Raw genomic sequence first — 72,089 nt, forward strand, 5'->3', positions numbered from 1 at the left:
GCCTAGTCTAATTAACATGGATGTTTACTTCCCCAACGTCATCAGCCGATCAAAGTCTGATCGAGGTTAATGTACTTTCAACTTTCTCCATGCTGGCATATTACTTAGCAAAATCGGGGTATTTGTTCTGACTAATTGATCACGATTTAAGCAACGAATTGTGATTTTATTTTCTGACTCCGTCCTAGGCAGTAACAAATTCTACTTACCAATTTATGCACCCTATATATTCTTCTGCCATGTTCTGAATAAATAATACCTTTCCACCTTTTAAGCAGGATATGTTGGATGTATAGTTAATGATATGTATGTTACTAAGCATACCAAATTTCACTGGATAGACTTGAAGCATGTGATAAAATTTGTTGATAATCTGACAGAGATAGCACAACATATGAACGCTGGATTTTTGATGGGATTAATTATACCTATGGTGCACACATTGAACAAGACCAGTTGTGTGCACAAAACGTTGGTACAAAGTCTTATTTTTATGCTGATGCTCATAAACTATATATATCTTCAACGATATGTTACAATCGGTTTTTATTCTACATTTGAACAGAAATTGCCCGCTGAAGCTGTTCCTGAATCGATTTCCCGGCGTGGTCAAATTACACTTGTGCCTGCTAATGATGCCAAAGTGATTGCAATGTAGTATATTTCCCGCAGAAATGGAACCAATCAAATTAACAAGTTCTCGCGTGTCGTGGAAATGCGTCCATATTGGAAAATTGGAGACCCTGTTCTACTCATGCTCTACCAAGGCATGTGAGGGTTTTTCCTTTTCATTGACGAGATGTCGAGTCACCATGATCAAGCTGCTTCCAGCGGATAGTTGTGGTTGTTGACCCTCAGCCTCTTAAAATGTGCTAGCTGTTACTATGTTAAGTATGTAGATATGGACCATATGGTTGTTGGCTCTCACGCTCTTAAAATGTGATAGTTGTTACTATGTTAAGTATGTAGATATGGACCATATGGTTGTCAAAACCGTGTTACAAAGATTCTCCTTTTATCGAATAGTGTAACCACTATATATATGTTACTCAAATGCTATTAGCCAAGTTCTTCAATTTTCATGGAAAGTATTAGTATCGTACACAGTTCATTGAGTTTAAACATGTGCCCGATAGAGCGGTAGAGTAGAGGACGTCCATGTTTTCGACGTGGCAATCAGCACCGATGTCCAGAAGGCATTTGCATATTAATTGTCCATATTGCAAATTCACACACGTGTGATCTATCACACACGTGTTACTGAAGGAAATATGCCCTGGAGGCAACAATAAAGTTGTTATTTTATATTTCCTTATATCATGATAAATGTTTATTATTCATGCTAGAGTTGTATTAACTGGAAACTCGATACATGTGTGGATACATAGACAAAACATTGTCTCCCTAGTAAGCCTCTACTAGACTAACTCGTTAATCAAAGATGGTTAAGTTTCCTAACCATAGACATGTGTTGTCATTTGATGAACGGTATCACATCATTAGGAGAATGATGTGATGGACAAGACCCATCCGTTAGCTTAGCATGTTGATCGGTCAGTTTTATTGCTTTTGCTTTCTTCATGTCAAATACATATTCCTTCGACTATGAGATTATGCAACTCCCGGATATTGGAGGAATACCATGTGTGCTATCAAACGTCACAACATAACTGGGTGATTACAAAGATGCTCTACAGGTATCTCCGAAGGTGTTTGTTGGGTTGGCATAGATCGAGATTAGGATTTGTCACTCAGAGTATCGGAGAGGTATCTCTGGGCCCTCTCGGTAATGCACATCATAATAAGCCTTGCAAGCAATGTGACTAATGAGTTAGTTGCGGGATGATGCATTACGGAATGAGTAAAGAGACTTGCCGGTAACAAGATTGAACTAGGTATGAAGATACCGACGATCGAATCTCGGGCAAGTAACATACCGATGACAAAGGGAATTACGTATGTTGTCATTAAGGTTTGACCGATAAAGATGTTCGTAGAATATGTAGGAACCAATATGAGCATCTAGGTTCCGCTGTTCGTTATTGACCGGAGAGGTGTCTCGGTCATGTCTACATAGTTCTCGAACTAGTAGGGTCCACACGCTTAATGCTCGATGACGATTTGTATTATATGAGTTATGTGATTTGGTGACCGAATATTGTTCAGAGTTCCGGATGAGATCACGGACATGACGAGGAGTCTCGAAATGGTCGAGAGGTAAAGATTGGTATATTGGATGATAGTATTCGAACACCGGAAGTGTTCCAGAGTGTATCAGGTACATATCGGAGTACAGAGGGGGTTACCGGAACCCCCCGGGGGAAGTTATGGGCCATAGGAGGGAGGCACACCAGCCCACAAAGGGGTGACGCGCCCCCCACAGGGAAGGAGTCTGAATTGGACTAGGGGAGGGGGCAGTGCCCCCCTTTCCTTCTCCTCCTCTCTCTCCTTCCCCCTTTCCCCTTCCGGTAAAAGGAAAGGGGGGCCAAATCGTACTAGGAGCCCAAGTAGGACTCCTCCTACTTGGGGCACGCCTAGGGCCGGCCTCCTCCCCCTCCCTCATTTATATACGTGGGCAGTGGGCACCTAGAACACACATCAATTGTTCCAAGCCGTTTGCGGCGCCCCCCTCCACAGTTTACGCCTCCGGTCATATTCACATAGTGCTTAGGCGAAGCCCTGCACGGATCACTTCACCATCACCGTCACCCCGCCGTCGTGTTGACAAAACTCTCCCTCAACACTTTGCTGCATCAAGAGTTCGAGGGACATCATCGAGCTGAAAGTATGCAGAACTCGAAGGTGGCGTACGTTCGGTGCTTGATCGGTTGGATGGAGAAGACGTTCGACTACATCAACAGCGTTAAACAAATGCTTCCGCTTTCGGTCTACGAGGGTACATGGACACACGCTCCCCCTCTCGGTGTTATGCACCTCCTAGATAGATCTTGCGTGAGCGTAGGATTTTTTTTGAAATTGCATGCTACATTCCCCAACAGTGGCATCCAAGCCAGGTCTACATATAGCGGGCTCTTAAAACAGCAAACTTGATAAATCACCGTTGTGGTTTTGATGCATAGGTAAGAACGGTTCTTACTAGAAACCGCATTGGGCCGATATTGATCCCAAATATATAACGGTTTGTTAACGGGCTAGAACTGACGATGGCCTGCAATAGTGTCAAATCATTAACGAGCCGTTGACGGGCCGAATTGGCACAACTCATATGGGCCGTGGGCTTAAATGGACCTGGCACAAGTAGGCCTTATATGGGCCAGCCTGCTAATTTTTACTGGGCTGGCCTTTTTCACCGGAATGGGCCACTATTGGGCCGTGCACGTGTCGACCTATCATAGGTGCCTCCTGTCCAATGAGTGGATGACATCTGTCCCAACGGTGAGCCAACACGTGCTTCCTCCGGCCAATGAAAATTTTACATGTGGAAAATCCCCATTGGTTCGGGCTGTTAACGGGTTATCGGATCCAAACTGGAACCGATAGTTAACGGGGACCCGTTACGGTGGATGCCACGTGTCGGTCACCCTTAACGAAAGCACTTCTATGACGCGCAATTTATCGTCATGGAAGTGGACACTTATGTGATGATAATTTTGGTAATGTCATGGAACACTTCTACGACAGCACATGTATTGCACTACTAGGAAAAGGGCTATAGATAATATGGACACTAATGGCGCACCACACATGTGGTGCGCCACTACTATATACTAATGGCGCACCATGTGTTGGTACGCTATTAGTGTCCAAATACTAATGGCGCACTGTTGGGGAACGTAGCAGAAATTCAAAATTTTCTACGCATCACCAAGATCAATCTATGGAGTAATCTAGCAACGAGAGGAAGGGGAGTGCATCTACATACCATTGTAGATCGCGATGCGGAAGCATTGCAAGAACACGGATGAGGGAGTCGTACTCGTAGCGATTCAGATCGCGGTTGATTCCGATCTGAGCACCGAAGAACGGTGCCTCCGCGTTCAACACACGTGCAGCCCGGTGACGTCTCCCACGCCTTGATCCAGCAAGGAGAGAGGGAGAGGTTGGGAAGACTCCATCCAGCAGCAGCACGACGGCATGGTGGTGATGGAGGAGCGTGGCAATCCTGCAGGGCTTCGCCAAGCACCGCGGGAGAGGAGGAGGGAGAGGGGTAGGGCTGCGCCATGAGGAAGATGTGTTCTCGTGTGTATGGCAGCCCCAAATACCTCAAGTATATATAGGGGAAGGGGAGGGGCTGTGCCCCCATCTAGGGTTCCCTCCCCAGGGGTGGCGGCAGCCCCCAAACCCATCTAGGGTGCGGCCAAGGGGAGGAGAGGGGGGCGCCACTAGGGTGGGCCTTAAGGCCCATCTGGACCTAGGGTTTGCCCCCTCCCACTCTCCCATGCGCCTTGGGCCTTGGTGGGGGCGCGCACCAGCCCACCTGGGGCTGGTCCCCTCCCACACTTGGCCCACGCAGCCTTCTGGGGCTGGTGGCCCCACTTGGTGGACCCCCGGGACCCTCCCGGTGGTCCCGGTACATTTCCGATAACACCCGAAACTTTTTCGGTGACCAAAACAGGACTTCCCATATATAAATCTTTACCTCCGGACCATTCCGGAACTCCTCGTGACGTCCGGGATCTCATACGGGACTCTGAACAACATTCGGTAACCACGTATCTCTATTCCCTATAACCCTAGCGTCATCAACCTTAAGTGTGTAGACCCTACGGGTTCGGGAACCATGCAGACATGACCGAGACGTTCTCCGGTCAATAACCAACAGCGGGATCTGGATACCCATGTTGGCTCCCACATGTTCCACGATGATCTCATCGGATGAACCACGGTGTCGAGGATTCAATCAATCCCGTATGCAGTTCCCTTTGTCAATCGGTATGTTACTTGCCCGAGATTCGATCCTCGGTATCCCGATACCTTGTTCAATCTCGTTACCGGCAAGTCTCTTTACTCGTTCCGTAACTCACATCATCCCGTGATCAACTCCTTGGTCACATTGTGCACATTATGATGATGTCCTACCGAGTGGGCCCAGAGATACCTCTCCGTTTACACGGAGTGACAAATCCCAGTCTCGATTCGTGCCAACCCAACATACACTTTCGGAGATACCTGTAGTGCACCTTTATAGCCACCCAGTTACGTTGTGACGTTTGGTACACCCAAAGCATTCCTACGGTATCCGGGAGTTGCACAATCTCATGGTCTAAGGAAATGATACTTTGACATTAGAAAAGCTCTGAGCAAACGAACTACACGATCTTGTGCTAGGCTTAGGATTGGGTCTTGTCCATCACATCATTCTCCTAATGATGTGATCCCGTTATCAACGACATCCAATGTCCATGGTCAGGAAACCGTAACCATCTATTGATCAACGAGCTAGTCAACTAGAGGCTTACTAGGGACATGGTGTTGTCTATGTATCCACACATGTATCTGAGTTTCCTATCAATACAATTCTAGCATGGATAATAAACGATTATCATGAACTAGGAAATATAATAATAACCAATTTATTATTGCCTTTAGGGCATATTTCCAATATGCACCACATCCACGATGCGCCACTACTAACAATTTTTTTTATCTTTTTTTCAATACTAGTAATGGCTCACCAGGGGATAGTGCGCCATTACTAGTTTAACTAGTAATGGCGCACCACATCCTCGGTGCGCCACTACTAACAAATATTTTTTTATTTTTTTGTCAAAACTAATAATGGCGCACCAGGGGACAGTGCGCCATTACTAGTTTTAACTAGTAATGGCGCACCACACCCTCGGTGCGCCACTGCTAGTTTTAACTAGTAATGGCGCACCACACCCTCGGTGCGCCACTACTTACAATTTTTTTTATTTTTTTCAAAGTTAGTAATGGCGCACCGTGGGTGTGGTGCGCCATTACTAGTTTACTAACTTTGCCCAAAAATTCCACCGAATGCACCCCCCCCCCCCCCCCCCCGTGGACCGCCTTTTCTGTTTTAGAAAAAATAAAAGAAAATGATGGAAATGTCAAAAAAATAAAAGAAAATAATTTTCCCATATGATATGTGGTCTAGTTGTTGGGAAAATTTACAAATCTGAATTTCACTTTATTTGCAAATCTCTCTGGAATTTGTAAAATGGGCATAACTTTTGCATATGAATCGGATTAAAATGTTTTTTATATGAAAAATCATCTACTCAAAAAGTTACATACGAATTGAACCGGGGGAACCCCGTTCAACATGTTCAAAATCCCCAAAAACCTAACAAAACGAAAGATACGGGGCTTTTAAGATCTAGAGGGCGAAAATGAAAAAAAATCAAACTTACTAGTGGCGCACCATTTGCTAGGTGCGCCACTAGTAACAGAAAAAAAATTGATTTCAAAAAAACTTTTTTTTGGATTTTTTTTTTCAAAATATGATATGTAATATGACCGGGAAGTTTGAAATATTTTTTCAAAATTTCATCACACTCATGAACATGAACAAAATCCTAGACATCAACAAGGTTTAATAGGATTGATATGCTAGATATATCAACAAGTGCCTGTTAAGTGAGCTGGTGCTGGGGTTGGATAGAACTCTGAAGTTAAGCGTGCTTGGGCTGGAGTAGTGTGAGGATGGGTTCCCTTTCGGGAAGTCAGATAGTAATGGCGCACCGTGTGATATACTAATGGCGCACTGCCTGGTGCGCCATTAGTATACCAGATACTAATGGCGCACCTGTAGTGTGCCATTAGTAAAAAATTCTAATGGCGTGATGCTAGTGGCGCACCTGTAGTGCGCCATTAGTAGGCAAAACAGGTGTGCCACTAGCAGGCCTTTTCCTAGTAGTGTGACTATCTTGATTCTGTCATACAATCGTCATGTATGTACATGCATGACAGAAAACGTAACCTACTGTGACAAACACGTATCATCACGGAAGTGTATTTTTTTTGTAGTGGCACTACAAAATAAGACATATCCGTGACATTTTGGGACAAACATTTTTTTCTGTCATGCTTATGACACTTCTATGATGATAATTGTGACAAAACCCGGTATCATCATAGATGTGGTGGGCTCCTACTTCTATGACAAAAAAATCATGACAGAAAATGGGCTTTTCGTCCTGGGCGGGCCGGAGACGCAGTTGCATGACATTCTTCTGACCGTCCATGGCGAAAAAAACCGTGGTAGAAGCGAGGGCGAGGAAAATATTGGGGAGTTCCCGGTTACGGTGGGTGGTCGGGGACCGAGCGATGCGCGTTTCTCTCGTGCACGTACGCATGTGGGTGCGAGGCTTTGGGCTCTAACTAAACCCAAGCGATTGCGCTGCAGGCTACGCGTCACTGAACCCGAGTGATCGATCGATCTGGCTATTAACTGAACCCGATCGAGCGATTCCTTCGCTACTGCTGCTAACTGAAGCCGATCAAACTTGCTGCCTCTTGATGAACAGTGAGCGTTGTTGGGGGGTTGGATGAACAGTTCCCGGTGGGGGGTTGGATGAATAGGACCTCGTGCTGGTAGAGGCCGTTGCCGCTAGATGAACAGGACCCCGATCGAGCCGGTTGGGGTGGATGAACAGGACCCCGAGGAGGGCTGGATGAACAGGACCGATGGAGGGCTAGTTGAACGGTAGCCGGTGGAGGGCTGGATGAATAGTAGCCCATGGAGGGGTGGTTGAACAGGACCCCGTGGAGAGGGCTGGTTGAACAGTAGCCGGTGGAGGAGCGGTGGAGGCTGGATGAACAGGAGCCTGTGGATGAACAGTAGCAGGTGGAGGCTGGAGGAGGTCGACAGTGGATGAACGGTAGCCCGTGGAGACTAGAGGAGGTCGATGGTGGAGATGAACAGTAGCCTGTGGAGTCCCATTTTGCGGTACGCCACACGCCTCCCAATGAACAGGAACCCCGTTTCGACCGTAGCGCTCCAACACAAGTCTGTTTCCTCCGTTTTGCGGTACGCCACACCCCTCCCGATCAAAAGGACCCCGTTTCGACCGTAGGAGGTCCAAGAGAAGTCCACTTCCTCTATTTTGCGGTACGCCAGACCCCTCCCGATGAACAGGAGCCCGTTTCGACCGTGGCTGGTCGAACAAAAGGCCGTTTCCTCGGTTCTGCGGTACGCCTGGCCTCGTTTCGATCGGCTGTTCCATCCAAGTCAGTTGGTTCCCGATGAACAGGACGCATTCCGTTCTGACCCAGCCGGTTGGCTGCCGATGAACAGGATGCCGTCGCTGCCTCTCCATGTACACGAGCCCTGGCCGTACGCATGCGCGAGTAGGCATTCGAGACCGCGCCCGTATGTACGTACGAGGCCGTATTTACTTTCTTGCACCCTGGCTGTACGTACATGTACGTGATATTTAACGGGACTGCGTGACATGCTATATGCGTGCCTCTACTGCGACACGTGCGCGCCTATACTACGACACGTTCCCTTCCTTACTCGGCCACAGTTCATCGCTGCAGCCTGCAGACAGACCAATTGTATGTACGTACACGTTCGCGACCAGAATGACAACGCTACGTACGCTTCGACCAGGTGGGTCCCGACTGACAGGGAGGATAAGGAGGCACTTCCTTGCGTGCGAAGATGTAACTGTTGGGTCCCAGCAGTTGGGGGGCGGAACTTTTTTTTCATGAAATACGGTGCCCCGTCCAGTGGATCCCTGCTGTCAGGTAGGGAATCATTATTTTCCGCGTAATAAGGAGGGACTTCCTTGCTGCAGCCGTCGACCCAGCTGTCAGCCTCTCCATGTACAATACTCTTCCGATGGAAATCGTTCCTTGACCACATTGACCACGCCGCACCGAGAGCACCAAGGCGGTGGACGATGGAGAGGCCTAGGAAGGGGACGATGCGGAGCCGGGGAAGACGCGGCAGTGGTTACCCACGCGGAGAGGAGTACGAGGGTTCACTGGTTTGGCTGCGGTGTGAGGCTGCCTTCGCCGTAGAATAACAGGGGGTGTGGGTGAGTATAGGGATGGCCTGGCCAACAGCGGGAGTAGTAGGGGCGGTGAGGCCTCCGCGGCAGCACAGCTGGCCACGGGAGGCAGGAGCAGGCGGCATGACCGGCACTGGTTTGGGCGGCTGGAGCAAGAAGACCAGAGGTTGAAGAAGCACTACGGCCGTTGGATGGACATCGTACAGTCACTGGAGCTATTATTGTTCATATTGACTAAGTTGACAAAGCCCTCCGTCTGGGTCAGTAGGCCCACAAGTCAGCCTCCAACTACGGTGGGTCCCAGCTAGCAGGGGGAGTATTCATTTTTTTCGGCATAATAAGGAGGCACTTCCTTGCGTGCAAAGATATAGCTGGTGGGTCCGACCTGTCAGCGGGAGGAACGTTTTTTTTCACAAAATACGGAGGCCCTTTCGGTGGTTCCCAGCTCTTAGGTGGAGGAATCATTATTTTGCGCGTAATAAGGAGGCATTTCCTTGTGTGCGGCCGTGGACCCAGATGTCAGCCTCTCCATGTATAGTCCACTTCCGATGGATGTCATTCATTGACCATGTTGACCACGCCACGCCGAGAGCACTAGGGCGGTGGACGACGGCGAGGCCTAGGAAGGGAACGACACGGAGCCAGGGAAGACTCGGCAGATGTTTCCCACGTTGAGGTGAGTACGAGGGTTTACTGGTTCGTCTGCCCTCGCCAGAGAATAACAACAGGTGTGGGTGAGTAGAGGGATGGCTAGGCCAGCGATGGGAGTACGGTGGGGCGGTGAGGCCTGCACGGCAGCACAGCCGGCCATGGGACGAGGGAGCAGGCAGTCTCGCTGGCGCTTGTTTGAGTGGCTGGAGTAGGAAGAGCAGAGATTGAAGAAGCACGACGATCGAAATGAAAAAGAAGAAAATTGAAACTAATTGCCGGTTTGATTTGTTTTAAAAATGTACAACCCATTTCTCATTATTGATAGCCCATTTTCTCGTCTTGAAAGATTTGCAGCCCAAGAGGGCTGACAAAGCAAGTAGGCCTCGGTTGGGTATTCTGCAAAAGAACAAAAAAACTGGGCTAGCCATTTTCAGAAAGAAAAAAAACTACTCGGCTGGTCTTGTGGTAAACATAAAAGAAAAGGCTACTAGACAGGCCAGAGTGTCCCGCATAGCCCAGTTCACACCCTGCTTCCGTCTAAAAAACAAAGATAACTGGGCAAGCTACTTCCCTAAAAAAACTGGGCAAGCTACTGGGTCCCTCGTGTCCGCCGCTCGTTGTGCAATTCTCGTTTATTAACTACGTTGACAATGGCATGGGACCCAGATGTCAGAAATCCATTAGGAGGAACCATTTTTCTGGCTTGAAATAAGGAGGCACTTGCTTCCGTACTGCCATGACCTTGATGGATCCCTGTTGTCATCCTCTCCACGTACAATCATCTCTTGATTGTGTACGCGTCAACCTAGTAGGCCCAGAAGTCAGCCTCTAAACACATGGCGGACCAATACAGCCCATTTAAAAAATAACAGCCCATTCCATACATTCACACGGAAAGTTCAACATACAAAGCAAAGTAACAGGTCTGACCAGATATAGAGTACTGAAGTTCCACGTTGACAACCATCATAGCCAAGTTAACTATCTACTCCCACTAATACTCTAGTGTACAAGTACTGACTTACTCCTAGCTAACTAGACGATGTCGGCCGCCATCTGCGGTACACTCTAAATGCCGGCACCGACGTCCACCTCCTCGCCACGGACTTGCCAGAGGTGCGATAGGGAGCGTTGCTCGCGTGTGTTGGCCCTTTCCACGCCGGCCTCCATGTAGTCGGCCCAGTCGCGGGTCCTCTGCTCGCGACTCAAAGCGGTGGTCCGCTGCTGCTCCATGCCCCGCTGGCGGCGCAAATCGGCGATACACTGCTCCTCCGCCAGGCGGTCGCACTCCAACAAGTCCTCGTACTCCGCATTGCCATCTAAAGACCGATATAATGCCTCCTCGCTCCGTCTTCCTTCCGGTGAATAACCGAACACTAGCTCAGGCGGTGAGCCCCTCTGCCATCGCCTATTGCGGACGGTCGGGGGCATGATGGACGTGGCGAGAGCTAGGGCAAGTGGCGAGCGATGTCGCGCCGATGGGGGTTCTGAGGGGAGCCGATAGGGCGAGTTGGGTGACGGTGCTACCGAAGAACGTTGGGAACCAGTAATTATAGGCGGAAGGTAGTTGAAGCAGCATGTCACGGGAAACGCGACGGTCATCGGAACTCAATGCATAAGCAGGCATGACTTAGCGCGCCAGCTTACCGTGGAAAACTGGAGAAACTGATGTGCCGTCCCATCCCGTCGGTGGTGCGTCCCGTCCGTGCTGGGTCGCACATCGTCATGACGGTCAAACGAGTGCACTCGAATCATCCAGAGGAGGTAGTCCCTCCTTGTCAAAAATGATTGCACCACTCATCATCTACCTTGGTTGGTGAGATTTTTGAATTGAGCTCTGCAAACCAGAAAGGAGGTAGTACATGCGTGATCTGCTATTTATTCGTGTTGGATCAAGTAGGTCGGATAGTGTACGTGTAGGATCGAGTAGGTCGGATAGTGTATGTTGAGGATCGCATTAGCTGACGAACGATCGATGGGAGATAAGGCATGTGCGAACGTTTTTGCTGGCAGTTTCTTCAGACTCGCATGGCATTTTCTTCAGAACAACTTCTCAGTTTCTTCAGAGATAGGCCTTTTTATTTAGAAAACTGCCACCTTTGGATCTTGCGTTGCAATTAAAACTTCCAGGAGTGTATTAGTAGGCTAGCTAGTGATCAATAAGTGACTTGTAAACACTGAGCGAACAGAAATAAGGAACTGCTAGTAACTTGTAAACACTGAGAACACAGAAATCAGGATCATATTGTGCACAGTAGTAAGAGCAGATCCGTTCGAAATGTTCACACGAGACTCACAGGCCTGGCATAGCAATATGTTCACATTAGTAGCCCAAATTCACAACCAACTAGTAACATGTTAATGCATCTCAATGATTCACAGATCATATACAAATATGTAGCTCCAAAAGCAAAGATCTAGAAAAAAACATATGTTCTTCCTACTAACATGGATGCTTCTCTGGCCAACATTCAGTACAGAGTGAAAGATAAATTTGTTTGTGAAGTCTACAATTCCTCTTGCAAATGTAAGTGGTTTCACCAACAGCTGGAACCATGAGAATGAACCACACATGACGGAGGAACATCCACTACAATATGATTTGGTCTTCTCTCGATCACACGCCGAGACTATTTTCAGAATACAAACTTTAACTTAGGCAAAATGATGCCCATTGTATAATTAGACCAAAGCAATGAAGCACCTAGTGTTGGCCAATAAATAGTACAATACTAATTGCGTGCAGTCCATGAAGTGACTATCCAGTCTTTCTGTGTCTATTTTCAAATGGCACTGCATGCAGTGACTATACTATTCTTTTGTGTAGTTCCACCAAAATTGCGGTCACTTTGTTTGTTCGGGCAGACATCTGTCTGCACAAATATCAACCAGCTAGTAAACATATACCCCACCTTGTATTTTCGGTTTAAACACGCCTCTTCCGCTTAGCATCTGTCATGTTTTGCATTGGACAATTTGATACTGTCATGTTTGGCCCTGGACAATTTTGTACTGAATTGATTTGCTGGTTCAGAGTAGAAATATATTGCCTATTCTTCATCAGACCAAGGATATCCATGTTCGCAGTGATGGAAGAGGTGAAATCGATACAACCGAAATTGAGCATCCAATCATTGAATCATGTCCAGCACCTCCAATGTAGGTCCACCCTGCCAATAAATTCACATTCAAACCACTAATAATACTATCTAATGACAGTACAAAAAGAGTAGCAAGATAGTAGCAAACCATGTACCTTCGTAATGAACAGCTCATAGTGCCACCAATTGGATATAAAGGTTTGGAAGAAAACATGCTCCTAATGTTGAACCATTTGGACTTTTTGTGCAGTTCCACTAAAATCGAGCATCCCTGTTTGCATAGATATTGAAAGTGTGATTACTATAAAAGTGGCACCAGTTGAAGCATAGACTCACAAATATAAGCATTCCAAATTCTTAATGGGAAAAGGTAGCAAGACTGTTTCCAACCACCTATTTGAAGGAATAAATAAGGCAACAGCGGCTGATGTCAGGAAGGCATATATAGTTTTTTCTGAAAAAGTGAACCATTCCTCTTCTTTTAAGCATATTTTGTGTAGTTCAACTACAATGAAATGCCATCACCGCCTTGACAATTCAGTGACACTGTACAAAAAGAAATGACTTAACATTACATCATTATGTCAGGTATGTGATCGACATGTATGTAATCTATCAGCATTAACATTGCAAAAATCTGAAGGTAGTAACAAGTTTCATCGTTGGCATACTGGTTGTTGTGCAACAGCATTAGAATGCCTTAGCTGAAAAACTTTAATACATCCACAATCAACAGCTAACCCTGAAATAATCCAGTGACGTTAAATGGCATTGCTTAAATTTATCGGTGGCATTAGACTGAGTGCGGCATTATTTAAATGTGGCATCACTTTAGCAATAGCATTGCTTGACTTTACCACTGGCGTTATACTAACAGCAAAAAAGTGGCAATAAGAGCATGGGATGCCCATTCGGACAGTGGGTGCACCAGTACGATGTACCTCCACGGACGCAGAGAGTGGTGCCCAGAGCAACAAATATTCAGGCAGCATATGTGGATTACGTCCCATTTTTGTTCTCTTTAGCCACCTCTTTCCTATGTGAGGACAACAAACTGATTGACCTAGTCATTCTCTATTGCGTTGTCATGCCTTTCTACCCCTTTTCACCCTTTTTCAACCAAGAGACACGAGACTCGTTCCTTAGCTACTGATTTTCCCCTTTTCAACCTAGATGCGGGTTCGATGCCTAGTCTCTTGGACAGTGCTTTCTCCCTTCCTTTCCTTTTTCAAATCAGACATGGATTAGTCTACATGAAGTAGGGTTTCTTTTAATAGTAAAGATTAAGGTTTTTGTCTGCGTGACCAGGAGAGTCGAGGATAGCAAACTGGGAAGATGGTGGAGTGGAAGATCCACATGCAGCGACGTGGCAGATGGGGCAATAGAACAAGGGTATGGTTCGAAAAGAGGTAGCACACCTGAGGTTCGGCGGGAAGTGGCTTCGCTCATGGTCGTCATCCTCTGCACACACTATGGCAGCGAGCTTGGGGACGGAGGCCATCCCGTGCGGGCGCTAGGTCTGAGAGGACGGCTTTGTCGTCAGTGTGTGACCTCGCTCGCCGACGACGAGTGCGTCAACGCTGCACGTCCTTTTCTTCCCCGGTGGATCTGAGACCACCGGTGAGGAGGGAGAGAGAGGCCGTCTTTTTAGACCTGGAGAGAGAGTGATAGTGTGAGAAACAAGTGGGCAGCCCTTAGCAAGAAAGGGCTGAAGCTCCAGCCTATATATCTTTTTTGATACTAGTACTAGAGGTGGAGTAGTGGTAGAGTAGTTTATATTTTCTCTACATACAGTAACAGTTAGTCGTGCTTCAAAACTAAACGGCATGCCATTAAAAAAAATAAAGGTCGATAACTAATGCGGCACATTGGGCCAATGCGGCCGATCGCATTTTGCACGAGAAATTACACACCATGTTTCGTTGACATGTGGTCCCGTTCCAACATGTCAGTGAGACGACGGCGAGTCCTTTTGTACAATTTCCGAACGAACGTCTATGTAGGCCAGGGCGGCTCTTCGTGTACCGTGGAAACCGTCCACTGCCTCTTCGCCTTTCCCTCTCGATTTGGAACTGCTGTCACACGCTCTTCCTCCCTCCTCCATTTGCCTTCACCCTTCCTTCTGCCATTGTTCGATCGTATTCTCCATGGAGGGAACAGGTCGGAAACGACCCCGTTATTCTTGCCCCGATCTAAAAGATGACATGGTGGAGGAACTCATTGATCGGTGTGACATCATCACCTTGGCTAGCATGACAGGTTCATTCAAGACCATTCTCAACTCAACTAATAACATCATTACAAGGAACCCAAGGGTCCAGGCGCGGTTTGATCTCCCCTATCTTCTTCGGCGTGACCCTGCTGACTGGCACGCGGACGATGGAAGCCTTGCCTTGTGCAAGTTGATGCCGCTTGATAATGATACGTGTGATGTTAAGATGCCATCGCTTGAGGGTATGGCTTGGGCAGGAGCAAATGGAGATTGGGTTGTTTATATTGGGTATAGCTGCGAGTGGGAACTTGTGAATGTGTACACTCGTCATCGGGCTCCACTTCCAAAAATCTCAGACTGCCCAGAGGTTGAGCACACCGGTATTCTACGTACGTTCAAATACGATAATGGTGACTATCGTCTGCGAAAGATAGCAATTTGTCGAGTTCCCAACCGCTCTTGGGATTACACGAACTATGAAGTTGTTGTTATCTTTGACAAGCTTGTTGTCGTCCTTACTTCCACGCCTTGATGGATATTGCTCAAAAATCAATTTATGTACACGGATGAGTACTGTGATGCAATTCAATACGCGGGTCTTGTGTTTGCTGCCACCACTCGCGGCACTATTTTTGCATGGAATCCTGATGCTTTCGGTACGTTTGTCTTCCACCGTAATTATAATTGTTTCATCCACATGCATGTGGGTTAGCTAGTTTCCCTTTACTAATTAACCTTCTTGTGTTTCCAAGGTCCTGTGAACATTCCACCACCTATACTTGAAAAAATTTATAACCAAGGGGGAGATGATGATGGTGATGATCACGAGCATGAGGACGAGCATGACCCATATACTCAATGGCGCCTGGCAACTTATTCCGATGGATCACATCTTCTTGTCTGTATACAGGGCACTGCTGATGTTACTAAGGAAGCAGGTGTTCTCTCGCATGGTCGCACTCTCCGGACCTATTCCAACATCCGTTGCATGGTATTCGGGATGGATACTAGTGTGCTAGCGCCAACACCTTCTCCCTGGTTCAGTATTGATAGTCTTGGAGGAAACTCGCTCTTCCTTGGACAAAACTATCCAATGATGGTGAAAGGCGATCCAGCTGCTGTTGACACAACGTTACTACCATTTATGAGAAGAAATTGTATCTATACCTCAGACATTGCTATGGTTCCCTACCGTGGCTATCACAATATGCATCCTGATATAGGCCGCTTCAGCCTGGATGATCAGTCCTGTGTTGGTCTCGAGATTGACAATAGCTGTCCCTTCCCAGAGAATCACTTCTGGTTCAAAGCAAGTGTTTCCAACGCCGACGAGTTGTTGAGCTGAAGTTCATTTCATTGCTTGTTATTTGTTGTGTGATGAAAACTTTAGTATTTATAATTTATCCTCGTTGTCGTTGTGGGTTGATGACCTGTTGTATGTAATGCTAAATTATATGCTTGTGATAAACTTACTAAATTTATGAATGGCTTTCGAGTCGCTTCTCAGAGTGGGTGCTGCGACGAGGCAAAAAATATTTTCCAAAACATAATTGTACGTACATTGCAACAGGTTATCGGATGAGTCCAATCAACAATAGTAAAACTATTTGTACTAGCTTCACATGCTTCGTGCATCGGGCGAGTGTTTTTACTGTAGCTGCGAATCCCATCATCCTAGGTCCTCGAATGAGTCCAGTAGAAATTGCATTATGATGTTTGGGTTCAAACTTTCAAAACTGCTGCACTATCTCTACATCTATGTATACATAATACAACAAGTTTTAAGCTTGAGACCAGCCATCCACCCTCACAAAGAACACTTTTTAACCTAGCACAGACTCCAGGAAATTTGGCCACAGTGTGAGATGGGCCATATGTTAATGTGTTCGCTGTACGTAACCAGCACCTCGAATCCTCGATATATAGTAGGGTGGCATGGGCCAGAACAGGCATTCACGTCCAGGAGTACGGCACATGCCACCAGCACGACTTCCATCTGACACCATATTTCTTGGAGTCTGTGCTACAGCTATCACTTCAACCTCCTTGTTTCTCTAACTCAGCCATCACGCGGCGGGCGAGGTGGGGGTTTGCCTATAGTCGGTTTCCTCAACTGCGGTCCCACTTATAAGGCCAACTCCAACGCACGACCCCAAACGGACGTCCGTTTTGCCCGGATTCTGTCTGTTCGGGTAGGGCAATGGGTCATGTCCGGACCATTTCTCGCATGCGGTGGCCGTGCGCCCAACGCGCGGACGCATCCCAGCCGCGTACATTTTTCTTTGCAAACACATATCTTTTTTTTCATCATTGATTTTTGGTACATGGAATAAATCACCAAATTTTGACTAGAAAAGCAAGACCAAAGAAAACAAGAACCATAAGAATTCATTTTAGAAGATATCCAACTTCCATAACTGCCCCTGTAAGTTGGATTAGTGCCTTATCGATGCATTCATTCTTGATTTGCGGAGGCTCGATCTTGCGTGCTTCTTTCTTCTTTGAGTGTAAAGAAGTAGACGTTGCTTCCTCGCATCTAGTCTCATGTCTAGCCTCTATTCTATCAACAAGTGCACTAGTCTCATCTCTAGCCTCTATGCTAGCTAAAAGTGCTAGAACATCTACTAAATTGTGCTCTATCAATATATCGATGTACTCTTCTTCCCAATACCAAAACTTGCATCCATTCTACACAATAAAATTTCAAGTTAGCACAACTAGTCAAATCCGAGAGCACAATTGAAGCAAAAGTAGCACATATCCCATCGGTTGAGCACTTGATGAGCACCCATCCCGGATGTTCTGGCATTGTAGACACGCGGCGCAAGACCTTCTTTGGACAGTCGTCCCATGTAATGAGTGGCAACGGTGTGCTGACGAACTTTTGGGCCAGCAGCGAGCCTGGCTGACCGCCATTCATGTATCTGCCGGTGGACCACCAACGGTATAGATTCAAGCGGCTAGAGGAGGAGTCAGTACCTGCATGCAGCCTTGCGGCCTTGCCGGGGCCTTCCGGCCCGGTGCCCTGCCAGTCCATGGTGCGGCGCGGCCTCCCACAGCCGGGCGAGCTCAAGCCCGACCGGATCCGCTCCAAATCTGGCCGCCGGGTGCACAAAACACGTAGCCGTGGTTGGGTAGCTCCGGGGCGTCGAGGGAAAGGGGCTGGGCGGGCGCGCGTCCGAGCTGCACGTGCTGGAGTTGGCCTAAGCGAAGATGCACGACAGCACGCGTTTCCCTAGCGGTGTGGCGGACCAACCATTTGGGGGTGCGAAGTGGCTTCACTCGTGTGGGGGACGGAGGCCATTTTTTGTGTGATTAAAACTTTAGTATTTACTAGAATGTTTTGTTGGAACTAATCTATAATCCAACATGTATCCTCATTATTGTTGTGTGTTGATGACTTGTTGTATGTAATGAATGATACATTTGCATATGCATGTCTAAACTCAATTTATGAATGGTTTTCGACTCACTTCTTGGAGTGTGAGCATCGTAGTATTATAGCCAGCATCCGGTTATATGAAGTTGCCACATCACATAGAGCCAACCTAATATTGGAGTATGCTAGCATAATAGTTAGTTCTAGTTAGATCAACTAGAGCTAGGTGTCACACGGAGGCCGAGAAATATGGTGATAGCATGACTGTGTGAGGTGGGCTTGTACGTAGTATGATGTAGGCACAGGGCATGCCGTGTTTCCTACTCCTCCAATCTAAATGTGGAGAAGATTTGGTCGAGTTCTTCCTCCTTTTGCCGACACGTGGGACATCCAGCATCCAGGTCGTGTCATGCAAGAAAATGGAGTGCTAGTAGAAGCCACGTGATGTGCATCTTGGGTTAAACTATAAATAGAATCTTACTCTTGAGTAACTCCAAAAGCGGCCACCGAAGATCTTTATTGGATTTTTTTTCATCACCAGCACATCGAGGTGAAAGATGTGCACGTTCAGTGGGTCCTCTTGCGTTTTCACTGACACGTGGGACCGCATGTGAGCAAACAGACGATGGGCTCCGCGCGTCTGCTGGTTGGCTGAGAAGAGAGAGAGAGGAGGGCTGAGCACGGACTCCAGGAAATTTGTTCTACGTAACCAGCACCTCGATATAGGCTCGATATAGTGGGGTGGCATGTGCCATAACTAGCATTCACGTCTAGCAGTACGGCACAGGCCACCCACACAAGTCCCATCTGACACCAATTTTCTTGGAGTCCATGCTACAACCATCTCTTCTCCCTCCCGTTTTCTCAGCCATCACGCGGTGGGCGGGGGGGGGGGGGGGTTGCCGATAGTCGGTTTGCTCAACTGCGGTCCCACTTGTAAGTGAATATGCAACACAGCACGGATTCCCCCTTGAGCGGCGTGCCGGACCAACCGTGTGGGGGTGCGACGCGAACACGGCAGACTTTTCCTTTTGGAATTGGAACTTGTAAAATTTGGTAATGCTCCATGGCGCGACCGATAGATAGAAATAACGATTTTCCCTAGAGTAATGAGAAGTTTGGTTCTAGCGCGGTTCATGCATGGAGTACGTACGAAAAGTATGAAGTTGATGCGAAAGGTAAGATAATTACTAGTAGTACCATATACTACTACATGGATTTGACGGAAAGATAAAGATACATACGGATCCATCAACGACATCCTCACGCCCTAGTGCGTCGGGTCACCAACCGACGTGTGAGGAGCAGCGGCGTTGGCGGCGAGCTCAACGTGCTTCTGAACAATGCCGTCCAAGGTTGCCCTGCGGTCCAAGAAGGCCAGCGACCTATCGTCCTCCTCTTGCACTTAGTAGTCCTTGTGGACGATTTGCGCGTAGACATAGGTGATTATGTCAACGGTGTCTTGCTGCGCCACGCGCTGTGCGGCGAGCGCGACCTCGAGGTGGACATTCTCTGGTGCGACGGCGGGCAGCCGCAGGCCCACCAATGCGTCGAAGAGGTTGTCACCATAGAGGCCATTGAGGGTGGCGGGCATCGCAGAGCCTGGGCGCGTGGGCTGGAGGCGTACATCAAGGTCGTCCGCGAGCTTCTTAACGACGGTGAACTTGTCAATGAAGCCGATGAGGACCTCGTCGAACAAGGACACGAAGCTGTCGTCCAAGCGGCCTCTCGCCCTGGCGGCCTCAAGCACGACCTAGAGACGTTCCTCGGTGCCGGGCCGCAGGCTGGCGTCATGGACCATCTAGCACAGCCGGCTGATACTCGCGCTCATCGCCTCCATGGGTCTAGCTTCTAGTCAACTGATCTTGTGATTGGAGTGATCACTCTTGCCCTTGGTTAGGTTGCGTAGGTGCGTAGGATTTCGTAGATTGGACTGGCGGGGAGACTTTATATGAGAAGTGCAGACTGCGTAGCATTCACGTGTGTGTTGGCCATCTACTCCTTGGCCCTCTACTGCACCTGCCTTTGGCTATATGATAGGTGGGCCAGCCACTTGTTGGATCCACATATCATACACCGAAGGTAGGTGCAGTAAGTCAATGAAGTTGAGTCCCAATGGGACTGAGCTCCGGTGCCTTAACAGCACCTGCCTTTGGCTATATGACAGGTGGGCCAGCCACCTGTTGGGCCCACCTGTCATACACCCAAAGGCAGGTGCAGTAAGTAAATGAAGTTGCGTCCCCCTCCGTGTCGGTGCAGTATAGTCATCTCACTGAACCTCTAGTTGGGGCCAAACGAGAGAACTTTGATGTTTACTGGTTTATTGGTCCCCTTTGCATTTTGCGTCAAGTTTTGACCTTTGATTTAACTAATAAAATGTTAATGCATGTAACAAAAAATGTTGTGCTAAGTAGTCTCAAGTCATTGGATGCATACGCACCCCACGTCTCGTATTGGGTGATTTCTTTTTTTGTGGCAAAAAACAGGGAACAAGGTGGGTAGTTAATGCACCGCGCCTAAAAGTTTTGGGAGTACCATTTGTTTTCGTAACATGACTAATGCACCAGTACGGAGGGAGTACAATAGTAGTCTTTGATTGCAATTTTTTGTTGGTACCTTACCAAGCTGAGTGCTCGGTGAGTACAATAGTAGTCGGATTGATGAGACTTCAGATTTGAGCCATCAACCGGAAGGAATAAAACAATACACCATGTATTTATTTACAGAGGGAGTAGTATATTTTTTGTGCCATGCATTACTAGATATTGCTAGTCAAATACTAAATCCAGACGGATGTGGTAGTACTACTAAATCCAGACGGTGGTGCTAGTACTAGTAGTACTACTACCAATGTAGTAGTACTGTACTACCCGTTGGTCAAATTATTACGTGTTGCTCCTCACTGTGAAGTGACAAGACCCTGCGCCAGAGATGACACCTGAGTGTAGGCGCTGTGTTCGGCATACCAAAGTCAGCCTCACCGTATGCAGTCACTATCATCATGGCTGTAGAGCTAGCCTGCTTACAACTAGTCGTGTTCGGCATAATTTCCCGTGCGTAGATGCCCATGCATTGCACGGAACACCAAGATCGGGGGTGGATGACGCCGGCAGCGGCCATCGCGCCAGATTTTTCCATGGCCTTCAAGATCTGGTGGGGAGGAGATAAGGCTGATTGTGAGAGACAAGGAGTTGTTTGTAAATAGGGAACAAGTGCGGGCATCTTTTTGCAAAACTGCAGAAGTTTGGTTTGTATGCGTCAGATCTAGATCCGGCGGCTATTGGTGAAAGATGGCAGGCACAACATCATCACCAACTCAGGACCTCTTTGATCCGCAGGATTTTGAAAACACAGGAATAGGACACGACAATATTACAAGTTTCAAACTGATATTACAAATGTTAGGAGTAAGTAGCAGAGTGGCCCGCTCGATGCGCGGGCTAGAATTTTTTAAAGTTGAAATCCTTTTAATTTGATTTTTCTAAAGAATAAACTTGGAACCAAATGTGATCATATTAAAAAATATATGAGCCTTTTGCAAACATAGTTTTGCCTTAGGTATGTTTGGTATTCTTATTGGTATATAAGTATATATGTTCTCATTTATATGGGTAGGAAATAAGTAATAGAAATTTATAACCACACGTAATATTTTATACTTTTTAAGATGAAGTTATTAGTTTTGTCATTCCTATAAGTAATGTATTATTGCCTGTATGTCTCTACATGTGATATTGGATCACTGGATGGAAATCAAATTTAGAACACAAGCTTGCAGATAGTTCTCATGTGATTTTAGATAAATATATGGATGTTAACATTCAGGCAGAGGGTAGATTTAGTGTATGATCCACTTGAACATAAGTTTCTAGAACATCATCTATTTTCAAATTGAAGAAAATATTATATCTATATATTTATTTCATTCAATCCTTACTACCCCAGCCCCCTCTTCGATGTAGTTATCGTGAAAACATAGGTTGCATAATGTTGACATCTTAATCACATTGATTTTACAATGTGGCTGCAATTCCAAGTTATTTTTTCAACTTTTCTTATAAATTGATTAAAAGGTGTGATTGTTTAATTGCATCATAGGCGAAAAGACGTTATCAACCATGGATATTTTCCCAAAGGGTTATACTCATATAACTATTGCTTTCAAATTGAGCGTCATAACTGAAAATCATTAAAAAATTATTATTAATTCCAATAACATTGATGCAAGATACGTCCCACATGTCCAAAATATTCATTTGAAAACTATATAAAGACCAGAAGATGTAATGCTTTGATATATAATTCACCACCCAGACATCTTCTCCTGCTATTCTTCTCGATCTTGTGAGAATAGTTTGCCACTCAAACTTAGCTGTCTTTTCTCATCGGCATGCACCGGTGCATAGAGAAACAGTGACCTCCGAGCCCTTGGCATTGCGACAACCTACACGGGAATAGCCATTCAGTTTCAAGCAGGGCAATTGTATGACTACTTGCTGCGCTGCCGACTTTGATACACATAATGTATTTTGAAACTCGGTTGACTAATCCAGAAACAAAAAGGAAAAGAGACAGACTCTAAATAGTACCGAACATATAATATTCAATGGAGATCTGAATTGTTTCTTTATTGTCGTCGGATTTATTTTTTCTTTTTCTGAATGTTTAATTTGGTTTTGGCGTGATAAATAAGATGTGACTCAACCGACACAAGATGTAATTTAGTAACAAAGATCACATAAAATCAAAGATTATGTGGAATTAAAGCTTGGAACCCAAATTGTGAATGAAACACATTAGCATATAATTTTCAATTTTAACTTTACATATAATCTCTTAATAAAGTTTGATGTTATAAAAATAAAACTTGATACGATGGTATATCCTTTGGATCATGTCTTTGTATCTTTGAGAAAGTCATTTATATTGTAATTATATACTCTATAACTATATCCTAGTAACATTTAATTATTATAATATAAGAGTCCGGTTACATCTCTCGGCCAATGCAAAAATCTTTATTTCTGAGCTGACTTTTAAATTTTGTTCATGCCAATCAAAAAGGTATTCATCTTGTGTATAATAATGTACTAATATATATTATTGCAAACAAAGATGAAATATCTGATTATTGTTGGTTGGGTGCGGAAATATTATTTCTTAGTTGACTTCACAAATTTGTTCATACATATCTGAAAATATATTCATGCGCGTCCATGCATTAATTTAGTCATCTAGTGCAAAAACAATTGTAGACAAATTTCTCATAGTTATAAAAGTGTGGAATCTGACACGAATGTAAATGTTGGATTGAGAGCTCTCACCGACTGAGAATTAATGAACTATCAAGTGATTCGGAATTAGCAAATCTATACATAGGAAGGGTTGTGCTCTTTTCCATTGTGTAGGTATATGTTGTTTATAAAAGGAGATATATGTTCCTATATTACTATTGTGTAGAGATCAGACTTGCATGCCGATAATAATTTTCCTACCTATACGTGGACGCATGCAGATGGGATGCTCATGCTTCCTAGATGTTTACATCATTCATAATCCTATGGTACATACCAAATCGTTGATAGAGCTGTTGCTACCTTGCATAGACCTTTTACAATCCTTTTAGTAGTTATTTGCAAGGCGAACAGTAAATACCCCCTAACCCTTCCAGCGTACATATGTTCAAGCCAGCTACTGGTAATGGAAAATTGAAGCTTGCAGTGAGGACTTACCAGAGATACGTGCCAGTTCGTCTTTGCTAGATGCCATGGGCAAGGCTCCAGTCTTACAGCTTGGCAAGGCCTGCGTCTTGTACGCCATGTGCAAGGTCTGCTTCTTGCAGCTTGGCAATCACAGCTCGCCATGCCCCTCATGTAGGGACGATCTGCGATGTTGTGGCCTCGTCTGTTGCCACCGCCTAAGAGATCATATGAAGACGCATAATACCAACTTTGGTACACCACCACACGACTACTGAGGACAACCGTTTGGGCGCTCTATGGAGGCAACTCCGCATGCCATGTGTCACCAAGCTTCTCCATCCCGGTGCGTCCGCTTGATTTGCCCCGTGCAGAAGGAGGATGTCTCTGCCGTCCCGGCGAAGTCCTGAAAGTCAGCAAGGGTATTACCTCGTTCGTTGGGGACTGGAGGATTTCACCGCCCTTGCTGGACCAAAAGATCGTGATGTAATTCCCTACTTTTTTTTACAGGGAGATGTAATCTCCAGTTTTTCTAGTTTGCAACTCCTAAAAATAGTTCTTTATAGATTAGATGAGAGACCAGGTATTGCACGTCACGTGTCAGGGACTCACGGTCAATTGCTGTCAAAAGATTGTGATGTAATTCTCTACTATTTTTTAACGGGAGATGTAATATCCAGTTTTTCTAGTTTGCATTCCCTAATTTTTTCCCTATAAATTAGATGAGACACCAGGTATTGCACGCCACGTGTCACGGACTCACGGTCAATTGCTACAATGGTATATATGTCACGCGTATCCAACGGTTACGTAGTTATAATTTTTAGATCAAGGGTTAGTATTTTATGATTAACGTGAAACTTTCTAGCCTAATTCTCTTGCTTCTAATTAACCCATCATTTACTTTTTATATATAAATAGGTGCTGCACCTATGAAGGGGGAATTACTAGGAAGTTTACGTAAGAACTTTCGTTACTTTAGGTGGATGCAGCATTATCGTACAAACTAAAATCCACCGCCCTGACAAGTCACTAATGGGTAAATGAATTTTCGAGTCTCTCGCCACTTCATGTTTCAAAAACAAATCCAGCTTCTGCGAAGACTTTGTCATTTTGGCTTAGACGCTTGCGGTGATCAGCACGCCATTCATTGTTGCGCCAGAGAACGTCAAACCTCGTTACCTTGAGCACACTTGCCTCCAGAACAAAGAACCTGGCCAATATAATCTCAGATTCGGTAGTCGATCAAATCAATTTCTGTAAGATGGAGATCAAGGCATTCGATGAGATTGTTAAAGTGCAGCACATTTTTCACTTTTGGGTCTTTTTTAATCTGCAAAAGAAGAAAACATATTAGAGCAGCTGGCTATATAAGATTGTCGTGTCATCAAGAGGTAACAACATCATTCGCTCATACGATAGGGTTGGTTGGCTAGTGATATTTTTTTCACTCTCTCTCTCTCTCTCTCTCTCTCTCTCTCTTTCCTCTCATTTACCTAGGAGCACGTGAAGAGCTTGGGTATTTGTTGCCTTCCACTATGTGGCCGATGCCATATTTCTCAAAAGTATGCCACATATAATACGCATCGATGTCAAATCAAAAGATTTTGGCACCGCTCTAGCGATGTGAGAGAGTTGGCACCGCTGTGCACACAGACCCACATGTATAAACAAATCAATCAAACCAACTACACCAGCCTCTCACTCTTCCAAACAAGTGTTTTTTATTGCCTCAATCATATCCCTCTCCCACGCAAGTGTTTTTTCACTGCGTGAGTTAATTTGGCACCGGAGCAAAGTAGGTGATCCAGATTGGGGCACCAGGTGAGCAATGGAGGGGCATCGATGCCAAATGCATCACAAGTGAATTTGGCACATGTTTTGGCCTACATAGTGGAGGGCCGTTATAGCCCAGTTTTGTACTACCTCGTATTTAGTGTAAAATTTTGACCATAGATTTACCTGAGGAAATGCCAATGCATGTCACAAAAAATTATCCCATTTGAAATTATGTTCAAATATGAATCCAACGATACAATTTTTAGTGACATGCATTAACATTTTGTCAGTTAAATCTATGGTCAAATTTTGAAACTACAAAATAGGAAGAGTGTAGGATCGAAAGTATGTCTAGAGAGGGGGGGGTGTGATTAGACTACTTGACCAAATAAAAATCTAGCCTTTTCCCAATTTTAAGTCTTGGCAGATTTTAGCAACTTAGCACTAGTCAAGTAAACAACCTACACATGAAAGTCTAAGAGTATTGCAGCGGAATGTAAAACATTGCATATGAAGGTAAAGGGAGGAGTTTGCAGGGAGCAAACGCAATGTAGACACGGAGATTTTTGGCCTGGTTCTGATAGGTGGTGCTATCGTACATCCACGTTGGTGGAGACTACAACCCACGAAGGGTAACGGTTGCGCGAGTCCACGGAGGGCTCCACCCACGAAGGGTCCACGAAGAAGCAACCTTGTCTATCCCACCATGGCCATCGCCCATGAAGGACTTGCCTCACTAGGGTAGATCTTCACGAAGTAGGCGATCTCCTTGCCCGTACAAACTCCTCAGTTCAACTCCACAATCTTGACGGAGGCTCCCAAGTGACACCTAACCAATCTAGGAGACACCACTCTTCAAAAGGTAATAGATGGTGTGTTGATGATGAACTCCTTGTTCTTGTGCTTCAAATGATAGTCTCCCCAACACTCAACTCTCTCTCAAAGATTTGGATTTGGTGGAAAGATGATTTGAGTGGAAAGCAACTTGGAGAAGGCTAGAGATCAAGATTCATATGGTTGGAATGGAATATATCTTGACCTCAACACATAAGTAGGTGGTTCTCTCTCAGAAAATGTATGATGGAAGTGTAGGCATGTTCTGATGGCTCTCTCCACGAATGAGGAGTGGGTGGAGGGGTATATATAGCCTCCACACAAAATCTAACCATTACACACAAATCACCAAACTCGGTGTGACCGAATAATGCAACTCGGTCAGACCGATTTAGTTCAAATGTGAACGTTAGGATTTTCGGTGGGACCGACATGTCAACTAGGTGGGACCGATTTCATTAGGGTTAGGGCATAACGTAATCTCGGTGAGACCGATTACACAAACTCAGTGGGACCGATTTTGGTAATAAGCTAACCAGGGAGTTGGTCAGGCAAACTCGGTGGGACCGATTCGCTCATCTCGGTAAGACCGAAACGTTACGAAAGGGAAACCACTAGTAGAAAACTGGGCTTTGGTCACAGGGCAATATTCACATTAGTCCCGGTTCAGTCACGAACCGGGACTAATGTGAGAATTGGTCCCGGTTCGTGCGGCCAGGGGCTTGCCGGGCCTCGTGGGGGCATTGGTCCCGGTTCGTCCGGGCCCTTTGGTCCCGGTTGGTGGGACAAACCGGGACCAATGGGCCTCGCTCCTGGCCCACCACCATTGGTCCCGGTTGGTGGCTTGAACCGGGACCATAGGCTCACCCTTTAGCCCCGGTTCATACCACAAACCGGGACTAAAGGGTTGGTCCTAGTTGCGGCCAGAGTTTAGTCCCACATCGCCAACCGAAGGGCGCTCACACCGGTTTATAATCCCGTCCCTCTCTGCCTTGTTGAGCTCCGCTCAAAGTGAAAATAGATGCCCTTATACAGGGACTTTGACCTAAATTCAGAGTAAATTTCTTTGAATTTCATAGAAATTTATTATGAATTTAGGTTGAATTTTCTCTATAGGCGCATCTATGTTCATTTTTTTATAGTAAATAAAATAAATAAACCTTAATAAAATAAAATAATCTATAGTAAATAAAATAAATAAACCTTAATAAAATAAATAAAAATAGCAGCAGTAAAATAAGTAAAAATAGCAGCAGTAAAATAAATAAAAATAAAATAAATAAAGTAAAATACATAAGTAATTAGAAACAAAATGGAATAAAATAAATAAGTTTTTTGTTGTAAGTAGAAACAAAACAAAATAAATAAAGCAAAAGAGAAAACAAAAAAAGGGAAAAAAATTATGCCACCTACTGGGCCACCACGGCCTGAATACGACTTGAAACCCATCCATGGGCCAGGATTCAGGCCCGCAGAAGGCCCAGTAGGCCCCACAGGCAAAGAGAACGGTTAGGCCCGAAAGCCTGCAGTTGAGAGGAGCTCGAGAGGGTGGGCGCAGCAGCGCTTATAAACCACTCTCGAGCTCTCTCAACTAGCGAGGTGGGACTAAACTTTGGCGGCGACGCGGGCAGCACATGTCCTTTGGTCCCGGTTGGTGGCACCAACCGGGACTAAAGGTGGGCATGGGTACCGGTTAGTGGCACCAACCGGACCAATGCCCCCCCTTTAGTCCCGGTTGGTGCCACCAACCGGGACCAATGCGCCCCCTTTACTCCCGGTTCATGCCACGAACCGGGACCAATTAATGAGGTGCCTATATATACCCCTCGCCCGCGAGCAGAGCACTCTAGTGCTCTGTTTTTCTCTGGCCGGCGAGGGGAGGGCTTTGTGGTGCTCTAGCTCACCTCCTATGCACATGAGGTGTTCGATGAAATGCCCGAGCCACACTAGTTAAGCATTCTCCTCTCGAAGCTCGACCTCAAACCTCCATTTTCCTTGAGATTTGTACGGTTTAGCGGAATGCACGCAGATGAACCGGCAATGGATGTACGGTGACAAACACACCTCCGAGTACATTAAGGGCGTGCATGATTTTCTCAAAGTGGCTGAGGCAAACAAGCAGAATGGTTTTATGTGTTGTCCATGCCCTACATGTGGGAATACGAAGTCTTACTCTGACCGGAAAATCCTTCACACCCACCTGCTTTACCAGGGTTTCATGCCACACTATAATGTTTGGACGAGGCACGAAGAAATAGGGGTTATGATGGAAGACGGCGAAGAAGAAGAGGACGATGACAACTATGTGCCCCCTGAATACGGTGATGCTGCAACCGGGGAAGATGCTGAAGATCAAGAGGAACCAGACGATGTGCCCAATGATGCTGCAACGGGGGAAGCTGCTGAAGATCAAGAGGAACCAGTGCCCGATGATGATGATCTCCGCCAGGTCATTGTCGATGCAAGGACGCAATGCGAAAGTCAAAAGGAGAAGCTGAAGTTCGATCGCATGTTAGAGGATCACAAAAAAGGGTTGTACCCCAATTGCGAAGATGGCAACACAAAGCTCGATACCGTACTGGAATTGCTGCAGTGGAAGGTAGAGAATGCTGTGCCTGACAAAGGATTTGAGAAGCTATTGAAAATATTGAAGAAGAAGCTTCCAAAGGATAACGAAATGCCTGACAGTACATACGCAGCAAAGAAGGTCGTATACCCTCTAGGATTGGAGGTGCAGAAGATACATGCATGCCCTAATGACTGCATCCTCTACCGCGGTGCGTACAAGGATCTGAACGCATGCCCGGTATGCGGTGCATTGCGGTATAAGATCAGACGAGATGACCCTGGTGATGTTGATGACGAGCCCCCCAGGAAGAGGGTTCCTGCGAAGGTGATGTGGTATGCTCCTATAATACCACGGTTGAAACATCTGTTCAGAAACGAAGAGCATGCCAAGTTGATGTGATGGCACAGTGAGGACCGTAAGAAAGACGGGAAGTTGAGAGCACCCGCTGAAGGATCGCAGTGGAGAAAAATCGAGAGAAAGTACTGGGCTGAGTTTGCAGCTGACCCAAGGAACGTATGGTTTGGTTTAAGCGCGGATGGCATTAATCCTTTCGGGGAGCAGAGCAGCAATCACAGCACCTGGCCCGTGACTCTATGTATGTATAACCTTCCTCCTTGGATGTGCATGAAGCGGAAGTTCATTATGATGCCAGTTCTCATCCAAGGCCCTAAGCAACCCGGCAACGACATTGATGTGTACCTAAGGCCATTAGTTGAAGAACGTTTACAGCTGTGGAATGGAAACGGTGTACGTACGTGGGATGAGCACAAACAGGAGGAATTTAACCTGCACGCGTTGCTGTTTGTAACCATCAACGATTGGCCCGCTCTCAGTAACCTTTCAGGACAGACAAACAAGGGATACCACGCATGCACGCACTGTTTAGATGACACTGAAAGTATATACCTGGACAAAAGCAGGAAGAATGTGTACCTGGGCCATCGTCGATTTCTTCCGACCAACCATCAATGTCGAAAGAAAGGCAAGCATTTCAAAGGCGAGGCAGATCACCGGAAGAAGCCCGCCATGCGTACCGGTGATCACGTACTTGCTATGGTCAATGATTTACACGTAATCTTTGGAAAGGGTCCCACCGGACTAGCTGTTCCGAATGACGCTGAGGGACACGCACCCATGTGGAAGAAGAAATCTATATTTTGGGACCTACCCTACTGGAAAGAGCTAGAGGTCCGCTCTTCACTCGACGTGATGCACGTGACGAAGAACCTTTGCGTGAACCTGCTAGGCTTCTTGGGCGTGTATGGGAAGACAAAAGATACACCTGAGGCACGGGAGGACCTGCAACGTTTGCACGAAAAAGACGGCATGCCTCCGAAGCAGTATGAAGGTCCTGCCAGCTACGCTCTTACGAAAGAAGAGAAAGAAATCTTCTTTGAATGCCTGCTCAGTATGAAGGTCCCGACTGGCTTCTCGTCGAATATAAAGGGAATAAGAAATATGCCAGAGAAAAAGTTCCAGAACCTAAAGTCTCATGACTGCCACGTGATTATGACGCAACTGCTTCCGGTTGCATCGAGGGGGCTTCTACCGGAAAACGTCCGATTAGCCATTGTGAAGCTATGTGCATTCCTCAATGCAATCTCTCAAAAGGTGATCGATCCAGAAATCATACCAAGGCTAAGGAGTGATGTGGCGCAATGTCTTGTCAGTTTCGAGCTGGTGTTCCCACCATCCTTCTTCAATATCATGACGCACGTCCTAGTTCATCTAGTCGACGAGATTATCATTCTCGGGCCCGTATTTCTACACAATATGTTCCCCTTTGAGAGGTTCATGGGAGTCCTAAAGAAATATGTCCGTAACCGCGCTAGGCCAGAAGGAAGCATCTCCATGGGCCATCAAATAGAGGATGTCATTGGGTTTTGTGTTGACTTCATTCCTGGCCTTAAGAAGATAGGTCTCCCTAAATCACGGTATGAGGGGAGACTGACTGGAAAAGGCACGCTTGGAGGGGGGTACTCAATAATTAATATGCAGGGACAGATATTCTTGGTCTCAAGCACACTACACAGTTCTACAGAACTCTACCTTGGTGACCCCGTATGTCGATGAACACAAGAACAGTCTGCGCTCCAAACACCCGGAGCAGTGCGACGACTGGATTACATGTGAACACATCAGGACTTTCAGCAGTTGGTTGGAAACACGTCTCAGAGGTGACAACACTGTTTGTGATGAGTTGTACTCGTTGTCCAGGGGACCATCTTCGACTGTATTGACTTACAAAGGATACGAGATAAATGGGAATACATTTTACAAGATCGCCCAAGATCAAAAGTGCACCAACCAAAACAGCGGTGTCCGCTTTGATGCAGCAACCGAGAGGGGAAAGGACACATATTATGGTTACATAATGGACATATGGGAACTTGACTACGGACATGATTTTAATTAAGGTCCCTTTGTTTAAGTGCAAATGGGTCAATCTGTCAGGAGGCGGGGTACACGTAGACCCACAGTACGGAATGACAACAGTGGATCTGAACAATCTTGGGTACACTGACGAACCGTTCGTCCTATCCAATTATGTGGCACAGGTTATCTATGTGAAGGACATGTCTACCAGACCGAGGAAAAGAAAAGATAAGGAAGCGAATACATCATACGATGAGCCAAAGTGCCACATAGTTCTTTCAGGAAAAAGGGACATCGTGGGAGTGGAGGGCAAGACACACATGTCTGAAGATTATGAAAAGTTTCATGAAATTCCTCCCTTCAAAGTCAAGGCTGATCCAAGCATCCTGATAAACGATGAAGATTATCCATGGTTACGGCGCAATAAGCAAAGGACACAAGTGAAGAAAAAGTGAAGACTTTCTCTCCACAACTATTATGATGATACCATGCCAACTTTCAACCTTTTTGTAGTTCATTTGAAATGCCTGTTGTAACAGATGAGTTTTCGTCCGAAATCCTGATACTTCGAAAGAGATTGTCCATTTTGTACACGAAGTGCATCCAGTTTTTGCCGTAACCCTCTCAACTTTTTAGCACATGCTATGTGGGTGAAATGATGACACCATGCCAACTTTCAACCTTTTCAGAGTTCATTTGTAGTGCTTTTCAATTTCAGGGTCATATAGCTCATGAAAATCAGTAAATGCATGAAAAATAACAAATGAAGTCAGAAAGGGTTGAAAATTGATGATGTGGCTTTGAATGGTGCATTTTGAACACACAAAAAGTCTGGAGTTCAAATAAGTTCAAAAAAATGAAATCCCTTTGTAACTGATGAGTTTTCGTTCGAAACCCTGATACTTCGGAAGAGATTGTCCATTTTGTACACGAAGTGCATCCAGTTTTGCCGTAACCCTCTCAACTTTTTAGCACATGCTATGCGGGTGAAATGATGACACCATGCCAACTTTCAACCTTTTCAGCGTTCATTTGTAGTGCTTTTCAATTTCACGGTCATATAGCTCATGAAAATCAGTAAATGCATGAAAAATAACAAATGAAGTCAGAACGGGTTGAAAATTGATGATGTGGCTTTGAATGGTGCATTTTGAACACACAAAAAGTCTGGAGTTCAAATAAGTTCAAAAAAATGAAATCCCTTTGTAACTGATGAGTTTTCGTTCGAAACCCTGATACTTCGGAAGAGATTGTCCATTTTGTACACGAAGTGCATCCAGTTTTTGCCGTAACCCTCTCAACTGTTTAGCACATGCTATGTGGGTGAAGTGATGACACCATGCCAACTTTCAACCTTTTCAGAGTTCATTTGTAGTGCTTTTTAATTTCACGGTCATATAGCTCATGAAAATCAGTAAATGCATGAAAAATAACAAATGAAGTCAGAAAGGGTTGAAAATTGATGATGTGGCTTTGAATGGTGCATTTTGAACACACAAAAAGGCTGGAGTTCAAATAAGTTCAAAAAAATGAAATCCCTTTGTAACTGATGAGTTTTCGTTCGAAACCCTGATACTTCGGAAGAGATTGTCCATTTTGTACACGAAGTGCATCCAGTTTTTGCCGTAACCCTCTCAACTTTTTAGCACATGCTATGTGGGTGAAGTGATGATACCATGCCAACTTTCAACCTTTTCAGAGTTCATTTGTAGTGCTTTTCAATTTCAGGGTCATATAGCTCATGAAAATCAGTAAATGCATGAAAAATAACAAATGAAGTCAGAAAGGGTTGAAAATTGATGATGTGGCTTTGAATGGTGCATTTTGAACACACAAAAAGTCTGGAGTTCAAATAAGTTAAAAAAATGAAATCCCTTTGTAACTGATGAGTTTTCGTTCGAAACCCTGATACTTCGGAAGAGATTGTCCATTTTGTACACGAAGTGCATCTGGTTTTTGCCGTAACCCTCTCAACTTTTTAGCACATGCTATGTGGGGAAATGATGATACCATGCCAACTTTCAACCTTTTCAGAGTTCACTTGTAGTGCTTTTCAATTTAAGGGTAATTTATAGCTCATGAACTAATAGCAAAAAGAATGAACTAAAAATAATCAATTAAAATATGCTGTTATGATCAACTAAAACAAAACTATAATATTCTTCAATAGCCAAAAGAATCAACTAAAAAGCTTTTATAAAACTCCAATAGCAAAAGGAATTTTCATAAAGAATGTTTTTGTTAGAAACTTTAATAGCAAAAAGCATTATCGTAAAGATTTTTTTTGTTAGAAACTAAAATAACAAAATCTGTTTTTGAATAGAATCATAAAACACAGTAATATAAATAGCAGGAAAAAGAATCACTCCAAAATCTATTTTTATAGTAAAGTTAATCACAAACTAGTGATTCACACAAATTTCAAAGAATTCAAATTTGAAAACTAATGGCACTAACAGAAAGTTTATAATTTTTGTGACCTAAAAGAAAAAAGAATTAAAAAATAAACTTTAATAAAATAAATAAAAATAGCAACAGTAAGTATTTTCTTGTAAGTAGAAACAAAATAAAATAAATAAAGCAACAAAGAAAAAAAAGTGCCATCTACTGGGCCACCACGGCCTGAATACGACTAGAAACCGAACCATGGGCCAGGATTCAAGCCCGCACGTGGCCCAGTAGGCCCCACAGGCACATAGTGTATAGTTAGGCCCGAAAGCCTGCCGTTGAGAGGAGCTCGAGACGGTGGGCGCAGCAGCGCTTATAAACCACTCTCGAGCTCTCTCAACTAGCGAGGTGGGACTAAACTTTGGCCGCGACACGGGCAGCACATGTCCTGTGGTCCCGGTTGGTGGCACCAACCGGGACTAAAGGGGGGCATGGGTACCGGTTAGTGGCACCAACCGGGACCAATGCCCCCCTTTAGTCCCGGTTGGTGCCACCAACCGGGACCAAAGGCCGCCGCTTCCCGCCCTTTGGGCTGCTGAAAAGAGGCCTTTGGTCCCAGTTGGTGGCACCAACCGGGAGTAAAGGGGGCATTGGTCCCGGTTGGTGTCACGAACCGGGACCAATGGCTTTGCTATATAAGCAAACACTTAGTAATTTTTTCAGAGTTCATCTGCAGTTTGCCCCGACGACGCCGCCAGGCTGCCCCGACGCCGTCGCCGCCCAGCCCCTGAGCCCGCGCCCTGCCCCGCCCCCTCAGTCGCCATCGCCGAGCCCGCGCTCGTGCCCCGGCCCCTCCGCCGCGCCGTCGCCGAGCCCGCGCCCTGCCCCGGCCCCGCTGTCACTGACGACGTCACCGCCCCCGAGCCCGGGCCCCTGCCCGCCACCGCCGTCGTCGTCGCCGTCACCGAGCCCGCGCCCCGCCCCGCCCCCGCCGTCATCGTCGCCGTCACCGCCCCCGAGCCCGCGCCCTGCCCCGCCCCCGCCGTCGTCGTCGCCGCTCCCGAGCCCGCGCCCCTGCCCCGCCACCGCCGCCGTCGCCGTACGTCACCGCCCCAGAGCCCGCTCCCTGCCCCGCCCCCGCCGTCGCCGTCGTCGTCGCCACCCACACTGTGAGCTGCCGCCGCCCCGGCTCGCTGTCTTTTTTTATTAGTAAAGTTTATGTATTTTTTTGTTCATATATAATGTAGATGTATATATATGTATGTATGTATGTATGTATGCATGTATGTATATATGGATGGATGAAAATATTGATGTGATGTTTTTTTGTTCATAGACCTTTTTATGTTCATAGAATTAGTATTTTTTTTGTTCATATATATATAATTAATGTAGATGTATATGTATGTGTATGTATGTATGCATGGATGTATGTATATAGAAAATATTGATATTGTGATATATAGATTATTTTTTCTTTAGAATTTTTCTGTAAATGATATGATGATGATGATGATATATAGAGTTCTTTGATTGTGATGATAGATGATGATGATATATATAGAGTTCTTTGATTGTATGAAAACTTTGTAAAATGTACCCCCTCCCCGATAACTTTGACATGAGGGGGGACGTCGGACATGCATGAGAGAGAGGCGGTCCGCTTGCCTGACCAACTATCGAGGCCACCCAAACCCTAGAAAAAGAGCGTCGTCGTTGTCGATCTACCCAGGCCCTCCCCGATAACTTCGACATGAGGAGGGGACGTCAGACTATATAACAAACAATTGTGAAAAGTTTCAGTTTTCATCGCCAGTTGCCTCCCCCTCCCGGATAAACCCCTCCCGGATAACTTCGACCGTGATAACTTATACCACGGGAGCACCCCCGGGCCCTCTCACTCGACCAAAACTCTCAAGGACACCCAAACCCTAGAAAAAAAAGGATGTCGGTCTCCTACCCCCTCCCGCCGCGCCCCTACCCTTGAAGCGTTGCCGAGGCCACCCCAAACCAGGAATAAGCTAGGTCTACGTTTGCACTAATATATCCACCAGCTGTCATGTTTGTGTAATAATTTCCATGTTGTAATATTTGCAGAAACAATGGAGCACGGACGAGACGAGCAAGCAGAAGAGGTGTTGGGGGACATAATCTTAGCCGGAGGTGATATCTTGTCATATCTTAACGACAATGATGGTCTGGAAGAACAGGGTGAAGAAGCAGGCTACGGTGATCGAAGAGTGGAGGAGGAAAGACATGATTATGATGGCTCCGGTGACCCAATGCTGGTGCAAGAAGGAGCCTGTGGTGACGGCTCCGGTGACCGAACAGAGTCCGGCCAGGTAAATATATTAGTTAAGCCTGTGCTGACTAGCTAATTGATGCATTCATTGTTTTGGTATGTACACATATTAATTAACTCTCGTCTTTCTTCTTTTTTCTAGCCCTCCAGATCAAGCACAACTTCGGTAAAGAGACGAGGCCCGAAGAGAAAGTTGCGCTCGGATGAAAGGTTTGAGATCACAGCAATCGCGCGCGACGGCCAACCGATTGAACCCATCCGGACAAAGGAAGCATTTGCTGCTCAGTGCGGGGTTCTTGTTAGGGACAAGATCCTGATCAGCATCCACCAATGGTATAAGCCTAAGAAGGAAGACCCTGAGGTGTCTTATGTCAATGATATGTAGAAAGATGATCTTTGCACTGAGCTGAAGGCAAATTTCACCCTCCCGCCAGAGGAGGATCCGGAGAAGCCAGTTAAAGAGCAATTAATCAAGTCCCATGCTCTTAAGAATATGGCAGACCTATTCAGGAGGTGGAAGAATGAGCTGAAAACGTTTGTCGACAAAGAAGAGACACCAGAATTCATCGGCCGATATGAGAAGATCAGAGATCACTGGCCCGCATTTGTGGACCACAATACATCAAAAAAGAGTAAGAAGATGTCAGCGACAAACAAGAAGAATGCTGCGAAGAAGAAGCTTCACCATCGCACGGGGTCAGGTGGCTACCTAAAAGCCCGGCCTAAGTGGGCCAAGGCTGAGAATGATCTGCTTGAAAAATGGATCAAACCACAGACAATGAACTGGCCAGACCGTTGCCGGACTTGGTTCTTCGGGGCTGGCGGAAAATTGGACCCTGTATCAGGGACGTGCGTTTGGACGAACGAGCTTTTGAGAATACCAGTCAAGAAGATTCAGCAATATATCGATGCAGCGCAGGAAGGGACGTTCGTTCCAGACAGAGAGAACGACGAGCTCACAATGGCCCTCGGGAATCCTGAGCACCCTGGACGGACACGAGGCACGCCAGGCTCCGTTCCGTGGAAGGTTGGTTTTCCGGACGCAGGCGGTTACAAAAGCCAGGAGAGGAGGAAAAAAATGGAGCAGACCCAAATTCAGAAGCTGCACGAAAGGGTTCAAGTGCTAGAGGAACGAGACGGCAATCGACATGCCGAAACTACCCCCGAAGCTACCCCGCCATCTCAGCGGAGAAGCAGCGTGGCTTCCACTGAGCTGCTTCAGCCGGATCATGTCTTGACGGCTCCTGCTAGCTACCCCGTGGATGCTATCACGGAGTCTCAACATTGCCACCTTATGGCGCAATGGCAGAACTTCAAAGTCAAGGCGGCTGTTGGCTCTGTTTTACCTCCTGAACCCGGCGCAACCTACCACTGCCGGCCGATTCCAGAAGGATATGCTAGGGTGATGGTGGATGAAATAACGGAGGGATTTGAGGACCTCCAGCTTGACCACCCTACCGGTGAAGGGGAGACTCGGCTGGGTTTAGCTCTGAAGACTCCGTGCCTATGCCGGAAGGAGCTCATTAACCTTCCGAACTGGACGCCTCCGGCGAGTAAGGGCACTCCGCCGCCTCCTCCTCCGGCGAGTGATCAGAGCACTCAACCTCCTTCTCCGGCGCGTGGCGGCACTCCGCCTCCTCCTCCGGCGAGTGATCAGGGCACTCAGCCTCCTTCTCCGGCACGTGCCGGCACTCCGCCTGCGCCGGCGTGCCAGAGCAGCCAGCCTCCTCCTTCTTCGCCTCGTCAGCAAGGGCGGAAGAGACCCGCCGCCGCTCCGGCTGCTCCGGCGCATCGTAGTCCTTCTCCTCTGCCTCGTAAGCAAGGAAAGAAGACAGCCGCAGCCGCTCCGTCTGCTCTGCCGGTGTCTAGCAGTACAGCCAGAGGCGGGAGGCAATACAGATTCGGTCCTTCTCTGAAGACTCCAAAGAAGTTACCATACGAGAGGACCGAGGAGGAAACCACGAAGATCGTGCGAGCCGAAGTGACGATCTTCTTTGAAGGGGTGAAAGAAAAGAAGCATCCACCTCCGGAGGAGAAGGTAGATCCGGTGAAAGCGAAGCGCACTCTGCCTACCCTGACAAAACCACCAAAGTCTCCGCCGAGAGGCAACTATGAGCGCATTATTGCAAAGACATTTGCCGAAGCGGAGCGGTCGCGAAGTACTGTCAGTAATCAAAGGTTAAAAGAATGACGAGCTGGGAAAAAAATTGCCCAGCTCGGCGAACAAGTGAACCAATCGTGCCCCCCGCTCAAGGTGTCTAGCGACATCGTCGCTAATGATCCGAGGATGGTGCCCGGTTATAGCAATCTTGGAGATTACCTACCCGACGATGTACATTATGATATCTTGGAGGTGGACGAACACAAATACCATTACGGGAAGCCTCTCGTCAATGATGAAAGATCTCTAACAACGATGATGCGAAGATTACATGATTGGTACATGAAAACCTACAGAGAGTCTGATGGGATGAATACTTTGACGCTGAGAGTTAAACCGGAGCATGACCTCGTTGGAATTGAACTGCTGAATGTTCCATTTGAGGAGTTCTTCCAGTTTTTCAATCACAAGGCCCTCGATAAATCAACGATCACTTGCTACTGTCTATAAGTAGTACTACTTCTATCATTAAGTCTCTCTATATAGGTCAGCTCTTTCATTGCATGTATTTATAATTATCCTCACTATATTATGCAGATTGAAGATCGCCGAATTGAAGAAAAGACAAATCGGTGATATTGGGTTCATTAACACAAATCTCATAGATGCATATACGATTGAAAAACATGCCAAAGAAGCCGAGGCCAACTTGCTACGATCGTTGTTATTAAATCAAAACAAAGATATAATACTCTTTCCTTACAACTTCAAGTGAGTGTTACTGTCTTGTGCATATTCGGTTTCCCTTATTAGTCCAGGTTATAGTAATGTAATTGATGACTTATGCATGCATGCGCAGCTTCCACTATATTCTCCTAGAGATTAAGCTTGAGCAGGGAGTAGTAACCGTCTTAGACTCGAGACGAAAAGATCCCGAGGACTATGCGGACATGACTCAAATGCTCGAGAAGTAAGTTAAATGGATCATTATCCACCATATCAGCAACTTTGTTCATTTCCTGATATCAAGTAATTGTTTTCTTTGTCTGGCAAGGGTTTGGAGAAAATTCACCACAAAAGCTCTGGGACTGCCGAAGAAGCTGCAATTTAGACACCCGAAAGTAAGTACTATAGTAGCATGTTCCGCACATCTCCTAGTGCTTCAAGCGCTAGTTTCATCAATACCATGTAGCATGCTTGCTTATCAGTTAGATTGACCTCTATTTCTTGTAAAGTGGTTGTGGCAGGAACAAGGGAATGATTTCTATGGATACTACGTTTGCGAGTCTATCCGCCACACGACCTGTGAGAGGAGCTACTCTGACGAACAATACGAAGTGCGTAAGCAATAATATTCACAATTTTATTTTATTACCATCATTTGTGTCGAGTTTCATTTATTCATATATATATGTATTGACCCCCTTCTTCAAATTAGTTCTTTCGGATGCGGGATGAACTCCTAGCACCAGATCGTATGCGAGCAATTCAAGAGGAATTGGCGGCATTCTTCCTTGACCACGTGATCGCTGAAAACGGAGAATACTATGTGGACCCTGTGTTCTTACAATTTAATTAGGAGATTATATTGTAAGAGATAATTATTGTATATATGTAGCCGGTAGTGTCAGATAGATATACGAGAACTTGATGTTCGACCAATCTCTCGGAGAAGGAGAGGTGGTCGATATCACTTCTCTCTGTATGCATATGTTCATGACGATCTTCTGTTTCCTTCATTTGCTTACTAGCTAGCATGTCTAGTCCTCTCCATACGTATATAGTACGTAGCGTCGACCAAGCACGGAGATAAGAGAGGACACTTCTCTCTATTAATTAGCTAGCTAACACAATATATGAAACACCTAAATTAACCCCCCAAAACCCCCCAACGCCCCCCCCCCTTAAAAAAAACAAAAACCCCAGCCCCTGAAATGCTGACGCGTGGATGCCTATTGGTCCCGGTTGGTGACACCAACCGGGACAAAAGGCCCTGCCTATTGGTCCCGGTTGGTGTCACCAACCGGGACCAAAGGCCCCCTGCCTGGGCTGGCAGCAGCGGCCACGTGGAGGACCTTCTGTCCCGGTTCGTGTAAGAACCGGGACTAAAGGGTTAGGGCTTTAGTAACGACCCTTTAGTTCCGGTTCGAAAACCGGGACAAAAGGCCCTTACCAACCGGGGTAAAAGCCCCTTTTTATACTAGTTAACAGAGAGTTTGCATTGCGAACTCGGTGGGACCGATCGCTCATCGCGGTTGGACCGAAACGTTACAAAGGGAAACAGAGAGTTTGCAATCCCATCTCGGTGAGACCGAGATCCCTTTCGGTGAGACCGAAATGACTAGGGTTTGTGGCAGTGGCTATGTCAACTAAACTCGGTGGCACCGGATAGAAAGTTTCGGTGGGGCCGAGTTTGATTTTTGGTTTTGGACATATGTGGATATGAGAAAGTGGTTGAGGGTTTTGGAGCATATCACTAAGCATTTGAGCAAGCAAGCCATTACGCAACACCTCATCCCCTTTTAATAGTATTTGCTTTTCCTATGGACTCAATATGATCTTGGATCACTAAAAGTAAAATGTAGAGTCTTGAGCTTTAGAGCTTGAGCCAATCTTTTGTCCTTAGCATTTTGAGGGGTCCACATTCCTAGTCCATGCCATGACAATCATTGAGCTTTTCTGGAATATTTATCTTGAAATAGCATTAGCTCAATGAGCTATATGTTGTTAGTAATTACCAATACCACCCAGGGATAGTTGCACTTTCAATCTCCCCTTTTTGGTAATTGATGACAACACATAGATCAAAGCTTCGACAAATGATAATAAGATTGAAATACATCGTCGCTTTGAGAAGTATGTGATAAGCAAGAGCTCCCCCTAAATTTTGTGCATTATTTAAGATTTGCGTTTGAATGCAAATGCACAATCAATTAGGATCATGGGTCACTCTACCATGTCACATACATCTTGGTGGAGCGCTCAAAATGATAGAAAAAGAAAAGCATGCACTCATCACCAAGCAAAGTGAATGATCATATAAGAGATGTAAGAGTTAATATCATCCAAGCAAGCATTACAGTAGCATATGATCAAACACATGATCAAACAAGTATCTCACACAGACATAGAGTATCAACCAAAAGCAAGAGAGATAACTGGCAAAACACTCTCTCTCGAAGCCTATGATCTATACATATTTCTCCCCCTTTGGCAACAAGATACCAAAAAGTTCGAAAATGCATAGTGCTATGCGTCTCTCAGGCTTGGTCTTCGGGAGGTGGTGTAGAGAGAACTCCAAGGACAAAGGCATCTATTGATGTAGTTGGAGCTGGTGGAGTGGCTGCTGGAGGTAGCACTGAAGCTGTGGCTGCTGGTGCTGACGCTGTAGCTCTAGTATCTGGTACTGGCACTGCAGTAGATCTCTGACCTCTAGGCACGCACCGAAAAGCATCAGTAGTTGCCTTCCCTTTCCTCTCTTCTGCTTCCTCCTAAAGCTGCTCAACTGCTGTTTGGATCTCAGTTACCTTCAGGTCAAGATCATAAAATTTTGTCTCTGTGATCCTCTCCAGACTCTCCTGGTTTTGAGTCAGGGTGGCCAAGCCCTTCTCAATCCTCAGTGTAGATTGGATCAGATATGCAAGCTGATCTTGCTTGCTCTTCAGGAAAACTTGGGATGCTTCCTCAACACTTGGCATCTTGGCAGCTTTCTCAGCCTTAGCTTTGGCTCTCTTCTCTTGTGCTTGAGCTGATGATGGTTCCTCCTTATTCATCACTACAGTGTTGTCTTCAAATTCAGGATATAAGGGTAGATGCTCCTTGTCCAGCAAATATGTGCCTGTGCCCATCTTAGAATTGATGAGCCACTGAATATGTGGAGCATACCCACAACTTCTCTTTTGGTCAGCAATTGTCCTCTTGATTGTCTCTACAATCAGACTCATGACCTTGAACTTCTGAGGGACATCAAAAAGCTGTAGTAGGTTGATAGAATGTCCTCTGATCATCTTGTGATCTCCTGACTTGGGTAGCAGAGTGTGCCTTAGGATGGTGTTGATGGTAGGCAGACCAGACAACAGATAGTGTACAGATGCAAGCTTGTGTGTCTCCAAAGCTTTGTTAGGGATCTCTTTGTACATGTTTGCCATTGAGTTGTGGTCTTTCTTCTTATTTGCATACACATCCAAGTCATCTTCATGTTCCTCTGGGGCATTGATCAATTTAGCCCATTCTTGAATAGTGGATTGGTACCTTGTACCTTCAGACATCCATATGATCTTCCCATCTGGGTAAAAGTGAGCAGTGGAGTAAAACTGCATGATCATCTCATCATTCCATTTTGTGAGCTTCTGCCCAACAAACTTATCTACTCCACAAGCTTTGAAGCTGTCACAAACTCCTGGGAAGTGATCTTCCTTCTCCTTGATGTAGTCCCAATCAACCCATCTCATGTCACATACAATTGGCTTCTTGTCAAGCAAAATTGTCTCGTAGAAGTCTTGTTGTTCTTTTGTATGAAATATGTAATCAACCGCTGTCCTTCTCCTCACAGCATAAGGATTAGACTGTCTCCAAAGTCTCAATCCAGCATCTTTTCTAATGTGCATGTCCTCAACCACTGGATGAGCATCATTGTGGTCTAGAATCTTGGGTTTCAGCTTTCTCAAGATGAGAGACTCATCATCCTCTTCTTCAGCTTGAGGCGCTGGGGCCTTGTTATTCTCTTCTGCAGGAATACTTCTGGTTTTCCTCTTGGGCTTACTGGGCTTCTGAGCTTGAGCTTTGGGAGCAGTCTTGGGCTTTGATGGAGCAGCCCCTGACTTGATAGCATCTCCCATAAGCTTCTGCGCTTTGGGTGCTGGAGCATCCTCTTCTTCTTCTTCTGAATCACTTACCATAGTTGATTTTCCAAGAACTTTTGCAGTAGTGGTTCTTGCCCTCTTCTTTTTCTTGTCATCACCTGCTGCTTCACCATCATCTGATTCTATGGTGAATTTTATTGTCTCTCCTGTTGCAACCTTCCTTGGCTTTGACATTGGGATTCTTCTGGCAGGTGCCTTCTTGTTCAAGCCTGGCTTTGTTGCAGCAGCTGTGCCATACTCTTTCTTCAAGACTTTCTTCCTTGAGGTGGCCTCATCCTCAACAACCACATAGTCCTCATCCTCAAATTCTAAGGTTCTCTTCTTCCTGGTTCTGGTGGCTGCCTTGGGCAAGTTGCTACGTGTGCTTCTACTGCCCTCATCATAGCTGCTTGAGGGATCTGAACCCTCACTCAATTGCACTTGTTCCTCATTCTGACTGTCACTCTGGTCAGACATCTTGGCAATCTCACTGACAGCAGACCCTGTGAATAGATGTAGATGTGGTAGAGTGGATGAGCATCACAAAGTGCAGAGTTTTTGCAAAAGAGATGACTCAAAAACTTAGTTTTAGTTCTCCACAGAAAGCATTTCGGAGCTACCGATTTGATAAACTCGGTGATACCGAAGCAATTTTGGAGCCTAAACTAGTGAACTCGGTCAGACCAAGTCACAGTTTGGTGGCACCGAGACTGCTAGGGTTTCATAGAGAGTCGAACTCGGTCACACCGATGTGCAGTTTTCGGTCAGACCAAAAATGCATGTGCTATGGCCTAAGCCAAATCGGTGAGACCAATTTCTACAACTCGATCGGTTCGAGATGAGTTCGGCGGAGACCTAACCCTAAATTTCCAAATCAAATCTAACCTAAAGGATGTTTTCTGTGGATAGAACGTTTGCATACGTGGTAAAGATCATGGCAAAGCAATGTGCTATGAATCGGAGTTAAGGAATTAAAACATAGAGTCGAACCCATACCCTAGTTCGGCGGAGGTTTGCTACGGCGGCAACGGCGGAGCAGATTTCCGTTGACGGCGATGGAAACTAGCGGCAGGAGGTCGCTGGTGGCGAGGAGACGATCCGAAGACCTGAGGAGGCAGAGCAGGACACACGCGTGGGCTGAGGAGTTTGAAGAAATTTCCAAAATCTCACCCGTGGGTTTATATATCCCGACCCTGTCGGTGTGACCGAGTCGAACAACTCGGTGGCACCGAGATGCAGAATCGCAAGTGGTTACTGCAACTCGGTGTGAACGGAAAGTTCAAATCAGTTGCACCAAGATTGAAAACCTAGATCAACTTAGTGAACTCGGTGTGACCGAAGTGGATGACTCGGTCATACCGAAATGCACAAAGAGGTTTTGGAAGTTTAAGTCTATGACGAATCGGGGACTCCAAGTGCTCCTCACACAGAGTGGTTTGAATCTGACTTGATCAAACTTTGTGATGTAGCATGAATAGAGTTTGAGACGAGAAAAGCATAGATAGCTAGAGGGAGTTCTTAGGCATTCTTGCCCATCCATTTGGCAAAAGAGAAAAAGCCAAACATTCAAAGCAACAAATGGATGTCCTCGAATGAGTAAAACATGCAATCAACATGCTCACACAATAAAATGGCAAATGAAATATGTGACAAAGCATGCACAATCACTCTAGCATCTATCAAGCAATTAGGCGATGACTAGGTCATATCTATATGAGTATATTGACTTAGGAATCAAATGAGAACATTTGATCATAGGTCATACTCATCGTTTAAGCACAAGTGGGGTTACCACTTGTACATAAAGCATTGTTGTGTTCACATCAATAGAGTTGCTTTAGCTCAATTGATTAGAGTAAAGCTCCCCCTAGATGTGATATCCCCCCTAAGAGGGATGAACTAACCTTGGGTTTTGTCGATGATGACTTCATGTAGGTGTTGAAGATGTAGATGCTCAATGTTGATGTAGATCATTTGGAGCCATCCGTTGGAGTGAGTTGCACTTTCAATACCTACACGGGTTAGTCCCACAAGGAACAAACAAGGATATCCATAGACATAGAGTGATGTACACATAGATGATGTCCATGAAAGCATTAGGCTACCTTGTCCCTTGTCTTACCAACAAGAGGGTTCGTGACTCCTTGAACTTGTGCAAGATATGGAAGTTGTTTGCACACGTCCTTGCCAAAAGATATGAGTGAAGTATGTTGGCGGAGTCACCCTCAAGAATTCTCTAGTTGTTCTTCTTCGGGATCCACACCATCTTGATGGGAATCCTTGGAGTTGTAGTCATACTTGATGAAGTAGAATTTGATGTAGTCTTGGGAACCCACTTGACCAAGGCCTTGGGAGCTTCTTAAAATGCATCAATCTCCTTTTGAAGCTTGTCCTTGCCTTTTTGCTTGTGGTCTTGTGGTGGAAGATCATCTTGAGCTTGTGTTTCTTGGAAAGAAGTAGGATCATACTTCTCTTGTTGAGGAACGAACTTCGTCTTGGGGTATTGATCTTCTTCCCACTCAACTCCATTGGCATTGAACTTTCGTTCAAAACCAACACCTTGATTCTTCTGTTGTCTTCCTTGCTTGCGTACAATTTCCTCAAACTGCTTACTTCCGGCAAGGCTCTTGTAAACACCTTTCTCTATAATTCCCTTCAATAAGCTATTTTCTTGCTCAAGTGAGAGAATCATTAGTGGAATGAAGAGAACTACTAGAAGCAACAACATTGGATCTGGCATGGTTATTGTTACTACTAGATGAAGAATCTTTCTTACTCTTGTTGCTCGATTTTACTTGTGGCATGTAAGTAGACAAGAGTAAACACTTGGCAATGTAAGAAGAACTTTTCTTGCAAAGATCATCATTGATTACCTTTAAGAACTCATGCTCTTGCTCATGGTTGAACTTTTCAAAGCGTAGCTTCTCATGAGTTTTTAAAAGTTCTCGATGATCTTCCAAGGTAGTTTCATGAGCTAACTTAAGAGTGTTTAGTTCTTTAGTTAGACGCTCAATCTCCTTCTTATCATCTTCATTCGTTTTATCTTGATTAGCATGATTAATAGCAAGTTCATCATAGTTTCCATAACTAGAGTTGTCAACAAGTAAATCATCATCTCCTAGAAAATCGTCTTCATCACTATTGAAATCAACATACTCGGTTTGTGATACCTTTGGGCCTTTAGCCATGAAGCATCTTCCAATTCCTTCATTTGGTGAGTCAAATATGTCGTAGGAGTTGGTTCACACAAGTGCTAGACCGGCAACACCTTCATCTTGAGTATATTCAGAGTCAGAGTGATAACTTCTTTCGGAGTGATGGTCGGAGTCGGAGCCGGATACCAATTCACCAACATGAGCTTGATGTCTTCGCTTTGTGTAGCTCCTTGATGATTTGTCCTTCCTTTCCGAATCCTTGCTTCTCCGAGAGGTTCTACGTTCGTAACGATCATCTCTACTCCTTCTCTCTCTTGGTGGTGATTCTTCTCTTCTACTTCTTATTTTGGGACAATCTTCTCTTCTTTTGTAGGGAGCCGTACACTCATTGGAGTAGTGTCCGGGTCTTCCATAGTTGTAGCAATTTCGTTCACGACTTGAAGATGTTTTGTCATTGTAGGACCTAATCTTGGAACTTCTCTCCTTGCTTCTACTCTTGTAGAACTTGTTGAAGTTCTTCACCATTAGGCTCAATTCTTCATTGAAGGTTTGTTTCTCACTGGATGATGTGGGAGCATCACATGAGGCTTTGTAAGCACTGCTTGACTTGTTGTGGAGCTCTTCCTTATCCTTAAGTGACATCCCATGAGCAACAATTCTTCCAATGACTTCCGTTGGCTTGAGATCTTTGTAATTGGGCATCATTTGGATCAATGTGCACATGGTATCATATTTTCCATCCAAGGCTCTTAGGATCTTCTTGATGATGAATGTGTCAGTCATTTCTTCACTTCCTAAGCCGGTAATCTCATTTGTGATGAGAGCGAGCCTAGAGTACATTTCAGCGACACCTTCACCATCCTTCATTTTGAACTTGTCAAGTTGACTTTGAAGCACATCCAATTTGGATTCGTTGACGGAGTCGGTACCCTCATACATATCAATCAACGTATCCCAAATTTCCTTTGCATTCTCAAGACGGCTGATTTTGTTGAATTCTTCGGGGCACAATCTGTTGAAGAGAATATCACATGCTTGAGCATTGTATTGCAGCATCTTCAACTCTTCCGCGGTAGCTTCACGGTTCGGTTCTCTCCCATCAAAGAATTCACCTTGCAAGCCAATACACACAATAGCCCAAACGGCGGGGTTATGTCCAAGAATATGCATTTTCATCTTATGCTTCCAACTAGCAAAATTAGTACCATCAAAGTAAGGACCTCTATGGTGCTAATTTCCCTCGCTAGACGCCATACTCTCCTAGGTTGTGAAACCAAGGCTATTCTCGTGGAATTGTCACGACAGATGTCCTCGAGCTAGGACTTAGTCGTGGAGCCATCGCAACTAGGAAGCTTAAAGGGGTTAAGTGGGACAAGGAACACAAGGGTTATACTAGTTCGGCCCCTTGCGGTGAAGGTAAAAGCCTACGTCCAGTTGAGGTGGTATTGATTAGGGTTTCGATGACCAGGGAGCTTAACTGCTATGCCTGGCTCTCGACGAGATCTTTGTTCTCCCTCTAAACCGCCGCCGGGTCGTCCCTTTATATAGAGAGGTTGACGCCCAGCAACTCTCAGAGTCCCGGCCGGTTCATAAGAGTGTCCGGCTCGGACTCTCAACTATTCTTGCCTTACACTACAAGTTCTACCATAATAACGGTTGTAACTATGGGCCTTAAGCCATCTCCGGGTCTTAAGCCCATCTTTGGCCCACCGTCTTCAAGCTTGGCGCCGGGCTTCAGGCGATGACCATTATGAGTAACCCGGCCTCTCCGGGCGGGTGACTCTAAGGTTTATATCCTCAACATTAGGCCCCAGATTGATTTGAGCCGGCTCATGTCAATCTTCGATCCTTTCGATAGAAAATCTTCCGGCTTATCATTGTGTGAAAGCTATAACCCGGCGTGACGTCATCTTCCGGATTCCGGGTAACCCGTCGTGACGTCATCTTCCATTACGTCCATTTTTTACTCCACCATATCCGCAGCGGATCTTATCTTTAACTGCTGTCCTGAAAATCGAGGCATTCTTATGGTGAGATAACCACGCCGCGGCCTCCTCATTTCTCGCGCCCACTTATGAGCCTCGCCTTATAAATAGCCCGACCCAATGAGCCTCCGGTCACCTCGCCACCTCCATCTTCTTCCTCTCGCCACTGTGCTGCACTCGAGCTCCACCGCCGCCGCCGCCGCGGGTCTTCTTCTCTTCACCAACTCCGGCCGCTGCATCAACCTGACGTGACCAGATAAACAGCGGCAATCTCCGCATCTCTCCAGCACCCGTAAGTCCCTGTTACTCCGTAGAGTAGATCCACATTAGGTTCTTGGCTATTCTTCCCGTGTTCTTCGCCGTTCCTCGCAAGTTCTCGGTAGATTTCATTTTTACCACCTATCTTGATCTTTAAACTGTATAGAACTGCTGCGGTAGTTGTTTCACGCCCGTTCCCAATGTACATAGATCAATTTTTCTTGCATAAAGGCTCCGTTCAAACCCGCGAACTTCTTCTGCATCTGTTTTAGGTCTAGAAACTTTCCTCTTTAGTCGACCGTTTTGATCCAAATTAATTACTGCGATGTGTGAAACCTGTTTTCACCACACTTAGTAAAAAACTGCATCTGCTGAGTCGTGGCGGCTTACATTTCCGGCTTAGAAAAACCGCGCGCCGTAAAATCCTCCGGCTCAGTTATGATAAAGCTGTAGACAATTTGAATTACTCTCGACACTTCAAGCGGCTTAGATAACCCGATGTACTTAACCATATGTCATTAGGCCCCTTCATAAGCCGCCACTTTGAACATTGAACTGTAAATTTCCTCCGGCTTATAATTAAACCGGACGTTTCCTTTTATCATAGGCTTCCGACTTTCACCATGCCTCCCAAAGCTCCCAAAGCACCCATCACGTGAAACTGGATGAGGTCCAACGTCACTGACGAAACCTTAGCAGACTTTGTGAAAACGGGTTACCTGCCCAAGAAGGATGTCATGTCTTACCGCGCCCCTGACCCGTCAGAGGAGAGACCACAACCAAGGGACGGGGAGGTGGTAATATTTGCGGATCACATGAGCCGGGGCTTCGCACCGCCCGACTCAAAGTTCTTTAGAGATGTGCTGAATTTCTTTGATCTGCGGCCACAAGACACAGGACCCAATTCCGTGTCAAACATATGCAACTTCCAAGTGTTCTGTGAAGGCTACCTTGGAGAAGAGCCCAGCCTTCTGCTCTTTAGAGAGCTATTCTATTTGAACAGCCAGAATGAGTGCGCCAACGGACCGAGCCTGGAACTTGGTGGAATCTCTATCCAACGCCGGAGAGACCGCCTTTTTCCTTACGCCAAGCCGCCAAGCCACCCAAAGGACTGGAACCAGACGTGGTTCTACTGCCAGGACACCTCGCCGGCTGACGAGAGCCCGCTGCCCGGCTTTCGTCCCTCGCGTCTGGAACCAACTCACCCTCTGTCAGACAAGCTATCTCAGGCGGAGCGCCAACCTCTGATCCCCACTATCAACAAAATCAAGGCTCTCCTGGGAAATGGCCTCAATGGCATTGATCTGGTCCGGGTCTGGATCTCGTGGCGGGTGATCCCCTTGAGCCGCCGCCCCGGCTTAATGTGCGATTACACGGGCCGGAAAGATGACCCCCTGCGACACAGCCGCAACGATCTTCCTGAAGACGTTGCTGAAGACATGACCAAGGCCCTCTTGAACAAGAGCTTGGCAGACTGCGGGAGGACCGGCTTAAGCCCCTTCTGCAAGACCAACCCGGCCCCAGCGGTAAGCCGCTGATCTAAATATCTTATTTCTCTTTTAGATAGTTTTCATCTGAACCTTAAGAAATCTTCATCGTATTTTTCAGGCTGATGATAAATTTTGGAAGGTCAAGTATGACCATGAGGCGGCCAACAAGGCTAGGAAAGCTAAGAAAGCCGCCAGGAGAGCCGCTCCCCGCAAGAAGGGAAGCATGCCTACCGCCTCAGATCTGCTTCAACTAAGTGATAGCTCCGAGTCAGAGGTAACCCCTGAACCTGTAAGTTCTTGTTGTATCTCTTGTTTCTTCCTCTCCACCTTATTGATACCGATCATCAGCAGGATGACACCGGAGCAAGTAACCCGGTGACCGAAGAGGTAATGACACTTTCCTCCAACTCGGAGCCCTTGCCAAGGCTGAAGTCTGAAGAGTAACCCGGAAAGTAAGATTTTCACATCCTTTAGCTTATCAAGATCCTCAGTTTCTTTTGAAGCGACAGATTCATGAGAGCCGGCGGCACACCCAGGCCAACAAGGATGCTGACCTCTCCTCCGGGTTACCTGAAGCGTCGAGGAAACGCCGGACCGAGGTTATCTCCCACTTGTATCCTTTTCATCCTTTGGCGGGTGTTATACGTCAACCGCTCAATTCTTCTGATTCAAACTATCAGGAAACTTCACCTTCCTCTGGTGACTCGATGCAATCAAACCTGCCGCCGTTCAAGATCGTACCCGGGTAATGATGATCATCTCTTGTTGTGCCTATCTTTACTCATACTTTTGTACTAACCTTTTTGTCCTTTCAGTGCCCAGGCAAAGCTCAGCAAGAGGGCGAAGAAGAATAAGCCGGTCGAAGAGCCGGTTGTGATTGAGCCGGAGGTTTCAGCTCAAGAGCCGCCAGTTGCCTCTGCTCCTGAAGCCACCGCCCCACCCGACAAGCCAATCACAGAGACTTCTGCTAATCTGGAGACCTCCAGCCCGGCTCAGCCGGCCGATGACCCGGACGTGGTAATCACGCGGACGGAGTTTGTTGAGCCGGGGAGACCCACTGCGCTGGCCAAGTGCTCCGCCAAGGAAGAGTTGCTAGAGCGCCGCCGGGCCAATCTGGACCTCACCAACTATTCTAACTTGAACATCGGAGAGATCGTCTCCGGCTATGTCAGTCAGGTGCACAAGAGCCGGGATTTGGAGATCAACATGGTGAATCAGATACAGCAGAAGTCTGAGGTACCACTTTATTGCTTACTGCATAGTTATCTTTACCATACCCTAGCCCCCAAGTCTACTACTTATGATAGAATATGTTGTAGACTTATCTTCCGACTTACTCTCATGAACCGGTAATTTTGTAGACAGAAACTTTCAACATGCATTAGCCCCCAAGTGCCAAGTGTCTTTGCTTGGAAAGTGCTTGGGACTTTAAAATTGCATGATAACTGTTCATACTATAACCCGGAAATTGTGCAGGCTGCTTGCAAGAAGTTTGAGGCTGATATCTCTGATCTGAAGAGCCACCTGAAGACTCAGGAAACTGAGACCCGGAAGGCCAACGCCAAATTTGAATCCAGCATTGCGGCTCAAGAGATGCTAAAGAAAAAGTTTGAAGCTGAAAGGAAGTCTTGGGCCGAAGAGAAGGCTATTCTTGTAAGCCGGGCCGAACAGGGGGAGAAGACTCTGACGGAGAGAAACACCGAGCTCTCCGGCTTAAAGCGCCACGTGTCACAGATGGTCGCCGCAATCTTTGGTAAGTCAATTTCGCCGGCTCTTGACAAGTTTGTAGTTTTTATGTCTCATAACTCCCATCATTGTCAGCGGCTTATCTTACTTTGTGTAAACAGGTCCAAGAAGCGCCAACCTCAACCAAAATGTGCTAACCAAGTTGAAGGCCGTGTACACTCTGGTGGAGCAACTTTACACCGGGTCGCAGCGCGCCTTGGCCGTGGTGGCCCTATCCAATGAGGTTCCGTCTCATCTGGCGGAAGTACTTCGCCGGCTGGCCGTTCTTCCTCAGCGTATTCAAGAGCTGCGACGGGCTTCTGCAAGAGCCGGAGCCATAGCCGCTCTGAGCCGGGCCAAGGCTTTCCTTCCAGAGCTAGACCCGGCGGATATTGCACTTGGCTACCCCAGCTTGAAGGAAGACGGCACCCCTTTCGACCAAAAGGACTTTGCTACCTGTGTGAAGATCGTGCGCCCGGTGGCCACCCTGATTGGGAATGACACTGATCTGACCAAGTACCAGCCGGGCTACGATGCAGAGACTCAGAGGATCCCCACTCCGCGTTATGAAGCCATCAGCCTAGTTCCGCCGACTCGTAAGCACACCTTTGCCCCGGAAATTGACCCGGCCGGGTTAATTGACGAGGAAGCTCAATTTGAAGCCCTGACCGGCATTGACTGGAAATCGTCAACCTTCCAGGTCATAGGAACAGCTGGAGGCGCGGAGAGGGATGAGCCGGAAGCTTCGACCCGGCAGGCATCTTGACTTTATAAGGCGGCTTGTTAAACAATGCTCCACCCTTTTGGACTCGGCGAGTCTTGTAATAGAATAGGACCAAAATTTGAACTTTGTCGTGCCATCGTGCACATGTTGAATGCTTAATTCCATTGAAGTTGCTTCCTTATACTCCTCCGGGTCATAATTGATCATTTATTTTCCTTAAGCTTAAATGGCTGTCTTTAACTATCCTACATAGTAAAACAAGTCACAAGTCTCTAGGCGGCTTACCGCACTTGAGAAATCATAGTCTCATATATATAACCCGGAATATGAATCTAAGTCACCCAAGACCGGTCCTCAATTATATCCTTGATATAACCGTAATAACATACTTACAGGCTTTCAAATCCGCTTCCGGTTTGTGTAACCCGGATAATAAGGTTGGTACCTCAACTCCGGTTTACCTGTCTTGATAATGCTGACTGTGTATAATTAACCTTGTGAATCAAAATTAAGTCGGCGGAATAAGAACCACCATGTACACCATTGATACAACCAGAAGAACTTGCTGTAAGCCGGAAAATTAAACTTAAGGGCTTCTGGTTCGAATACGACCAGAGACCCGTCCCAAAGGGGTTAAGCTAAGATTCGAATATGATCACATAGCCCCCAGTGGGTTTGGCGATGCCGATCAAGAGGGTACCGACAGCTATGTTCTCTTTGGTTCGAATACGACCCATGTTTGAACAGGAAGCCCCCAAATGACCTTGAGAGTTGTTTAACGACGCTGATTCGAATACGATCCACGTCGGTTCCCAAAGGGGGTGGAGCCATGATTCAAATATGATCAAAGAAAACTCTCCAATGAGCTCGGCACTTTGCCAATCAAATGGGTATCGACAGCTATGTTCTCTTTGGTTCGAATACGACCTATGTTTGAACAGGAAGCCCCCAAGTGACGTTTATTGCTTACGGCTAGATTCGAATACGATCATAAGCCGGATCCACCTCCAAGTTACCATGTGACCTTGTGATGGAAACAACACATTTACCTTTGGAGGAGAAAAAAGGACAGAGGTCCTGCTTTATTGCTTATCATAATATATACATGGCTTATAGAAATATGTACATTACGAGAGCCGGTGGCTCAACTGTAATAAGGCCGAAGCTGAGCTATGTTCCACGGCCGACGGGTCTCTTCTTCCGACTTACGTGAGTCTTTATGCTCTCGAACGTCAATGAGATAGTATGACCCGTTGTGCAAGTTCTTGCTGACCACAAAGGGTCCTTCCCAAGGCGGGGATAACTTATGCGCATCTGTTTGATCTTGGATGAGCCGGAGCACCAGATCACCTTCCTGGAAGACCCGGGACTTGACCCGGCGACTGTGATAACGGCGCAGGTCTTGTTGGTAAATCGCTGATCGAGCTGCTGCCACATCACGCTGTTCGTCCAACAAGTCAAGAGCTTCTTGGCGCGCCTGTTCATTATCCGCCTCAACATAAGCCGCCACTCGAGGCGAGTCATGACGGATGTCACTAGGGAGGACTGCTTCCGCTCCATACACCATGAAGAAAGGCGTGTAACCCGTAGACCTGTTAGGAGTAGTATTGATGCTCCATAACACGGAGGGTAACTCCTCCACCCAACAACCCGGCGTCCGTTGCAAAGGGACCAAAAGCCGGGGCTTGATGCCTTTCAGAATCTCCTAATTAGCTCTCTCAGCTTGACCATTGGATTGAGGGTGAGCCACTGATGAAACATCAAGTCCAAGGCCACCTTCCGGCTGCCGTGAACCGTAATGGTCCCATTGTGACCCGGCATCTTGAGCTGTAAATACACGTAACACGGCCGAGCCATGAACTTGGCGTAAGCCGGCCGCCCAAATATGGCATGATACGGACTTCTTATTTTGACCACCTCAAAGGTCAATTTTTCCACCCTGTAGTTGTACTCGTCTCCAAAGGCCACTTCCAACTCTATCTTGCCAACTGGATAAGCCGACTTACCATGCATCACACCATGGAAAATAGTGTTGGACTGGCTGAGGTTCTTATCAATCAACCCCATACGACGGAAAGTCTCATAATAGAGGATGTTGATACTGCTGCCTCCATCCATGAGCACTTTAGTGAACTTATATCCTCCCACCTGAGGAGCCACCACCAAGGCCAAGTGACCCGGATTATCAACCCGGGGAGGGTGGTCCTCCCTACTCCACACAATAGGTTTCTCAGACCATCTTAAATAGCGCGGAACCGCCGGCTCAACAGCATTCACAGCCCTCTTATGAAGCTTCTGATCTCGCTTACACAGACTGGTGGTAAATACATGATACTGTCCACCGTTAAGCTGCTTTGGATTGGTCTGATAACCCCCCTGCTGCTATTGATGACCCTGGCCAGACTGCTGATTAAAGCCCCCTTGACCGTTCTGAGGATTAGAATTTGAGTCGCCGCCCGGGCCATGAAAACCGCCAGCGCCTGAGCCGCCGCCCGGGCCATGGTTGCCATTAAAGGCATTGGAATTCTTAAAGGCTTTCATGATTGCGCAATCCTTCCACAAATGAGTAGCTGGCTTCTCCCTAGAGCCATGCCTTGGACAAGGCTCATTCAACAACTGCTCCAGCGTCGGGCCTGACCCGCCGGCTCGGGGAGGTGGCCTCCCCTTGCGTCGCTGGTTATTCCCCTGTGAGCTGGCGTTGGCCACAAACTCTAGGCTGCCGTCAGCCTTACGCTTGTCACCTCTTTGGTTTCCCGGGTTATGCTCAGGACCCTTGCCGTTGCCGTTCTTCCTTCCCTTCCCTGTCCTTTCATCATCCGAAGCGGGGTCCTTGGTACTATCAGAATCGGCGTACTTGACGAGAGCCGCCATCAGCGTACCCATATCATTGCAGTCGCGCTTAAGCCGCCCGAGTTTCATCTTCAGGGGCAGGAAACGACAATTCTTCTCTAACATTAAGACTACGGAGCCGGCATCCATCTTATCAGACGAATGTATGATCTCTTTGACCCGGCGAACCCAATGCATCGTAGACTCACCCTCCTGCTGTTTACAGTTAGTCAAATCCACAATTGAGATAGACTGCCTATAGGTATCTTTGAAGTTTTGGATGAACCGGGCTTTCAGCTCAGCCCAAGACCCGATGGAATTCGGTGGTAGCCCTTTCAACCAAGTGCGAGCAGTCCCGTCTAACATCATGGTGAAGTACTTGGCCATCGCTGCTTCACTGACCTCCAGCAATTCCATGGCCATCTCGTAACTCTCGATCCAAGCTCTGGGTTGTAAATCAGCCATGTAATTAGGTACCTTCCTAGGCCCTTTGAAGTCCTTGGGTAGACGTTCATTACGGAGAGCCGGCACTAAACAAGGGACACCTCCAGTCCTCGTAGGGATACCCACGTCGGCGGAAGTCGTCGGATAAGCCGGGGGTGTCTGGTAAGCCGTCAACTGAGGCGCCTGCCCCGCCTCTTGTCGCGCTCTCTCTTGGTCTGCCGCGTGAAAGGCGCCGTTATGAGCCGGGCCATGGCCAGGGGGCGGGTCATGGCGTCGGACATTACTTGAACCGGTCCCAGAGACCATGTGTCTGCTATAACTCGGGCTCCGGCCTGGACGAGGGGTTCAGTGGATCCTATCCCGGCTATAGGAATACGCCTCTTGCTGCGCCAGCGCTGTCTGAAGGAGTTCTCTGACCCGGCGGGTTTCAACAGCCGTTGGAGAGTCACCGTCAATTGGGAGAGCCGCCAGCCGTGCTGCTGCGGCGACCATGTTCTCCAGTGGGTTAGCATAATGACCCGGTGGTATTGGCACATACTAAGGCGGGGCAGGGTTCACCCGGGGAGGCCCCATCACTTGTGGCTGAACAGGGGTCCCAGACTCGGGCACCATGACCCCCGGAGGGTTACTAGACCCTGCACCTGGCGTGTTGAAGAGGTTTCGAGGATCGTAGACCGGAGGGAGTCGAGACTGGGCCTTTTGATGCCTCCTTCTCATGACCTCATTGGACGCGTTCTGATCCATCGTGAGCCGGAAGGACTGCGCCTGAATCAACTGAGTCTGGGCGTCGAGAGCCGCCCTCTCCGCAGCCATCCTGATCCCCTCCGCCGCCAGATTCTCCTTGGCCTTCACTAGATCTAACTTTAGCTGTGCCACCTCTGCGTCATGCTGGGCTTGATCCGCCGGGTCAACCGTGGCGGTCAACAGGGCCGTCATCTTGTCCGTGAGATCCATTAGCACCTGAGCCGGCAAGGGCACCGGGTTTCCTGACCCGGCGGTCGGGTTTTGAACAGGCTGTGCACCGGCCATGAAGATTCCAACCCGGCTCGGAGGCTCAAAGGGGTCCGGAATACTGTCACCATCAGAACAGCCCCTGAGCCTGCCATCTTGAAGTTGATACAACGAGTCTGACTCATCTGTGGATGACTCGCCGTCAGAGCCGGCGGCCATCGCATCACCAGATCCAGACCCTACAGAGAGTCCTTCATGGATACATCCCACAAAAACATGCTTCAAGGAAGGTAGGGCCCGGGCGGGTCGTGCGCGCTGAGCCGTCTCGATGAGATCGGCGCAGAGATCCGGCTCAGGGCCCGGCTCACCAATCTTGCCAATGAAGACATGAAGTCCGCCGAAGGGGACCCGGTACCCGTACTCAATTGAGCCAGCATCGGGGCCCCAGTTTGCATCGTCGATGTAGAGCTTGCCGCGACGACTCTTGGTCATCCGGCCCACAGCGTATCCCTTGAGCCCTTCGAAGCTGCCCTTCAAGAACTCAAATCCACCGTGCGCTGGCCCCACGGTGGGCGCCAACTGTCGTGGAATTGTCACGGCAGATGTCCTCGAGCTAGGACTTAGTCGTGGAGCCATCGCAACTAGGAAGCTTAAAGGGGTTCAGCGGGACAAGGAACACGAGGGTTATACTGGTTCGGCCCCTTGCGGTGAAGGTAAAAGCCTACGTCTAGTTGTGGTGGTATTGATTAGGGTTTCGATGACCAGGGAGCTTAACTGCTATGCCTGGCTCTCAACGAGATCTTTCTTCTCCCTCTAAACCGCCGCCGGGTCGTCCCTTTATATAGAGAGGTTGACGCCCAGCAACTCTCAGAGTCCCGGCCGGCTCATAAGAGTGTCCGGCTCGGACTCTCAACTATTCTTGCCTTACACTACAAGTTCTACCATAATAACGGTTGTAACTATGGGCCTTAAGCCATCTCCGGGTCTTAAGCCCATCTTTGGCCCACCGTCTTCAAGCTTGGCGCTGGGCTTCAGGCGATGACCATTATGAGTAACCCGGCCTCTCCGGGCGGGTGACTCTAAGGTTTATATCCTCAACAACTATGATCACCAAAAGCTATGGAAATCAAGGCAAATGGAGAGCAAAGCTCTGATACCACTTGTAGGATCAAAAGTATGTCCAAACGGGGGGTGATTAGACTACTTGACCAAATAAAAATCTAGCCTTTTCCCAATTTAAATCTTGGCAGATTTTAGCAACTTAGCACTAGTCAAGTAAACAACCTACACATGCAAGTCTAAGAGTATTGCAGCGGAATGTAAAACATTGCATATGAAGGTAAAGGGAGGAGTTTGGAGGGAGCAAACGCAATGTAGACACGGAGATTTTTGGCCTGGTTCCAATAGGTGGTGCTATCGTACATCCACGTTGGTGGAGACTTCAACCCACGAAGGGTAACGGTTGCGCGAGTCCACGGAGGGCTCCACCCATGAAGGGTCCATGAAGAAGCAACCTTGTCTATCCCACCATGGTCATCACCCATGAAGGAGTTGCCTCACTAGGGTAGATGTTCACGAAGTAGCCGATCTCCTTGCCTGTACAAACTCCTTGGTTCAACTCCACAATCTTGACGGAGGCTCCCAAGTTGTCGGCGTTCTGGGAACAGGGGTCCCCAGACTTGCCTACCTGCGGCCCACGGCGTGGCTAAGCCAGTAGGCCGTACGGCCCATCTTCATCGACAAGGCATCCAAGACCCTCGCGAGGGGCCAAGCCTCGCGAGGCGGGTGATGCAAGACCACCTCAGGAGTGGCCTGGCCAGGCAGGCTCACGAGGAGCGTAGATATCAAGGCGGGGCAAACCTCACGAGGCTCTCGTGACATGAGCCATGACGATCGGCACCAGGTAGGCGCCAGCGCGTGCAGCGTCCTTGTTTCCTCTTTGGTGCTAAGGAGGCCAGCACAGGCGAAGAGTACCGAGGCATCAGGCAAAGGTTGCTATATCGGTGCAACGAGACCAAGACTAGCAGGACGGCAAGACAGAGGTCATCGTGGAGCCCAAGACGGCGTCACCACCAGAGCTTTTTGCAGGCGAAGACCGCTTTTGTCAGGATAGCTTGTACTAGCTGTCCCCCTTCAAATTTTCCCGCCGTTGTTGGCTCCCTTCCCGCTCAATATTTGGGGACAGGACCAGGGCCTATATAAGTAGGGATAGCCACAACAGTAGAGGGATCGAGCAGTTCACCCAGCTCTCACCCGCCAAGTTACCAAGCACAAGAACACCACAACCTCAGGAGGTTGTTCTTCCCTCTGTACTATTCATCATCAGCCCAAGAGGCAATCCACCACCACCACACTGGAGTAGGGTACTACACCACAACGGTGACCGAACCAGTATAAACCTCGTGCCTCTCTGTGATTGCGAGTTTGTCGAGTTCGTCCGCAAGATCTTAGCGAGCTAGGGCGTAGATCGGTAGGAGGGAAAGACTTCACGTGCTCCCCAGTGTTCGAACCTTAAGGGTTTGCCGGAACCCCACATCCGACATTTGGCGCGCCAGGTAGGGGTGCGCTGTAGCTTCCCTTCCATCAGTTCGTTGCTCCGTCGCAGAGTCGTCGCCATGGCGGACGCTCGCCGTGCTCGAGCTGAGCGTCGGGCTGCCCTCACCGCCCGCGTTGCCCAGACGGCTCCCGTCGGCGGGCCACCTCATCATTCTCCGTCTCCCGCCACCAACGCCTCCACCAGCCCGGCGGGGAACGAGTAGCATGCGTCCTCGCTGCATCCTTCGGTGCGGCAGGACGGCCGCACCGCCACTCCATCACTGACCCCGGCCGGTTCTTCGTCTCACGCACGCCGCGCACCCATGGAGGCGCGGGCCGCGCTCCTCGCCGCAAACGAACTCCTGCGCTACCGCCCAGTCGACGACCTCTATGAGGAGTGGCTCGACCGCGTCGCCGAGCTCGTCCGCACCGCAGGGGGCTCCCCGGCGCCGTCCCTCTTTCTACCTCACCCTCAGCCAGCCACGGGCGACGAGGCTCATGGCGCGCCTCCACCACCTCTACCTCAAGACGGTGCCTTGGCACCCAGGCGCGCGGTTCCACGGCGTGATCCACCATGCCCGGTGCCCGCGCGCGAAGAGAGAAGTTGCCAAGAAATCCCCCGGCCGCGAGAAGCTGCACCCGCGCTTCCCGCGCCGCCTCGTCAAGACCGCGCACCGCCCGCGGCGACGCCACGTGGACCTCATCAAGACCACGCTCCACCTCCGAGGCAAGCCCCAGCAACCACGGCTGGCTGCCGCGCCTTCACTCCAGAGCTGCGCAGCGTCGCCTGGCCAGGCAAGTTCAAGCTGGATCTGCCTCCTCGCTACGACGGCACCGCCGACCCTGCAGAGTTCCTGCAGCTCTACGAGCTGAGCACCGAAGCGGCCAATGGCGATGAGAAAGTCATGCTGAACTCGTTTCCCCTGGCTCTCAAGGATGGGGCCCGCTCCTGGCTCCTAAACCTGCAGCACGGCTCGATCTCCTCCTGGGACGAGATGCACGACCGCTTCATCGCCCACTTCCAGGGCACTCGTGTCGGAGGAAATGGCCACGGGTAGCCTAACCGACTACCCCTGGCTCTTCGGAAAATTTATCAGGCCTTTGGGCCTTCAAGCACTCCAAGCATTTGGGCCGCCTTCCCTAGCCGGCTACCACTAAAACGACTCCCGAAAGGCGACCCAGCCTCACCGACTCCTCCCTAGGGCGACTACGGGGTGGCCGACTCCTAGAAGCCGGCCAAGAAGGACGCCGACTCCTAGGAGCCAGCCAAGATCACAACCACTCCTCCATAAACGGCGACGTGACGGGGTGTGGCCACAGTGCGGCCCACGACCCCCGAAGCCCGAGGCGGGCATGGCTACAGGAGGCCGTACGGGAGGGACGTCTCCCGTGCGGCTCGGCACTGTAGCCACGCTAGCCTCGACGTCATCCACGACCCACTCCTGTACGGCCCAAGGACTGCGGGCCCCTTCAGCCAGAGAGAGGCGTGAAGGCGGCCCGGCTTTTCCTAGTCGGCCAAGAGTATAGCCGGTCTCCAGAAGCCGGCTACTCCCTTCCTCGAAGCAGGAGCCCCATTAAGGAGACAAGACGAGGCAAGGCTACAGTGATAGCCCCCGAGGCGGCCCACTGTAGCCACGCTTACCTCGACAAAGCCCTCATCATCGGAGGCGCGGCTACAGTAAGCAGCCACCGACAAGACCCTAGGCGGTGGGACCGGCCTGTCGACCAAGTAGCCGGCAGCCGGCGGGACCCACCAGCCGGCGGGACCCAGCAGCCGACGGAGAAGCCGGCGAGCATAGACACTGACGGCTGGGACCAGTTCCCAGTCGGATTACCATTGTATCCCCGGGGGGTAGGCCTATATAAACCCCCCGGAGCACCCATGCAAAGGGTTCGCTTCTAGGTTCGCACCCAAGCATAGCACACACACCATAGATAGAGAGAAGCAGGAGCTAGCCTTGCTCTTCTTCTCCCTTGACCTCAACAGCTCTAGGAGCGATTGTAGCTACCCTTTATCGATCTAGTGATCATGCGGAGACCCCGCTGAGCAAGACTAGGGGTGTTATCTCCTCGGAGAGCCCCGAACCTGGGTAAGATTCGCCGGCGTGCATGTCTTCGCCTCATCCTGTTTCCAGGCACCGGCGACGTTTTATTGGCTCCCACAATGATAAGCCATCCCTTGGCATATGTCGCACCAACCACCCGACATTTGGCGCCCACCGTGGGGCCAGGTGCACCGTCGTCCGGAGACCTGTTCTGGACGGGAACCCTCTTCCTCCCCCGCGAGCGCAGCCAGCCTGCTGCGCCCGATGGCGTTTGCCTCGACGCGCTGCAAGGCGTCGACGACGCCTGCGCAGCGAGCCGCCTCGCCGATCTGCTCGGCGAGACTCGCAACTCCGACGAGCCTGCGTCCGACGCACGCACCGACTACCCCGAGAGCCGCCTCGTCAGCCTCCTCGACCAACTTCACGTCTCCAGCAAGCCCGCTGCGGACATGGAGTCGGTCGGCTCCACCGACCCGATGCTCATCGACTCCGACACCGCATCGCTCGACGCCTACCCCTCCGACGTGGTGGTCTTCGACGACCCCCTCCCTCGAGCTGACAGCGGCAGCAGCGCTGTCGCCGAAGTGCTGGTCATCAGCCACGTCTCCAACTCGGGCGAGAACGCCCGCGACGCTCAGCAAGCGGCGATGCACGACCTCTCCATCCCCATCCCGGCCGACGCCGACGCCGAGACCCTGGAGGCACACCGCCTTGCCCTCATCGCGGAGGGCAAGAAGATAGCCTCGATAAGACGCCTCACCGAGGCCCACCAGCGCGAAGTCGACCGCGCCGCCTTCGGGATGCCGCCGCCTAGCGGCCCGAGCCGAGCCGGCTTCGTCCAGAAGCGCGGCGCAGCCGTTGCCAGCATGCTGGGCGCAGATCGCCCCGTCTACGCCACCCCGCTCGAGAACCTGCAAGCCGCTCAGGCGGCTGCAGAGGAGCTCAATGGGCTGGGAGCCGATGAGCTCCCTTACATGACAAGACGGATCCAGCAGCTGATCGACGCGTCTGCAGAACGACACGAAGCCGGCGCCCGAGCTGATAGCCATCCCCCGCGCCGGGAGCACGCCGCGACGTCCCGCTCGCCGACTACGAGCGGCGCGCGCCAGAAGAAAGACAAGGAGCCGGCTGCCAGCCGCAGCCGGACTCGCATTACCATCGAGCGCGACGCGGATGGCCGCCCTCGAGCTGTAGAGCACCAGGGAAACCTGCCTCCTCCCCCGCCTCGAAGAGAAAGACGCCTCACTCCACCGCCTGTCACCCATCCAACTCTTGGCGACCGACTCGGCCGCCGAGAAGGAGTCGGCGAAAACGCCGCCCGCCATAGGATCGACCGCCTTGCTCGATCCTTGGCGCTAGAAGAAGAAGACGATGTCGGCCCGCCATGCTTTGGCCCCCGCATCCGCGACGAGCCCTTTCCCAAAGGGTTCTCGCTTCCCAGAGACACGCCCAAGTACAACGGCTCGGTGAAGCCGGAAGATTGGCTCATCGACTACTCCACAGCCGTCAGCATCGCCAACGGCAATCGGCGCGTTGCCGTGAAGTACGTCCCCCTAATGCTGCAGGGCACGGCGCGCACATGGCTCAATAGCCTCAGGCCCTACAGCATCAACAGTTGGCTGGACTTCACCGAAGTTTTCGTCCGCAACTTCACCAGCACTTACAAGCGGCCTCCCAAGCCTCGCCAGCTCTCCCTCTGCATCCAGGGGCCCAACGAGTCGACCCGCGACTACCTCACGCGATGGGCCGAGCTCCGCAACTCCTGCGAGGGAGTGCACGAGGTCCAGGCCATCGAGTACTTCACTGCCGGGTGCCGAGAGGGCACCCTCCTCAAGCACCGACTCCTCTGCGCCGAGCCGGCTACCCTCGACGAGCTACTAGTCATCGCTGACAAGTACGCCACTGCCGACTCCTCCATGAAGACCGAGCTCCGAGTAGACGCCTCGGGGAAAGTAATTGCTCCGGCTCCCAAGACGCCGGCTGGCGAGCCTAACCGGCGCCCCTACCAGAACGACCACAAGCGCAAGGGCCCCATGCCGACTTCCTCCAGTCGGCAGGTGGCCACAGTTGAAGACGAGCAGCCCGAAGAGCGGCCCGCTCCCAAGAAGAAGGGTGGCCGGCCGCCCTGGCAGCCGTCTTTCTCCTACGAACAAGCACTCGATGCTCCCTGTAAGTTCCACAGCGGCGCGAAGCCGTCCAACCATACAACACGGAAATGCCACTGGCTCACCCGCATCTCCAAGGGTGAAGGGATGGTGCCGCCTCCGCCTCCCGGCCCGCCGCCTCCAGCTCCCCAACAGCCGGCGGCCCGGCCGGCAGTCGGCGCCATCCAAGACGAGTTCCCCGAAGCGCACGACGCCTACGTCGTCTTCACAAGTCAAGTTGACGACAAGCGCAGCCGACGCCGGCAGCACCAAGAAGTAAACGCAGTCCCCTCTAGCACCGCCGAGTTCATGCACTGGTCGGAAAATCCCATCAGCTGGAGCCAGGCCGACCACCCAGAGGTGATGCCTTCGCCTGGCTCCTCTGCTATGGTCTTGGACGTCACCCTTGCGACGGAGAGGCGAGCTGCCAGATTTTCCCGCGTCCTGATAGACGGCGGAAGCAGTATCAACATACTGTACCGCGATACTATGGACAAGCTGAACATCAAAGCGAAGCAGCTCATGCCGAGCCGCACCGTCTTCCATGGTATCGTACCCGGCCTATCTTGCTCTCCAATCGGCAAGATCAAGATGGATGTTCTCTTCGGAGACAAAGATCACTTTCGCCGGGAAGCAATATGGTTCGAGGTGGTGGATTTGGAGAGCCCCTATCATGCACTACTTGGCCGGCCTGCTTTGGCCAAGTTCATGGCCGTGCCCCACTATGCCTACCTGAAGATGAAGATGCCGAGCTCGAAGGGGATCATCAAGATGGCCGGCGACTACAAGAAGTCCATCGAGTGTGCCATGGCCAGCAGCCGGCTGGCCGAGTCCCTCGTGGTGGCAGAAGAGAAGAAAATGTTGGAACGGGTTGTGGCCATGGCCGGCAAGCAGCCGGCCTTGTCCCCCAACCCCAAGGACTGTGATGCGCAGGGCTCCTTCCAGCCTGCCAAAGAGACGAAGAAGATACCTCTAGACCAAGAGCACCCGGAGACGTTCGCCGTGATTGGGGCGAACTTGGACAGCAAATAGGAAGGCGAGCTCGTCGACTTCCTCCGTGAGAATCGAGACATCTTTGCATGCTCCCCAAAGGACATGCCGGGTGTCCCGAAGGATTTCGCCGAGCACAAATTACATGTCCGAGCTGATGCGAAGCCGGTCAAGCAACCCCTCCGCCGACTATCAGAAGAGAAGCGAAGAATCGTGGGAGAAGAGATAGCCCGGCTCCTTGCAGCCGGCTTCATCATGGAAGTGTTCTTTCCAGAATGGCTTGCCAATCCAGTTCTGGTTCTGAAGAAGAATAACAAGTGGCGCATGTGTATAGACTACACAAGTCTGAACAAGGCCTGCCCAAAGGATCCGTTTGCTTTGCCACGGATTGACCAAGTGATAGACTCCACAGCCGGATGCGAGCTGTTATGTTTTTTGGATGCATACTCAGGGTATCATCAGATCAAGTTGGACCTGGCTGACCGCCTGAAGACTGCCTTCATCACACCCTTTGGAGCTTTCTGCTACCTGACAATGACATTCGGCTTGAGAAACGCCGGTGCCACTTTTCAGCGTTGCATGCAGAAATGTCTCTTGAAACAACTCGGCAGAAATGCCCACGTCTACGTAGACGACATTGTGGTGAAGACAGAGAAGCGCGGTACCTTGCTGGAAGACCTGAAAGAAACATTTGCCAACTTGCGCCGATTCCAGATCAAGCTCAACCCCGAGAAGTGCGTGTTCGAAGTGCCAGCCGGCCAGCTGCTAGGCTTCTTGGTCTCCGAACGCGGCATTGAGTGCAACCCTGTCAAGATCAAGGCCATCGAGAGGATGGAGATTCCCACCAAGCTGCGAGATGTGCAGAAGCTCACTGGCTGCTTAGCCTCCCTGAACCGTTTTATCAGCCGACTACGAGAGAAGGCTCTCCCCCTATACCGACTCATGAAGAAGTCCACTCACTTTGAGTGGAATGATCAAGCCGACCAAGCCTTTCATGAGTTGAAGAAAATGTTGACCACTCCGCCTGTCCTGGCTGCGCCGACTGAGAAGGAGCCCATGCTCCTCTACATCGCCGCGACAAGCCGAGTCGTCAGCACTGTTGTTGTGGTCCAGCGCCCGGAGGAAGGCCGAGCCCAGCTGGTCCAGAGGCCGGTCTACTATCTCAGCGAAGTACTGTCCAGCTCAAAGCAAAACTACCCGCACTACCAGAAGATGTGCTATGGGGTGTACTTCGCTGCCAAGAAATTGAAGCCCTACTTCCAAGAGCACCCTATCACGGTCGTGTGCACTGCCCCGCTCGCCGAGATCATAGGCAGCCGGGATGCATCCGGCCGGGTGGCCAAATGGGCCATTGCCTTGGCGCCCTACACGATTTTCTATCAACCCCGCACCGCCATCAAGTCGCAAGCATTGGCCGACTTCCTCGTCGACTGGGCCGAGACCCAGTACTTACCGCCGGCTCCCGACTCTACCCATTGGCGGATGCACTTTGACGGGTCCAAGATGCGCACCGGCCTGGGAGCCGGCATCGTCCTCACCTCTCCCAAAGGCGACAAGCTCAAGTACACGCTGCAGATCCACTTCGCCGCCTCCAACAACGTGGCCGAGTACGAGGCGCTCGTACATGGGCTCCAGCTAGCCAAAGACATCGGCATACGCCGGATCCTGTGCTACGGCGACTCAGACTTGGTGGTCCAGCAATCATCTGGCGACTGGGACGCCAAGGACGCGAACATGGCGAGCTACCGTTTCCTCGTCCAGCAGATGAGCGGATACTTCGAAGGGTGCGAGTTCCTTCACGTGCCAAGGGCTGACAATGACCAAGCAGATGCCCTAGCACGGATCGGCTCAACCCGACAAGCCATACCGACTGGCGTCTCCCTCCAGCGCCTCCTCAAGCCGTCTCCAGAGTCGGATTCCATCTTCGTACCGCCTGCGCCAGAAACAGCCCGATCCGGCTCAAGAAACCCCACAGGCGGCACGGGAACTTCAATGACTGCCCCGAGAACTGACGTAGTCGCACCCGACCCAGGGACTTCAGAACCCGGCCCGGGGACTGCAGCAGTCGGCCCGGGGACTGCAACGACACAAGAAGCGGTGGTCGACTCCAATGCAACACCCAACCCACCCACCCGAGTCATGGTGGCCACATTAACAGCAGAAGAAGTCACAGCTCCCTCATGGGCCCAGCCCATCCTCAAGTTCCTAGTCAGCAGAGAGCTGCCGGCTGATGAGATCGCAGCAAGACTAGTGCAACGACGAGCCGCAGCATACACAATAATCAACAGGGAGCTTGTGAAGCGCAGCGTCACTGGAGTCTTCCAGTGTTGCGTCGAGCCAGAAAAAGGAGTGGCATTCCTCAAAGACATCCACCAAGGCGAATGCGGCCATCACGCTACCTCAAGATCCCTCGTGGCCAAGGCTTTCCGCCATGGGTTCTTCTAGCCGACTGCCTTGGAGGATGTTAAAGAAATAGTCAAGAGCTGCAGAGGATGTCAAGTCTTCAGTTCCAAACAACACCTGCCGGCTTCTGCCCTCAAGACCATTCCCCTCACCTGGCCTTTTGCCGTCTGGGGACTGGACATGGTGGGCCCTTTCAAGACAGCCCGCGGTGGCTTGACACATCTACTCGTTGCGGTGGACAAGTTCACAAAGTGGATTGAAGCCAAGCCAATTAAGAAGCTGAACGGGCCGACTGCCGTGACATTCATCACCGACATCAGTACTCGGTACGGCGTGCCGCACAGCATCATCACCGACAACGGCACGAACTTCGCCAAAGGCGCACTGGCACGTTTCTGCGCGACGCAGGGCATCCGACTGGACTTAGCGTCCGTTGCCCACCCGCAGTCAAACGGCCAGGTCGAGCGAGCAAATGGACTTATCCTCTCCGGCATCAAGCCCCGACTGATTGTACCACTGGAGCGATCGGCCGGCTGCTGGCTCGAAGAGCTGCCGGCTGTCCTCTGGAGTCTGCGCACTACACCCAACAAGTCAACCGGCTTCACCCCATTCTTCCTTGTGTACGGTGCCGAGGCTGTCATCCCAACAGACATCGAGTTCGACTCGCCTCGGATCACCATGTACACGGAGGAGGAAGCCAAAGAAGCAAGAGAAGACGGCGTCGACCTACTGGAAGAAGGCCGGCTGTTAGCCCTCAGCCGGTCTGCCATCTACCAGCAAGGCCTGCGCCGCTACTACAACCGCAAGGTCAAGCCAAGATCCTTCCAAGAGGGCGACCTTGTGCTCCGGCTGATCCAGCGAACAGCCGGCCAGCACAAGCTCTCGGCCCCTTGGGAAGGCCCTTTCGTCGTCAGCAAGGCACTCGGCAACGACTCCTACTACTTGATCGACGCGCAAAAACCAAGAGCACGCAAGAGAGACGACTCCGGCAAGGAGTCAGAGCGACCATGGAACGCAAACCTCCTAAGACGATTTTACAGCTGAAAAGCAGTATGTATCACGCTCCCCTTTTGTATTAAGTACAAACCAACAGGCCCCCCGAACAAGTACTCGGGGACTGCCTTTTATTTATCTATGAATGACGAGTGTCATATCCATGAATGTATTATTACATTTTGAATTTTTGTCCGGCACCGGGTTCGACTAGTCGGCCCGGGGACTGGCCGCCTTGAGCTATATCGAAAGTTCTTCCTAAAGTCAGCAAAGTAGTGCGCCGGCTCCCGAGTCCTCCCTTCTTGAAAGTCGCAGCTCAAAGAACTGACTGTCCGACTAGCAAGAGGAACGACAGAAAGGACGCCCACACGAAAAACGGCTAGGGAACAACTAACCTATATAGCAAAGAGACGGCCTCCAAATATGTCTGCCGACTGTCAAAACAGCCGGCTGGCCGGCTTCCTAAAAAACTTAGCTTAAGTTCGGCAGAGCTAAAAGTACTTCCCCCTCCCCAATCGGCCAGGCACTCCCCGGCTACAGATTGCAGAGCAACTGTTTGACTGGGGAGGCGGCAACCAAGGGAGGGCGGCAAAGGGAAAAAGCAGAAGGACAAAAAGCGAAAGTACAAGGAAAGACCGATTGCATAACTTATATACATAAAGCCGCCCACAGGCCGGCAGCAGACTTGAGTTTGAATACACCCAGTAGGTGGAATTGTGCAGACTTAACCAAACATTGTTCAAAAGTAACAAGACAGGAAAACAAAAGAAAGAAGACTAAGGCGCGACACGAAGGCCGAGCTGGTCGGGGAAGGCAGCCTCGCCGGCTGAAGGAGTGGCCGCCTAGCTGGTCCCGGCTTGACCACCTCCGGCGGTAGGAGACGCACTCGCACGCGACGTAGTGCTGGAGGCGCGGTCAGGCTGGCCGGCTACTCCACCAGCCGGCTCGGCGTCTTCACCCTCCTCCTCCTCCTCTTCGCCCTTGTCGCTGGAGTCCAGCTCCTCCGCCGAGTCCTCGCCGTACGCCGGGTCCAGCCCGAACCAATCTTCCGGCTGGGCGACTCCATTGTCGTCCACCTCCGAATGATGTCGGTGTCGGTGTAGTCGGCGATCGCTGAAGCCCGCCGAATGATGGCCGGCCGCGCCGGCTCCAGCTCCGTGTTAGCTTGCTGCCCCCAGGTAGCCAGCTGGTCCAGGTTCAGGCCGGGATACCAGGCCTTGACGAACTCCAGCGCCCGCCTGGCACCGGAGCGAGCCGCTGACGCCTTCCAAGCCTCGAAGCGACCGACTGCTACCTCCAGCCAGTCGGCGGTCCGACTGGGGGTGCGAGGGACCACTTGGCCGAGCCAGAGGGCGGCCAAGACCTGCGACCCGGCACGCTGAAGCCGGCGGAGCAGCCTATGAGCCGGCTGGATGCGAGCCTGGATCGCTAGGAGCTGTTCCTCCAGCGAGCGGCCGGCGGTTGGCGAGATCTCGAAGCCGGCTTGCCTCTTCGCCTAGCGACGGGCTTCGATGGCCTGGTTGGCGGCAGTTGAATAGCCAGGGAAGTACTCTGCGCGAAGAAGAAAAGAAAAGAAGAACACCAAAATCAGAAAAACAAGTCAAAGTGGCAGATGGCAAGAAAGGACGAAGGGGTAGACGACTTACCGTCAACCAGATCCTCGATCTGGCCATAGCCGGAGACCAGAGTCTGCCTGGCCTCTGCCCAGCCGGCCACCTCCGTCTCGAACTCGGCCTGGAGGGTGGCTTCGCGATCCTGCGCAGCCTTCAGCGCCGCCTTATGGCCTTCCTCCTGGTCGGCCAGCTTCTTGACCAGGCGGTCGCGCTCCTACACTAAGGCGGCGAGCTCCGCGTCCTTGGCACGAAGAGCAGTCTGGGACTCCCCCAGCTGTGCCCTCAGACTGGCGTTGGCCGCTGCAGAGACGACAGAAGAAGAAGAACAATAAGAAATCATCAAGGAAGATCCGAGCCGACTGCTCAGTAGTCGGCCCGAATCTCGGGGACTACACCCATTGGGTGCGCTGACGCGCCCCCACATGAGATACAGATCAAGTCACATACCTCAGCTTTCAGTAAGATCGGCGGTCTTCTGAGTCAGCTCCCGAGCCTGGGAGTTGAAGGCGGCCGCTCGGAGGTTGTGGTAGTCCTGCAAGACGGACAGAAGACCGAAGTGAGAACAAAAGCAGCAAAGACAAAATCTCCAAGAAGTTCCAAGCCGCCTGCTCAGCAGCCGACTCGGAACTCGGGGACTACACCCAGTGGGTGCGCTGACGCGCCCCCACGAGAGAAATCAAGATCAAGAAAGAACAACATAGGAATGCTAACCCGGATGGCTGCCCGCGTTGTGAGGAATTCGTCAGTGAACTGCCTCAGCGCCGCGCCTTGGCTCTGGAGCCGGGTCCGGACATCTTGTGCAGCGACGTTCACCACGGCTGTCCCTCCGCCTGGTGTCCACCCCGACGTCGCGCCTCCGCGTCTCGGGCCGACGAGCTGGAGCCCATGGCTATCTGTGGCTCCGACGCGGCCTTCCCTGCACGCCGGCTTGGCGGAACCCGGACCGCCACCTCAGCCCCCGCGGCTGGCTCGCCCTCCGCCGACTGTGCGGGCGCAGGCTCAGGCTGGCGGCCTTGGATCGCCCTAGTCGGAGGAGTCGGCTCCGGCGCCTTCTCCAAGATGATGACGTCGTCGCCGCTTCCTCCCAGCCCCGACTGGGAACCGCTGGCTCCCCCTGGCGAGGGATCCACGTCCCCTGGCGCCATGGTGCGCAGTGGGGTGACCATCAAAGCCTCCCCTGCCGCCGCCTCGGCCTCGGCCTCTGCCTGGGCCTTGGTTGCGGCCTCGGCGAGCGCCTTCGCCGCCTCCTCCTCCCGAGCTGCCTGGGCGGTGGCTGCCTTCCGTGCCTCCGCCTCCCGCGCTTCCTGCTCCTCCCGCACCTCCCGCGCGTTCCTTTCTGTCGCCTCCAGGAGGGCGGCGCGGGGATCTACGCGGCGGGTGGTGCTCCCAGAGCCCCCTGGCGACTCGACGACGGAGCCGGCAGCCGCCCGCTCAAGTGACAGCGGAGCTCTGACCGTTGAAAAAGAAGACGAAGGTTCAAGAACCACCAAAGGAAAGAAAGAAAGTACATAGAGAAAGAGAACTTACGCCGACACGGTCTGCGGCTGCTTCACCACTTTGCGGAAGCGAGCCGCCTTCGCGGCCGCCTCTTCCCGCCTGGTGGCGGCCGCCCCGCCCCTGGGCTTCTTCGTTCGGCTGCCGAACAAGCCCGGGGCAGCGCGACGCTTCTGGCTTCTACCCCGAGCAGGCTGCGCGCCGGAGGAGCCCGCGCCGCGTCCGGATGCCGGCTGGCGGTGCGGGGCGGCTTCGGCTTCATCCTCGTCCGGCCAGTCGTCAAAGGTAGCGGTGAACCCGGAGCCGCCTGCTTCGCTGCCGGCTTGGCCACCGGTCGGCTCGACGGCGTCCTCCATATGGACCGCCCCCAGGTCGGGGTCCTCCTGGTCGTGTTCGGTCCGGTCGGGGATGAAGCGGCGCTCCACGTCTGTCCCTCCGGCCGGCCGAAGCAGAGGACTCTGTCAAAAGAGCAAGCCGACTGAGTTAGAGTCGGCCCCGAGGAACTCGGCGACAAGGCTGAGAGAGAGAGAGAAAAAGAAACAAGGGGAGCGTACCGTAGGCGGAGGTAGGAACACACAGTCACCAAGACTCAAGACCAGGTGCAACCCGCCTTGAGGTAGGGCCTTGCGAGTCCCGCGCTGGCTCACGAGTGCCCAAATACACCTCGCAGCCCTGTCGTGCAAGCCACGTGTCAGGGCGGGGCTGTACATGCCCCGAGGGGGTCTTCCTAGAGGGGGCCCCCATTCCACGCACAAGTGGAAGCACCATGCTCTGCACTGGCCGTCGACACTGCCCAGGAGCGGCTATGCCCGTGCACAAGAGGAAGCACTATGCTCCGTGCTGGTGATAAGCAACTGAGGGCGGCCCCACGGTCGTACCAACCTCAGGGAGCCCAGAGCTCTGTGTCCAGCCTCACCGCAATGCCTCCCCTCGGGAGAGCCGCGCGAGGGGGCTGGGCACGGGGGCTGCGCTCGGGTCACGCCCAAGCGCACGCCACCCAACCAGGTCTCCCGGACCTGGGCGTCGTGCGCCCCTCCCGAAGGCTCGGCGAGGGCAGGTATGGAAATTGTTTGCACGTCAAGGGGGACTCCTGAGCTTCGCGACTCAGGAGCCTAACTGGTCACGTAGCCCCTCACT

The sequence above is a fragment of the Triticum aestivum genome, chromosome 7D (assembly GCF_018294505.1).
Source record: "Triticum aestivum cultivar Chinese Spring chromosome 7D, IWGSC CS RefSeq v2.1, whole genome shotgun sequence".
Lineage (NCBI taxonomy): Eukaryota > Viridiplantae > Streptophyta > Magnoliopsida > Poales > Poaceae > Triticum > Triticum aestivum.